Source organism: Sturnus vulgaris, chromosome 2 (assembly GCF_052056855.1).
Source record: "Sturnus vulgaris isolate bStuVul1 chromosome 2, bStuVul1.hap1, whole genome shotgun sequence".
Lineage (NCBI taxonomy): Eukaryota > Metazoa > Chordata > Aves > Passeriformes > Sturnidae > Sturnus > Sturnus vulgaris.
This window is the reverse complement of record NC_142244.1, coordinates 102,155,494-102,214,151: the sequence shown is the minus strand read 5'-3', so window position 1 is coordinate 102,214,151 and position 58,658 is coordinate 102,155,494. Positions and strand designations below refer to the sequence as shown.

The following is a 58,658-nucleotide window of genomic DNA, read 5'->3' as shown; positions in this document are numbered from 1 at the left end:
CATACCTTATCCTTGGAGGTACCAGTGATGTTATGACAGTGCGTGCAGGGGTTTTGAGTAAACTCAAAAAAATGTTGGAAAGTCTTAAAAGGCCCTTTCATCTCTTCTAGAAAAAAACCCCTCCAGTTATATCACCTGAAATCTGGCTATATTCATTACATGAACACTTTTTCATAGCTTAATTCCATGACAGAACTGCAAATGTTTTTATAGGCGTAGTAAGTGATATTTCAATGTCCATCCTTTGCAAGGTTTAAAGAAAAGCAAAGGAAGGAGTGCTCCTTATTTTGGCTTTGCATACTTGACATTTCTCAAGGTAAGTCCTTGGACTGTGGAGCTGGAGAGAAGCAGGGCCACTAAAGACAATTGTGCATCACACAAATGTTGTCCTTTTGGGATTGGATTGTTAATGGATAAATGTTGGATTTTCCTCACCGGGTTTGCAGGCTTGTCTGCTCCCTCACCCTCTATTCTAGAGGTTTTAATTACCTCCCTAGGAGAAAGGATTTTTTACAGTGTTATAACCTTGTCCATTGTGGTATTAGTTTAAATAATGTGAGGATTAGTAGCTTGGAAACAGCAGGGCTGAAAGCATACACCTGTTTGACTTGAGAAATGTGGGATCCATTAACAGTTTCTATGCCTGACTTTGTAAAGGTTTGTTTTGTTTTTCCTGGGGAGGTTCTTCTGAGGGACAAAACATTTCTTCAGAGCCAGGTTTTGGTAAACTTCTGCCATGAGACAGGCAATGGTGTTTCAGTAGCTCTAGTAAAATGGGAAGCAGAATTGAAAGCAGTCTGTCTCCATTTTGTTCAACTTCACAGGTCCAAGAGGCTGCTGACACATTTTCAGGCTGTGAAATGTAGTGGTTTCTTTATGAGTTAGGCATACTGGTACCAATTTTCACGGCCCATACATCTTAAGTCAGAGGGAATTGGCCTCCTGGAGCCTGGATACAGGGCTGGCTTCCAGCAATATTCAAGCTCCTGTCCCTGCTCCAGCAGCAGTCTCTGGTTCAGTGCTAATCCCTTAATGTCACCATGACAGTTTCTCTGAGACAAAGGTCTAATGTTTCCCATACTTCTTTATGATTAATTCAGCACAAGTAAGATAAATTGAGCTCTCAGCAGCTCATGAGACTGGACCTTCTATATTACAGCCAAAAATGGATGCAGTTTTCAGCCTGTGTTTGCACATATTGAATGTTATCTGATGGCAAGAGCTATTGCCCATAAAGCTGTCAGTGACATCAATGACCTTGTATGGTATAATACATCATGAATCTCAGAGATTTGAACACTAAATTCTCAAGAGCCTTTGAAAATCAAATGCTATCAAGAAAGAAATGTCTATATTAATCTGATGTCAGCAGATCTCAGTTCTATCTTTACTGCAAACTCACCTGCTCTGCTAATAGGGTGGCAGTGAGAATACCATCTGCTCTCTAAATGGAGACACAGTCTTAGCTGTGTGAGTTGTCAGACTTGCACTGCAATCAAGGGACTAAGGCAATTTATGGGATCTATTTCAGAATGTGTAATGCTGAATTGATTTCCGTCTGCAATCATCAATGAAAGCAGTATTTCACTTGCATAGGATTTTAAATTGAAAAAGTATATCTCCATTAAGAAAATGCAAAGTCTATTCAGCCTCTCAGAAAGTTTTATCTCAAGAAGCAGGAGAAGGTGCCCTATATTTATTCTTGATATTAGCTTCCAATCAAACAATCACCTTACCTTTCCTTCATCCTGGAGACTTCATTCTCTCTGAAATTCTGTAAATCCGAGAGTCTGACAGCCTTAATAAATCAGAAGAGAAGCTCAGAAGTCCTGAGATTAAGAAACTTAATTAGGAGTTTTACCTAGACTTTCTTGCTCTTACCTCAAAATATAAAGTTACCCATTTAATTCTAATGGACTGTGCTTTATGTCATAACAATGCATGGAAATGCTGAGGAAATAGCTGGAGGAGGTACTTGGTTTTGTTGTTTTGTTTTTTTTTTCAAAAATGCCATCTTATATGAGGATAAGGAAAGACTGGGACAATTTTCTATGAGGTTATTGAGTCTTGGTGATTTTTCAAAATGAGTTTGGAAAACATTTGTCAGCTGCTTTTCTGAATGTAGGAGAAGGGAACTAATCTCACAAGGTCTCTTTTCTTTAAAACAAGTGGTGTCTTTTCTGTCATTCTATGATCATTGACTGAAATCAATTATTTGGGTAAAGTGTGGTTTTCCTGGGGATGCAGACATTTTAATGTGCTGCAATTCCACTGCTATACAATGCTCTCTCAGTCTCTTGCACAGAAACTGGCTCCACGGGTTTCCCCGTAGCTTGAGATTAATTTTTCCCAGCGTTTTCTCTGTAAGCATTCTGGCCAATGGGCCACATCCTCGGGGACATACAACAGTGAGTATAAATAGGTCAACACATTTTGGGAGGGCTTAATAAACAATATTTCTTAAGGTAGCTAAGAAAAGAAGTTTCATTCTGATTTGGTGCTGAAAAGATCTCTGTTGTGACCTCCTGACCAGCCTGTTGGGTTCAAGGTGACCTCTGTTCCTACAGTGCAACTCTGCTATTGGCATTTAACAATCCTCCATCCTCTCTAGGACTCAACTTTTCACAGCAGATCTGCCAGTCCCTGAATTTCTGTCTGTCCAGTTGAATCTGTCATTCAGAGTGTGAAATTAAACAGTGTGGGGAAATGCTATACTGTTGAAACTTATTGGTTTACTGTAGGAGCTGAAATTCCCCTCATCTGCCTTGAAGTGCAAACACTCACCTTGCCAGGCAGATGCAGGCTGTGAGGGAGGCTGTCTGTCTGTCTGTCTGTCCTCCTGTGTGCTCTCTCTTTTTGTGATGGCACTTGCCTGTGTTACTTTGGGCAGTGGGACAGGGGCATTATCTCCTCCTGGCTCTGTCTTTCCCCAGGGAACTTGAGCCTGGCCAACATCCTCCTCAGGGCATTGAGATTTCTTCTCTCCACACATGCCACAGATAAATGTTGTGTTGCCCCTGTGCAAACCCCAGCACACGGGGTCAGTGTCCCCTCGGTGCCACTCCCTGCCCTCCACTTGCTGCCTGCTCAGCAGGACAGGAGGCACAGGGACTGCCAGCACCTTTCTGTCCCAAGCCTGACCTTCTCCTCCAGCACAACCCTGCTGTTGGCATTTAACACCCTCCAGCCTTTATTGGATTGGAAGTATTGGTGGTGTGTCCCAGCATGGCATTAGGGCAAGTCTGATAAGAATGAAAACGAAATACATTCACTGACTCTTAGCTGAAAAATCTGTCTGACCTGTATCCTGGGGTGATGTTTCCTGATGCTTTTGTGTAATTATTTTTTTCAGAAATTAGCATTTCCCACATGCCAATTGCTCCTCATTGTTTTTTTCTTTCAATGTTCCGAGTGAGATGTATAAGATATTATTGTCAAATACAGATTATTCCACATAGAACTTCTACCTAATTTGATGTTTATTTCTTGAAAATTCCTTTATTCTTAAATTTTATACTATTTGTAGAAATTCACAATGTACATTGCAAGCAAATGAAAAACCATGTCAGATTTAAAATTGAAAAATCTTCAATAAAGAGTATCAGGAGTTGCAGAATAAAGCATAATCTGCATATTAAGTTGAGAACAACATCTGGAAGAGGAGAGACAGATGAATCAGCAGAGCATGTCATACCTGCAGGGCTATGATCTCATTGTCATCATGGAGATGTGGAGGGATGGCTCCTGTGCCTGGAATGTTAGAATGGAAGGATACAGGATCTTTGGGAAGGGCAGGCAGAGGAGACATGGAGGAGGTGCCTCTCCCTTTGTCAATGACCAGCTGGAATGCATGGATCTCATCCCATCATGGGTATGGATGAGGTCTTTGGGGTCAGGATTAAAGGGATCAAAGGGACATTATAGTGGGGCCTGCTACAGGTCATCTGAACAGGAAGACTGAATGGATGAGGCCCTTACAGACACATACACAAGCCCTGGTCCTTATGGGGAATTTCTGCTACCCCAGTATTTGCTGGAAGGACAAGACAGTGGGGCACAGGCAAACCAGGAATTTTCTGGAATGCATTAATAATAACTTCCTTCTCCAAGTGTCAGATGTGCCAGTGAGGAGAGGTGCTGTGCTGAACTTTGTTCTTCCCAATGAGGAGATGCTGGTGAGGAAGGTGAAGCTCAAGAGAAGCCTTGGCTGCAGTAACCATGGAATGGTGGAGCTCCTTAGGACACCTGGAAATGTTGAAGGCCAGGCTGGGTGGAGCTTTGAGCAACCTGGTCTAATGGAAGATGTTCCTGCCTATGGAAGGGAGTTCTTTAAGGTCTCTTACAACTCAAATCATTCTATGATTCTGTGAATTTTGCAGCATCCTGCCATATTTTTAGCTGTTTGTTACTAGGGACTTGCCAGCAGTATACTTTTGTGGTGAATGGTTCATTTTTTTGCCAGGTCTACCTGCTGGCTATGGAGGTTAACATGCCCTAACAGAGTAGAAATTAGAATGGGAAGAGAAGGAGATGTAGAGATTTCCAGAGAAAACTTGTTCTTTTATTTTTTTGTCCTAGGAATGTGAGTGAAATGTGGGAGTTTTTGTGTTGGGGAGAGAAGAATCACTGACTCCACAGACTTACTCATTTTATGTTGCCCATATAATTCTCCAATAGCTTCACAAACACGCTAAATTATCTTTTTTTGTTATTTTGGTTTTTTTTGGGGGGGCGGGGAGGGACGAGGTATTGTTCTCTGCACTTTTCTTGCACTAGACACTGACTAAATACCTATTTTACTCTGGTCACAATGAACAAATTGTTAGGGGCAGTGGCAGTAGCCCTGAATTTCTTGGAAGGCTGTTTTACCAATCCCCATGGGGCTGATAGAGTTTACTAGTATTCAAAACAAGGCATATTTTTTTCATGTTTTCTACATCAAAACCAAAAGAGTGGACTAAGCTGTGTAGAAACTAGTGATCCCTTTTCATTCTGTTTCTATCACAAGTAAGTAAACTATAAAACTTTTAAGGACGTTGGCCCAGATGGTCATCCTTTGCATATTATTTGTATCTCATTATCCTCCAGGGAGATGTTTGCTCTTAACTGTTTCAGAGGGTGAGCTCCTGCTGCCTGGAGCTTGATGTGTATAAAAATACTTTGATTTTGCCCCAGTGGCTTTGTGCCTTTCATTACTGAGTACCTGTTGAAGACCACTTATTCTCAAATATCTCAGAGTAGCTACTAATTAATGAATGTGGTAATTTTTCATTGCTACTTGTGTTTTCAGGGTCGCTACAGATTTACATCTAGACGTATATATCAAACAGCATCCTGAATAATTACAGCAACTGTAATTGAACACATTTTTTGGGTTGGGAATTTCCAAGACTTTAATGAAAAATTTCCTCTAAATCAATGCCAACAAGGAAAAGTAATTCCAGCTTGTTTCCACAGGCAGGTTCCTACAGGCTGTTGGTGCAGAGAGGGCAAGATATTTCCCCCTGAGCTGACACTGCTTTTTTTCTCTAAGTTTCACCCCCAAAACCCACTCACTGTGGGCAGCCACTGTTGCAGGGCACCACAGCTGCTCTGCTGGGTGTCTGGCAGGATGGCACCTCATTTGATATTTATGAAGGTCTTTTAGCTGAAATGATTTACTGTGTGGAAAATGTCCCTGTCTGCTATTTATCCATTGTAAATGGCTGAGAAATTCCTGGGCTTTTCATGCTTGCAGCAGCTTGGGAAAAAATATGGTTTTGCCACTGACCATGAAATTACTCATTAGGGTTTTTTTTCTTTCTTTCTATTTTTTTTTTTTTTTTTTACTATGTCTCAACAAGTGACTAAAAAGGCTCATCCTTGGTTCATTTCAACAGATAATTCTCTTTGCTGGTACAAATCTCTAGCAAACTTTGTCATCAGAAAAAATGGTAAGTTGAGTAAGGAGCTTATTTCAGATCCTCAGATGTCTGCGCCTATGCTGTCACAAGAACAAGTGATGAGAAAATAACAACCACATTTTCAAGATGAAGAATGAGTTAGAGAGGTCTTGTTTTGTGGTCTGCATGTGCAGACAGCTCCCAGGTCTGCTCTGAAGAGGGTAGGTGTGTGGAGAACGGGTCCTCAAGCAGTCTGAGGGGATGTGTGGGCTCTGAGAGTGCAGGAGCACATGGGTCTGGCCCTCACTGCCTCCCTGCAGCAGAGCTGGCTGCAGACCTTTCCCTGCCCACCACCCACCAAAGGGCTCTCAGGGTCCTAGGGAGGCTCTGTCCCTAATGGTTTGGGACATGGAGGACGATGCTGGCAGCTGATGTGAGTGCCCACAGCACATTAGGTGCAGCCTTTGGGGAGGTTACCTGCATTCTGCTGTGAACCAGGGATGTCCCACAGCTTGAGGAGGGAGAGGGGAGGGTCAGGCAGCCCTGCCACACATTTCCATCTTTATGCCTCAGGTAAGCCCTGCACTCTGTACATCAATTTCCAGAGGAGCTTTTCCTTCTGCAGCAACATCAGATATTCACATGAGTGGGTACAGTACTAAGACAAAACTTGTATACTTGTCACTGTGCTCAGCTCATAATCCTTTAGTAAGGGAAACTTATTTTTATATCAGCATTGTGAATCAGCATCCGTTGGCTGTTTCAGAGGATTTCCAGCCTCATGCCAAACAAAAGCCAAGCTGTGCTCAGGGAAGCAAAGGAAACCCCTACCAAGGCACACTATTGCTGTAGTTGGCTGCTTACTGCAGTCCCAACTTTGCATTTTCAACAAAGAAAATGCAGACAGCTCCATGTCCAGGCAGCTAATCTGTTCAACACCAGGTGAGTGGATTTCTTAGAAATGAAGATAATATTGGGAATAGTTCAGATCCTATGGGCTTGACTATTCTATACACCCTCTTCTCCACTGCACCAAATGCCATCTTCTAGGAGCAGGGCAGGGAGACAAGTGTGTTGTTCAGGGGAGCTGAGTAATATCAGTATTTTAATAATATGCTAACAATCCTTACCAAAAGAAAATGGGAGCACCTGCTATGCCTGGGATGCTGGAGGGAACAGACCCAGATGCAGGGTCCAGGGACATTTTCTTTGGCTGCCATTATTGCTCAAGCAGTTGACCTGGCAGAATTGCTTTGTGAAGCCCATTTTTAGAAGCCAATGGAAGTTCCAGTTCTGGACAAGGGTTTAGAAGAGCATGGAGTAACTTTTGTTTAAGTCCACAAATTGCATTTTGTAGAAGTGATAATGTGTTGGCAGATTTCCCCAAGGGGAGCTCCTGGGAGGTCATGTGAGAGCAGCTGGAATGTGCTGGCTATTCCCATCACATGCAGAAGTGTGAAAAGATGTGCCACATGAGGGAAGTTTCTAGAGGTGAGCTCCAAGGTCTGGAAAGCAGCCTGTGAGTGTGGGTGGAAGAGCTTATTGAAATGTAATGTGCTGGATAAGCAGTGTACATCTAACCCCAGTGAAACTGGGGAAGAGAAGCACCAGGGCAGAGGAGGCTCTCTCTTCATTAGACACCTCCATCCCCTCCCATGACCCTTTTGCCACCATTCCTTCTGCCTTTCCAATACTCCTTAGCTGTCACTGCTGTTGCTTTCTGGTACTGATAAGCAGTGGGAAGAGACAGAAACCAGGGAAAGGGATGGAGAGATGCTTTGCTTGGGAAGACCCACCATGCAGGGAACATGCTCTGTGTGGGAGTTGTCCTGTGAGTGCTGCTTAGCAGGGCCAACCCAGGTGGCCTCTGTGGCTCTGAGCTTGTTTGTGCTATATTTGGATTTTCTCCACACTGGTCTAACCACTGGGATTAGTGGAAAACTCTACCTATTTTTTTTTTTAATGTGAAGTTTCTGACAAAATATCTTTGAGAAAGTAATTTAACTTTCTTTAGAAATAGCTATTTTACACTGGAAAGTTTGGGAACCAAAAAGATTTGCCAGCAAACCAAAGAATTCCCACTGTTTTTCAAAACTAATAATGAGCAGTTAGAAAAGGGGAAGAAAGAAATTGAGATCTGCCCTATGCCTGGATTTGGGTTTCACTTAGAAGTTAGTAATGCAAGATTACTTTACAGTTTGCTAGATGCTGACAGACTGTGCTGAAAAACCATCACAGCTCTCAAGGACTGGGTTGACACTTTAGCTGTTGTTACACCTACTGCCTGCTTGCTGCCGTGTACTTGTCATGTGAGATGTTTCACCACACTATTCACCTGGAAATGTGGGCAAACCATGATTTCAGCCTATGAGAGAGGACAAAAACCATCCCATCAAGGACAGAAATCACAATGATTTGGGGAAAAAAACAAAACAAACCAACAAAAGAAACCCAAAAAACCCCCACCAAAACCCAAATCAAATTTAAACCCACCAGCTTTCAGGATTTGGATTCTTTTTGCCTGAGCAGGACTATAAACATGTTTTAAATCCAGTTCAGAAAGCAATGTCAAGATATATTTTGTAACATATGAAGATGCTTACACAGATGTTCACTGAGAGACAACTGGCACCCTGAGGTGAAAAATGAATTGTTGTTACTTTTCTCTCTGTGGGAAGAATGTCCCTAACTCCCTTTTTGCCACCATAAAAATACAATAACCTTGTTTGCAAGCCCTCATGCAAAGTTTGTCCTATTTCTTGGGAAATCTTGGTGCTTCTGCACACCTGCAATGAATTAAAGCACAGATCCAGGTGCTACTGATGTAGCCAAGATGCAACCAAGATATGTTTGATGCTTACTTTAGGGTTTTTTTTTGTTTGTTTTGATTTAGAGTCTCTCTTGCTAAGTAAATTGGCCATCCTGCAGAAGGGAACAGTTACTTGCAGAAGTTTGTCTGGTTCCCAGCCAGGCTGACGGGATGTTTGCAAAGGGAAGTTTCTGTGAGGGTGAGAGGAAGGAAAATGAAAACATTTCATGTCAGAAAAACTGTAAAAGAAGGAAAGCCTCTGGAGGAGAGACTTGATTTGAGGAAAGGAAATTAGGGATACAAGAACTGGACAGTATTATTAATTTCTGCAAGGGAGAACTTCTCCACGTTGTGTCAGATTTCACAGCAGCTTTCCAAAGAAAACCCAGGTACCTCTGGAAATGACGCCAGTGCTTTAGTACTCCTGCGGGCAAGCTCTGGCAAATTTAACTGCTGTGATTGAAAACACAGCTGTCTCATGTTTGCCTTGCTTGCTGACTGGAAATTACTGACTTAGAGGAGGATGTGGCATGTGCTAGGGTCTCAGGGCTCGAGTTTACAGGCTGGAGGAGAAAACTGCTTCCACAGGTTTTTGAGCTGGCACAATGGACCATGTACTGAGACCCTTGTGGCATCAGTTTGTCGCCAGTGCTGCCCTCCCTTGTGCTGGGTAATCGCTGCTGAGAGTCAGGAGCCAGGCAGGGAGCAGCAGCTTGGATCAGGGCAGATAAATCTGTCTGAAATGTCTGTCAAAGCCCTGCTCTCTGAGATACAGACACCCCAAAACTGAGGCTCTGCGGTTCAGGCATTGGGCAATGCTGGCTCTTTGGAGTGAAGGTGTTTCACCCTGAGCTGCAGCACCCAGAGGCTGTGCAGGACAAGGCTCATGGCAGCGCTCAGGGGTGTCACACTGGGACCCTCGGCTCTCAACTCAGCCGTGCTTTAGAGTGGCTTTCAGCTGTTTACACACACACACACCTCATTCTCTGCTCATCACCTAAGGAACCCTTTCATGGTCAGTGAAGACTGACTCTAAAATTCCAGTATGTGTTCCTCCAGAGCAGATATCTAAAGTAGGTGAGACAAACCATGGTTTGAAAATGCCTTTATTTCTTCATTAGCACTAAAGAAAAGCAAGGATTTCTCACCCAGATTCTGAAGTTAAATTTAATAAATCTTATGGTTTATGTCCAATTTTCCAAACATGTTCTATGATTCTGCGCTTTGCAACCTCAGAAAATAATGCTGAATTTTCATACCAAGACAGATTTACCAGCAGTACATTTTCACTTTTGCAGCAATATTTGTGCTAATAATAATAAAATTGTTATAAAATTTATCTGCACAATTTAAGAAAATGATTAGCAAGTGGAAGAAAAAAAGAACCAAGATAGCAGAACAGTCCACTAAATTACAAAAAATTTAGATTTTTGAAGGAGGAAAAAAGATTCCTTTTATAAGACATGCTGTAAACAGAAAAAAAAGCAATATTAAGCGTTGATTTCACTATAGTGTGCACTTCTATCCACCAAGGATTGCTGCACTTGAATAAGGATGAAGTAATTTCTGAAGTAATTTCTGTAGCTAGGCCTGTTTATGCAGAACTTGGGAGTGTATATCTGCTATTTAAATGGAAAATAGTATTGTATTGGTTAAAAGCTCTGATGTGTCTGTCTTGTGTAAGCTATTTCTAATCTGTATTTGAAGCCCTGTGCTGTTTATCTTGAGATCCAGGTTGATGTTAAAACATGTTCCCTTTTTTACTGGAGAATTTTCTGCTTGCTTAACCAAAAAAAAATATCAGCAACAAAGGAGATTAAATGAATCAAACCCTTCCAGCATATTCCAGTTCTCAGCAAGGCTGAGAACAACCTATAGGAATCCCCTGGTATTGGGAAGTGTTATTTGGGGTGTTTAATTTAGCTCAATGATGCCATTCACATCAAAATGATGCTTAAGAAGTAAGTGGCTCTAGATGGTAAAATAATATTATGGTGAACACCAGGCCAAAGCCACACATTGCCTCTGCAGGTATGTCTGAATTGCTGGCTGAAGCAAGAGCTCAAGAGAATTTGTGTCCATCAAACTCAGGATCCATGTGTTTTCTAGCTACTCTCTGCTGTAATCTGGCTGCATATCAGCATAAGGGCATCTTGAATGTAACTCAGAGAAGCACAGTTGGAGTAGGTTGGAAGGGACCTTAAAGTTCATCTAGTCCCAAGCCCCAGCCATGGGCAGGGATACCATTCTCTAGATCAGCTTGTTCAGAGTACCATCCAATCTTGCCTTGAACACTTCCAGGGATGGGGCATTCACAACCTCCCAGAGCAACATTTCCAGTGCCTCACCAGTCTCTGAGTAAAGAATTTCTTCCTGACTTCTAATCTAGACCTGCCCTCTTGCAATTTAAAATCATTGCCCTTTGTCCCGGCACTATCTGCCCATACAAAAAGTCCCTCTCCCTCCTTCTTATAAGCACCTTAAGGTACTGGAAGCCCTCCCAAAGCTTCCTCTTCTCCAGGCTGATCAACTCCAGCTCTCTCAGCCTGTCTTCATGGGAGAGGTGCTCCAGCTCTCTGACCATCTTTGGTCCTTTGGACCTGCTCTAACAAGTCCATGTTTTTCTGGTGCTGAGGACCCCAGAGCTGGATGCAGCATTCCTGGTGGGGCTTCAGGGAGGCAAAGTAGAGTGGAAGAATCCCCTTCCTCAGCTTGCTGGCTATGCTGCTTTTGATGCAGCCCAGGGTGCCATGGGTCTTCTGGGCTGGAAGCACACACTGTTGGCTTCATGTCCAGCTTTTCACACACAGGAATCCCCAAGTCCTTCTCTGCAGAGCTGCTCTCAGTGACTTCTCCCAGTCTGTGCTCATGTCTGGGATCCCCCTGACCCAGGTGCAGCACCTTGCACTTGTTGAATCTCACGAGGTTCCTGCAGGCCCAGACCTCAAGCTTGTGCAGGACCCCAGCAATTGCATCCTGTCCTTAAGGAGTGTCAAACATACCACTCAAATTCATGTAATCTGCAAACTTTCTGAGGTATTCAATCTTGCTGGTCATTAGTGCATTTATCTTCTTGATCATCAGAGAAGATGACAACACAGCTCTGAGACTGCACATTTGGATGCATATAGTGATTCCTTTTGGTGGTGGAATTGTTGACACAATTGTGTAGCAATTATGTGAAGATGGACACCACTGGCACTATCACCAGTCTTTTATTTAAAACTTTTCATATCTTCTATCAATGAACTTGTCTTAGGAAACTGTGACTCCTTTCCTCACATGCAGCTCCACACAGCCTTGACTCCTCTCCTTTCTTCAAGTTTCCTTCTTCCTTCTGTGTGACTGGCTAAACCCCAACCCCTTCCCGGCCACCTAACCCTGTCTGTCCCTCACACAGCATCTTCTTTCCTTCTCTGTCTCTTACCTCCTCACAGCACAGCCAGCAGACTCCATCCCACCCTGTAGCACACTGACTCTCAAGCTCAACCTCCATCTGTAACTTATAGCAAGCTGCCCCACTCTTTTATAACCCCCATCCTCACTGGGCAGGCAAGGCTGTTGCCACTCCTTAGTAATCAGTACAGCTGTAATTCATTGGGAAAGATTGCCTCCTGCACTATTCCTACAAACTATTCTCCTGCATGGTAATTAATACTAGATCTGCTAGAGATATGATCATACACAAGAAGTGCCAGCCTAACCTCTAAACTCAAGAAGCACTAAAAGGGAAAAATTGCTTTTTCATTTCTTTACATGTTAATCCTCAGAAGCAATACCTACATACACCACTTTCTCTGTTTACACATTTTTCCCACAACAGTTTTAGTGTGAAAATGGCTAAGACACAAATGTAATTTCCAAGCAGATCAAAGTGTCAGCTTGCATCCAGCATGTGAGGCCATGGAAAAGACTGGCCCTGTCATCACCTGTGCCCAGGTTGCTGTCACAGATTCCCTGCTGGCAAGGTTTGTGGATGATGTTCAGCTGCTGTTTGCATTTTTTATTGTAAATTATTATTTTTAAAGATGTGGACAAAGAAACACTAAATATGAGTCCAGATCTCTTGCATACATTAAAGAGAAAAATAAAATTAAAATCAAGTTTCTTAGGCTCAGCTGAGGTCGGGTCAGAATTAGACTAGTATTAACAACTTTGAATCCCCAAATATAAAAACAAATTTTGCTGTAGTAGCCATAGAGAAAAAAACCCAAAAAAAACCAAAAAAACAAACAAACAAACAAACAAAAAAAAAAAACCAAAAAAAAACCCAAAAAAACCCCCAAAAAACCCCAACATTACATGGTTTAGAATTTTCATGGAAGTTCTGCCTACTTGCACTTGTACACAAATGGGCAAAATATTCAGCGACAGAGAAAGGATTTTGTACTTGTAAATTATACTAAATCGGGAAGGAAAATAGTTCAAATAGAGATGATCTGTGAGAACAGAACTTTTGCAAAACAGACCCAGAGAAATGAGACAGAGGTCCACCTTTCAAAAAGTAATGACGACTTCTTTTTTATTTATTTATTTATTTTAATGTGGTTCGGTTTGTGATGGTTTGTTTAGGCTGAGAAATGTCTTAAAAATAAAAGAACGCTGCTCTAGTAGAAATCTGCAGGTGTGACTGTGACTCAGTGAACTCGGCTGAGCAGGGTAGAGGGACACGAGCCCCGCTGCGGTTTCTTCTCCAGGCTCCGCAGGGATGCGGCGCGGTGCGTGCGGGACGGGCAGCGCCCGGAGCCGGGCGGCAATGCTCGGAGCTGGGCAGGAGCGTTCAGAGCCGGGCGACAGCAATGCTCGGTGCCGGGCAAGAGTACTGAGAGCCGAGCAGCAGCAATGCCCAGAGCCGCGCAGGAGCGATCAGAGCCGGGCAGCAGCAGCGCCTCGGCCCCGCCGTGCCCCAGCCCGGCCCGGCCCGGCCCGGCCCGGCCCAGCCCCCTGGGTGGGGAGCGGGGCACAGCTGTGCCTGCTCGTGGATCTGCGGGCTCTCTCTGCCCATCCCCTGCAGGCAGAGTTTGCTCAACTAGTTGAACTGGCTCTTTCTGCCTAGTTTTTTTGGCAAACTAAGAATTTCCTTCCTGATAAAAAAGAACGGCGGGCGCCCCGATTGGGCGTCGCGTTGGAGAGGATGTGACATCAGGCACATCTCTCGCCTGGCTGGATCGCTGGCTGCCGAGCAGGGCAGCCCGGGAGCTGTTTTGTTAAACCCCAACCCAGGTGCTGGGGTTTGTGCACAGAGAGCTGTCCCGGGTGGTGCAAGGCTCGCCCGGCTGATGCGTGCGGAGCCTGTGCCAGGGATCGCTGCTGCCGCTGGCGGCTCTCCGGGGACCATGGAATTTGAACTCTGGAAACCAACCACAAAGTGAAAAAACAGCGGCTGGGCAGGCAGGGCTGAGATGGGCGATGAGAGGAGAAATCAAAATGCCAGCAAACTGCAGGGAGCTGGAGGCCAGGCATGTGCAGCGTCCCCATCAAGCCCGCTGATGAGCGGTAAGTGACGCTCCGCTCTCAAAGGCTCAGCGCTGCCGGCACAGGCTGCAGTGCTGCTGCTCCCCGTGCCCTGCTTCTGCACAGCTCCTCAGCCCGTCCCACAAAACACCCCCGCGCCTTTCTACTGCTTGCGGGACTTTTAAAAGCTATTTCTGTTGGATACTGAAATTTTGGTTGTTTTTCTTTTGTGTCGTGGAAAAAAGCGGTTGATTTTGTACTGCATTTTGTGCAGGCAGAAACAAATGCAGCACTTGGACCGCAGCACACTGAAAAATAAATTGAAATGTGGCATGTTTGACTTAAATTAGTGCCAGCAGCAAGTTTAGCACTGGCTTAATTCCTCTTTTTCTTTTTCTTTTTCTTTTTCTTTTTCTTTTTCTTTTTCTTTTTCTTCTCATTCCCTTCCTCCTAACTTCCCTTCTTTCTTTTCTCCTTTCCTTAGATTATTTTAATTTTTTGCTTTTCATTTTTGTCTTCTCTTTCTTCTTCTTTTTATTTTTTTCCTTTATCTTTTATCCTTTCCCCTTGTCCCTAAGATGAACAGACCTAAGTGTTATTTAAGCTGAACCTACTGGGTTCTTCTGCAATGGCATTGTTGTGACCAGTGCTGTTGTGGGCACATAATAGTGAACACTTACTCAGACAAATGGTCTCAGTCTGGTCATTGCTCTGTGTCTGGCCCAGAGCCATTGAAAATATGACATGGTAAAAAAAGACAAGTAATTTAACTTCATATCCTTAGCCGGATATGTTCCATTTAGCTCTGTTTCTGTGCAGTTACTCCTTCATCTAATGGCAAGTGCGGAGAGAATGAAGTAAATTGAGAAAATGTGACTTGACGCTGTCCTTGCTCCTTTTATGGGCTCTTCAGAATGTTTCCATTAATACCAACTTTAAAATTAAGACCATAAAGCCAAAATGCAAGGCTGACCAGTCTATCTGCAGTGTAGTCTGCTTGCCCTCATGTGTGTCACGTATGTACAGCCTGAGGCTGGGGTGAGAGGGAAGGTACAGTGATATTATTAACAGTGTGAATAGAATCGGTCCACACGAGATAAGCTCCAGCAAAATGGAGGTGGAAGGAGAGAATCCCACAGGGCACAGTGCTGGACACAAATCATTTGGTCCTTTGAAAATCAAAGTTTCGTCCATTCATTTTGTGTCTGCCTGCTCCTTAGCAGAGTCAATAAGCTCTGCTGGCAATTTCCAGTGAGAATGCATTTGGCTCAGGCCATGTATATCACAATCTTTAAGGGACAGCCTTTGAGTATGAAAAATACCATTTGTAATACTCTTCTATATAATGTCTTAGGATTTTGTATCTGCAAATTTGAATGCAAGAGCATACCCTCACTGGAAGGTCTTCAGAGCCCCTTTCAAGCTGCACTGTGCGTGAGAGGCATGGAAGGAAACTAGCCTGGGGACAGGCACAGAGGGTGCAATGCCCTCACATGGTCTGAGGTTGGAAAAAGTTGCTTCAGCCACCACCACAAAAACCAGTGCTCTAGAAAGGTCCTGTGAGAGCTCTGTTGTGCACAGAGAGCAGTCAGAATTTGCATGTGTGCATGGTTATTGCTATAAGGCTCCCTCTGTATACATCACCCTGCCAGTGTCACATGCCTGAGTGATGGCAATGCAATCAAACGTGACCAGAGGTTTAATTTGTAACCTCTGGCTGGCTGGAGTTTTCTGCAGTGGAAGGGGAGCTAGGTGACCCAAAGCCACTGAAAGCCAGTAGGATTTGGATGTCTAGATGCCGAACTACTGGGATCTGACACAGCCTCTCTGTGGACTAAGGTGTGGGTAAATTTCAAATTTGGACAAATTATCTTGTTTCTTTGTGAAAGAGCAGTTGTATATATTTTTGATAATCAGGAATCCTTGTTGCAGTGGTGGTATATACAATGAACACAGCTGTGTCCCCCACATACACCAGCCTTGCTACTTCACGTGCAGCTCTGGTGGTGGACAGTGTTTTGAGCACATTCACCAAAGTCTGTTCAGGATTTTGAAAGCCCATGGTCAGCTGGAACTGACATTTGCTTAGGCCCTAATCAAATACAATACAGATCTTTTATATTCTGACAGTGTGCCTCCTGTGAAGTGTTAAAGAGGGCAGTGAGACATGGAAATCCACTGCTGCCTTTCTCCTCTTCCAGGCAAGAAACACGAGTTCCAGCCTGGAGCAGGCAAAAAAATAGAAATATTATTATTTGCCAGAAGGTGATGTCCTAGGTCAAGAAACTGGGGAAATGTGCCATCACTTGTAGGGGGCTTGCCTCCCTGGCATTGCTTCAGGTTAGAGGTGTTTGCTGCAGATGCAGATAGGGCAGGAGAGACATCAGCCTGGGGCTGTGCAGTTCAGGGCAGCAGATCTGGAACTATGCCATTGCAATTAGTCATCAGTCAGGCCTTTAATACTGCTCTTCCCAAGGTACCCAAAGCTGGTGTGATGGACTCCATAGGGCTCCAAAGGACTCACTTCCACCTAGGATAAAACTTTCAGTTTCTCTCAGTTACAGAACTCCCAGATAGATTACATGTTAGCACATATCTCTTTTATTTTTCACTGACATTTATTTTTTATGCTGATATGGTCAATCTTTTCACTAATTGTTAAGACTGGCAAATTGCAAGCTAATGACCAGTCCATAGGTGGCTGGTCTAGCTCTTTTTAGAGTTTTAGTAGAAACCTGTTTTTTCTCAAGCAGGAACTGAATGGATAGAATCCACATATAGATATGTCCCTCTTAGTAACCGGAATTCTGACAGGATGACATAACAAGTTGGTACAACACACAGGTTGGTACAGGCACAAATGCCTGCCAATATTTGTGTGGCCAAAAAAAGTTCAAGTTGCAGCTCGAAAAACTTGTACTTCAATCTAGATTTTTAGAATTTCTGTAAACATACTTCCCTTACAACTCATGCAATTTAGGCAATGGCATTAATTTCTAAATGAGGAAAAGCTTTTTACATACCCTGGAAACACAGCTGACTGTAACACAAGCAGGATCAGCAAGAACAACAGCACAATCAGATAAGCATCAATTTGATACACATCACTTAGAGCAAAGCTGTTTTAGTCAGTTAACAGTTTTGTGCTTAATAGTTGTAGCCTACTTTTGCTATACTCACGAACCAGAACCACAGCTTCCAGATTTGGCTGTCCTGTCCATTTGCTAAAGCTGAAGGATGTTTGGGAACCTAATGAAACTATAGCTGTTTTGGGATGCAGCCCATGGAACATAGAAGGAGCCAGGCTGAGCTTAAATAATGCTAATAACAAAGAATATGAATTTATTTAAAAGCTAGTTCATAGTCTCATAGCCAGGTTTAGATTGGAAGGGACATTTAAAGGTTGTCTAGTCCAACATCCCTGCAATGAGCAGAAACACCTTCCACTAGACCAGGTTGTTCAGAACCCCATCCAACTTGATCTTGATTCTTTCCAGGAATGGGACATCTATCACCCCTCTAGGCAACTTGTTCCATTATTTCACCTCATTTTTATGTCTGGTCTAAATATACCTTTTTTTAATTTAAAACCCTTACGATCATCAGCTTGTATGTAAACATTATTTTAAATAATTATAGTGGCTTATTAGGATTTTTTGCTGAAGGCAGACTTCCCTCTGTTAAGGATTCCATTCTATGCATGTGCTCTGTTATAGTTCCTGAGAACCTCAGCAACTCAGCCAGCAACTTGGTCACTGGAGTATACTCTGTAGTCAGTGGAAGAGAGTGGGAAATCTCCAGAGAGCAGCAAAATGTCTTTCCATGGGAAGTTGTGTGAAGTGCCCTCTGTAAAGGCTTCTCTTTCTTCCCAGGGGAACCTGGGACATTGACATAGAGCAGACACTGGGTTTTGAATGCTGGGATGTAAATACCTCTCAGAGGGATTACTTGTGTCAGTTAGCTCTGAGCCATAAAACCTATAATACTGAAGATCTCCCTCTATTAATATTTGTACAGTATAGACGTGCTGTACCTCACTTTGTGGTTTCAACAGAGAACACAGCTATAACTTAAAATGCACCACTCCATCAAACTGAAAACTGAGACTGAATCAACAGGTAGCACAATTTGCCTCCTTGTACTTTGGTCCCTTCTCTTGCCAAGGGCTGTTGACTCTAGTCCAGCTCTGAGCAGGGGTAAATGACTGATCAGCCAAACGCTCTTCAAAACGTATTCCTTTTGAGATAATTAAAATGCAGTAAGTTTGTGGGGGAAAAAAAGGCCCTGGAAATAATTGAGAGAAAGGGGCAAGCTCAGCCAGAGCCAGGTGATGTTCTGCAAATCCCTCTCCTGTCTTCTGAAGGGGAACACAGCTGTGCAGTGCAAACATGGGATTAGTTAAAAATGCACCCAGAGAGAAACATCTTCTGTCTTGTCTGTCTCCCTCACAGCATCTGCCCGAAGAAATCTTGGCAGCTCAAATAAAGTAGAAGGGAGGTCACAGAGTTGAAGTAAAGTATGCTAGTGAAATAGAATTTTTAGCCTTTTTCCTGTCTTTGTTTTTATACAGACTTTGTTTCTGACTGGTCTCCTTTACATGAGGCCTCTATCCATGGGCGTCTGCTTTCTCTGAAGAAGCTCATTGAACAGGTACCTCTCTGCTGGGTTCATGTGGTCTCTGCAGGGTTTGTTCAGTGGATGAATGTAGTCTGTATTTTACTGTGAAACTTCCAGGCTGAGAAAATCATGTTAACCAGGCTACAGTGAAATCTGCATGCAACAGTTTTTTGTTTTTTTTCCTACAATGAGTTCCTTGCCTAGCACAAGCTTTGTGCACTAATTTGATGATGTACTGAACTCTCCTGGGTGATGTTAACTGTGGCAGGGGTAATGGGACCCTGATCACTGGGATCTCTGGATGGCCAAGGGCAGCTCCTCTGCAGCTCCTGTGTGTGCCTGTGAGCAGTTTTTGGTGCCCAGCTGAGGGCCAGCTCTGGACCCAGTCATGGGTCTGGTTGAGGCTTATATTCAGTCACCCAGACATTTGTTTCTGAAGTGCCTGAGTGTATCCTAGGGCCCTGGTCTCACTCCAGAAGGTCAGGGATAGGTAGAAGTGATTTCTGAACCTCACCACTTTGTTTCTTCAAAATCCCAGGGTTTAACCTGTGAAAAAGATGGAAAGGGAAGGAGCATTGGAGAGTCTTCCAGCTTAGTCTACCAGAGCACCAAGATCTAGGAACAAAAGATCTTGTAGAATCCAACCAAGGTTTCTAACGCATTTCTTTCCTTCAGTGTTTACCTCGAGGCAAAGAGCAGAAAATACTTCAGGGCTCAACCCAGTCAAGCAACACAGACTGAGTGGGCAGAAGGTCAGGAGGCTTGAGCAGTGATAGAAAAAGGCAGCAGCCGTGACTCTGCCAAGAACTCTTGTAGCGACTTCCATAATTCTCTTTTATTTCAGATCTTGCTCTCCATAGTGTAGTAGAAACCAAATCACACTGAGTTCCTAACAGGATGTATTGTCCCACTGGACAGTCCACTAAGCTTTCTGTGCTGGTTTTCAGTGTGTGCAAGGCATAACCTCAGGTACACTGTGCCACTATCCACTCCAGCCTCTTCATCCCCTTCATATGCTTACTTTTTGAAATGAATAGCCCCAGGTAGTTGAGGAAGGTCTAGTTGCATAAAGTTTTTAAAGAAGGGTGTTTTTTTTTGTAGTTTGTTGTTTATTTGTTTGTTTGTTTTTGTTTTGTTTTGTTTTTGAATTGTATTGGGGGTTTTAGTAGTTGGTTGTAATGGTATTTTCCATTGTCTTATCAGGGGAATGATGTCAATCTTGTAACAGCAGACCAGGTGTCTCCTCTCCATGAAGCCTGCCTAGGGGGTCATGCTGCCTGTGCCAGTGTCCTGTTAAAACATGGTGCTCAGGTGGGTACTTGATGGACAGACCACTGTCTCTAGTGTTAGTATTGCCACACTTTAATGCTACATGATGTCATGGCAGAGTATCTCTGTGATGTACGCTCTGTACTTAGCTCTGCTTAAGGTACTTATGAAATGCACTTCCTAATAAAGCAATCCAAAAAAGGACAGATACAAGCAGCAGTTAATATTGTTCTTTAGATGAGGAAGAAATGTTTTCATCTTTCACAAGAATAAGGGAAGTTCATCTTGCAAAGTGTTTATAACGCTGCAGCAGTTAAGGGTGTGTTTTATTTTATGTACACATTAATCTTATTGTATCAATATGCAGAGTCTTAAGTAGAGGCATATAGGAATGTTAGGATCAACTGACAATAAAATGGGGAGAAAATGGAAACAAGATGCCAGTAAAATGGTGAAATGGTGTCTCATGGCCACTACTTTTCAGGCTAGCATCAAAATTATAATGAATAATAAAATTAATTCATGCATACATACATTACCTTTCCAAATATTACCTTTCTGTTTAAAATAAAAAAAAAAATAGAAAAATAAGAAAGGGCTGCACATTTTCAGACAAAATTGGAATGTTTCAGAAGAGGGCTATGGGTAGGTGTATTTCAGCTAAGATAACTGAGAAATGGTCATACATTTAGCTTGGTAACTCCTGAGAGACCCTGGAATGGCCCTGATGTTTTTTGTTTTTTGGGGGTTTTTTTGCAGTAGGAGAGACTTGGGGGCAATTGTAAAAAATACTTTTTTAATGGTCATTTTGATGAAAAGTTGTAGTCTTTAAAAGCACTGGGGAGTTTTGGCATGGAATTAAATTTAAAAAAATCAAAACTCCTGTTTTCTGCTGAGAAACTGGTTAGTTGTCTATTCAATTCTGAAATACCAAGAAGACAAAAAAACTTGCTGGATTGTGTTATTTTCCCCCAGGTGAATGGAGTGACTGTTGACTGGCACACACCACTGTTCAACACTTGTGTCAGTGGCAGTGTGGCTTGCTTGAATTTACTGCTGGAGCATGGAGCCAGCCTACAGCCACCCTGTGACCTGGCATCCCCCATCCACGAAGCTGCTAAGAGAGGTAACCCCGCAGGCATCAGCCCTCCTTTCCGTGTGGCTAGCAGCGTGGTGAAGTGGAGGAGAGAGAGAAAGAAGAAAATTTTCTTGGTTTGGGTCATGTAAAATGCCTTGCTAATTGGTGTCATCACGAGGGGTGCAGTTCTTCCCACCCCTGTTGCTCTTCAAGGGCAGGTCAGCTCAGCTGTCAGGTCCTCTGAGTTCATGTCATGACACCTGGAAGGGAATGCATTGTCTTAGTCAGCTGCCTACAATGTGGACATTTGAGGGAGACATCTGGCTCTCTTCTAAAGGAGTGGGGAGAAACATGGAGTGATTCATCTCTTCTTCAGTAGACATCATTTATCTGAAACAAGCCAGATAAAATGTGGGGGCTTTAGCCTGTGAGGCTTCAGTGTGTTTTGCTGAATGTGGCTTTTCAGCTCCTGTTTTGCTGGCTGGATCCATTGGAGTGGATGAAAGTATTACACTACCATCTCTTGATAAAACATTGAATCTTTGCCAAACTACACTGCTGCAACAGAGAATTTGCTGAAAAAAAAAAGCCTGATCTCTGTGAGTTGTCTCTTCCTTTATCCCTTTTAAGGTCATGTGCAATGTGTCGAACTCCTTGCATCCCGTGGGATAAATATAGATCACAACATCAAGCACCTGGGTACTCCTCTTTATGTAGCATGTGAGAACCAGCAACTGAACTGTGCCAAGAAGCTGCTTGAGTCAGGTAAAAACAAAATTAAAGAATGGTGTACTTTTGTTTCCTGCAGCATCTATCTTTGGATTATCTTTGCGTCAAAGATTTGGAGGAGCTCCTGCTTTGGGATCAGGAGATGTTTCACTCCTAATTGCAGCCCTGGTTAGATGTGTTAGCAGGGTGATCAGGGTCTTTTTGATCCAGGAATTCAGCTTGATAGCTCCCAATAAAGTGATAGATGATCCTGGATTTCATATGGCTGATTGTGTCTGGAAAAAACTATTTTTTCCAGTGCATGTGATGCTGCAGTTATTTGAAGTGGACAGGAAGAAATTTCATTTTTTATTTTTTTTTACCTCCTCTTTACCCAAAACAATTGACTCAGCCACTTTTACATAGTATTTCTGCAAACATTATAATTTCCAATGAGTTTGTTAAATGTTTGAGACATTTCCAACACAGAAGAAGGTTCAGTGCTATATCCTTTGCATCACACAAATCTAGCTGTAAGTCTAAATGCTTGGATAATTACACAAATCCGTTTCCTGTTATCTACAGTTGTACAGGTCTTCTAGCCAGAGGGGCCACATAACCTAAAGTAGCCACATAGCTGGTACAAAAATGATGGACCAACAAAGCTACTTTAGAAAAAACAAATAAAAATCATCTATATCACCTTTTAGGCAGGTCACTACCTAAAAGTACCATTGTTTAGTACAATGACCTCTTTTGTGAAGAAGTCAAATACAAATTAATCGAAATATTACATGTTTGGCAACTATTTTCTTCTTTCTGCTAATTTTTTTTCTGCTGCCTCCTGCACATGGGAATGTGTACTATAAAACATTATAGTTTGAATTAGTTCTGTAGCTCACCTTTCTTAGGGTGTTTTAGGAGCCATTAGTCCAGGGTAATGAATGGGGGAACTCTTCATCAGGGGTGCTTATGCCCTCTTCTATCAAGGACCTCTAGAATTTTTCCATTCTCTCATTTTTTCCCTGACTGATACTTTGGCATTTGGGAATCCCACCAGCCCCCAGTACAGAGCATGTTGAAATCCTGTGTTTATTTCAAGGGATGGGAAGCAGAGGTGGGCTATAGGTGGAACTACAGCTTTGTCTTGCTTTGAGATATCCATGGGCTGGGCTGTGGGTGAAGGAATTCCTCACACACCATTGCTCTGGGATCATTTTCAAGTCTCAGCCCCACTCCTCAGCCAGCAAGAGTTGTGCTTGTGCAAATTGTGGCACCAAGCCCCTGAGTAAAGGAGCCCAGCTCTGGGTGCAGGTTACAGCATTTGTGTGTCATTCAGAGAAATAGCAGCTAGTACAGTGAATGGAGTTAGGCTACTGTATAGTTATTGTTCTTCTCATCGTTCTTTTCATTGTCCTTTGCCTCTCTTACTGTTCAGGAGCAAATGTGAACAGTGGCAAGGGCCTGGATTCCCCTCTGCACATGGCTGCCAGGAATTGCAGTGTGGAGCTGGTGAAGCTGCTGATGGACTTTGGAGCAGATGTTTGGGTGAAGAATGCTGAAAACAAGAGGCCAGTGGAGCTGGTCCCACCTGGCTGCCCTGTGGGCCAACTGTTCCTGCAGAGAGAAGGTGCCCCTTAGAACTTGTTTTAGGGAAAACCCACCCAGACTTGCACAAGGCTATGCTATTCCAGGCTGCTAGCACTAGAAAACTGGGAATAACTGAGCTTGCCTCCATTTGCTGACATAGGAACATTGTTCAAGTGCCAGAATATAGTGGTGAACTAATAGTGATAATGGTAATAAAAATAACCCATCCTGAACCTCCAGATTTTGAACCTACTGCATCAGGAAGCAATCATATGGAGCGTGCCATATAATACAAAATAGAATTTAGGGTGAATAAACAAACAAAAGACTCCTTAGAAATTAGTGGTATTTTTTCATCACCGAAAACCTTGAATTTAATGAGAATGTCTCAGTTCCCTTGTGTCAGACAGCAGTAGATCCAGGAGTGTTCTATAGAGTGTGCTGATAAATGCAGGCAGCAAATCACCTCTGATGGGAATTGAGGCTAGGTAGTGAGGATGAGGTTTGGGATCTCTGGTTATGCAGTAGATGGCCAGGTTTGTGCATCTCAGCACAAATGCATAAATGGAGATTTGCAATCCCAAAAATTTTAATGCATGCAATACTAAAAAAAGTATATTGAAGAACTTGTTTTCTAATTCTTTGCCCTTTACTTTTATTCTTGGGCCAAGCTTTACATAGATGCAAAACTATCTTTAAAATGAAAGACTATGTAAATTTTTTTTTTGGACATTAGGCAAAATTGTACAGGAATGATATATGGAATTATATATTTATATTCATTTATACACTAGATTTCTCTAAAGACCAATTTTATATGCTGAATAATAACTGTGTCAAAATATCAAATCATAAATTTTAAGAAGAGTCCATTTCATATTTGTAAATTTAAGAGTTCCAGGTAAATTTATTTTATTTTATTGATTATGAAATATTTAATGAAGTGTGGAGAGAAATGTTACTTATTATTTTTTAATTGGAATACAATCTTTAGTGCCTGCTCATTTTTGTACTTGTCTTTTACCTTAGGTTTTCTCATTCAGCCAGCAAGCTATAAATATTACTAAATAATCTGGATTTTCATTATTTTAAACAAACTGGTGATGGTGGAGTCCATGCCAGTTACATGCTGGTGGGATTGTTGCCATAGAAATTATTACTGAGGTGAAATTTGAATGACAAAATAATGAATCAGGCCCTGCTGAAAATAATAACATGAAAGTAGCATGGAAACACCTGGCTGTGCATGTTATGCATGAGCAACAGATATTTGTTTTCCCAGCCTAATCTATGGCACACAGAGCAATGATCTTTTTGAGTTCCAGTCCCTGCTGCATTCGATTCCTGACTCCTGTGGCACTGCATGTGTCCTGTTTATTTGAGATAGAAAAACATTTCAGGCACGCCCTGTGGAGCTGGCCTGGAAACACTGCTCAGGCTGAGCTGACAGCATGGGCAGCGAGGAGCGTTCCTAAGTGAAATCCAGCAATCAAAATCAGAAACAATAAATGCCTGAAGGGAATTTTCCTGTGGAATAGTGGTTTTTCTGATGTTCTCCAACGTGCCCTTCTCATGCCTGTGGGCAGCTGATGTCTGCCTGCTTTGGCTGGCTGAGAAATTGTGATCTAGGCGAGGGGTACAAGAGCTGCTCTCCTGCCCTGCTCCCACACAAGGCTCCTGTCCCCCAGACCCCATGGCCAGGCAGGCTGCAGGGAGCGTGTTTGGCCACCAGAGATGAGTTGCTGAGCCTGCTGACCCAGTCACCTCCCGGAGCACGTGTAGGACATGTGGTGGTTCCCTTCCTAACAGCTCACCTTGCTGCTGGACCATCCCATACCCTGCTTACATCTCAGGGACAGTCCTGCATGTGGGTGGGAGAATTAGTGAATGCTCCAAAAATGTACTGTGTTTTTGAAGCGTGTGCTTGCGTTTCCAAAATATTTTCCAGTGTAGTGTCAGTGCTTGCTTGTGTTTTGATAAGTCTTCATGTTTTGGGTTTGGTTGTTTTTTCTTTTAATGAAAAATTTTTCTTTTCTTTTAAGCTTTTGTTTTTCTAGTGAGATGTTTGCAGGCAGAGCATTTATCTGTGGGATTAGAGTCAAGCACAAGTGCAGTGTGATACTGCAATATTTTAACTAGCTTGCCTTGTTTTGTACCCAAGCACGGGGTAATAACTCATATGCTGGCTCCTAGCAGAAGGGTGCAGCCCTTTGCACGGCCCTTAAGATAGCACAGCAGCTTTCAGCCTCGCAGAGCTGCTGGAAATGTGGTGTCCTGCACGAGGGAAGTCTCAAAAGCTGATCGAAGCTGCTACCTCACTGCATTTTTGTTGCAGGCTCCCTTCCTTCCCTTGCTCTGCAGGAGGGAGGCACCTGAACTGTCCCTTCCCAGCTCACTCACCTCTTGCTTTCTGCAGTGTCCCTTCTCATGTCCTCCCCACTCCCTGCATCCACCCCCTCCTTGGTGCCCATCTCCTGACCTGCCCTCCCGCAGCCCCTGCCACCCTGCACACACTTGTCACCGCTGTGCAGACAGTGCTCTGGAGGGCTGAGCACTGACAGGTGCTGCAGGTAAAACTCCACACAGGATCTTCCTCTTCCTGAAAAGGATAAGGGACCCAAACAGGTGTCTAATGCTATTATACTTACATTTTTTATAAAGCGACAAAGATTCTTCAACACATCTCTCATCTATCAATATGGGACCAGCTAACCTGGAAGGTTTAAATAAAGAATTATATAGTGTTTCTTTTGCTTTGTGTTCATCACTGTTATGAAATATGCCTCAAGAAAGCAGTGGACTGAAAACTTTGATCTCACTGGGGGAGTGAGAGGAGGGAAGGGCTTTTAAAGTAGCATCAATTATCTCTTCTCAGACAGTACAAACATTTATACAGCTTAAAAAGGAAAGGCTAATGCTGCTGCTGATGCAAGTTGAGTAATGACAGTGACTAGGCATGCACTGGTTTGCAGGTGGGCAGGTGTCCTTTGAGGGATGCAGGTTTGACTTTTCACTGCTGACTGTGAAAAGCTGGTTAGAGATGGGTTGCAGGAGGTGAATTGCACAGCTGCTGTTTCAGGTTTATAGTCTTGGCATTATAAAGCCATGTGTGTGACCTCTTTCCTGGATCTTTCTCCAGGGCCACTGTCCTTGATGCAGCTGTGCCGCCTGTGCATCAGGAGGTGCTTTGGATACCAGCAGCATCAAAAAATAACTGGACTTCTCCTCCCAGATGAGCTGAAACATTTCCTTCTCCACATTTGAGCCTTTTCATATTCAAAACTGTGCCTTTAATAACACAGCAAGGTTTGTTGACTTTTTTCATTTCTAGTGTTGCCAGTGTTTGCAATGATAATTTATGGCAATTTTTGGTCTCCAGTAAAGCTGGGTCTAAGAAGCACAGGACTGACCAACTTGCTTGGTCCTCACTGCCCTCACCCCCACCGAATCCTTTTGGAAAAAACCAATCCTGTGTGGTTCCATGGTGAAGCTTGCAAATGTGATGTGAGGGCCCCCTTGAAAGCACAGAAAATTAGCATAACATTTCAAAATAGATCTCTTGATTCTCTGGCACAGGTTCAGAAGTCTTGTGGCTGACAACCCCTTACAAAGAAAACACATATCCCAGCCCAGCAGTGAGAGCATTTCAGGTGAACATCAGGCACACCAGGAGAGCCACAGAGAGCTTTCTCTGTAAGCAGTGCTCATGTGCCTGTCATTTGTGAGGCCCACACCACCACGAATGAGGGTAGGAAACCCAGCTGAACCCACTTGCCAAGCAAGGAAGGCCCTCTGGCAGAAGTTATTTATTTTCTAAGGGTACCACACTGCAGACAGATAAGCACCAACCAACAATCATTTGCATTTAGGCCAGCATCTGAAACAAGCCTTTCTGCCATGACAGCAAATAGGTCACTGCTGATGGCAGCTCCCTACAGTGCAATAATAGCGGGGCAAAAGTTTTTAATCATCTATTAAAGGCAATTGCTTCTGATATTTTGAGACATAGAAGAGCTACACTTCAGAACTACCCATTTTCTCTTGTAGTATGTTGCTTTTCAAGGACACAGGCTAACAGCCTATCAGTAGCAGGCACTGAGTGCTTCTCTTTTCTGCCCTGAAAATTAGGTATATTTCCTAAGCATTTTTCAGCATACATCAGAAAAACAACAGCTTCTACACCCCTTCTCCACCCAAGAAAATATTAAGAATAGAGATAATGTTTTTTCCTGGGAAAGTTGCTACCTCATTCATAGCATTTTCCATGGGAGTGGCAATAATAATGCTTCTAATGTGCGGTCGTAAAACAAACAATGAAATCAAAGTCCATCCCAAATTTAAAAAAACAGTGGACAATTACTGCCCCCTGCTCACCTGCTGAGCAGTTGACTCAGTGTCTAACATATGTAGTTTTTATTCCACTGGACATAAGAGCAAATATTTCCAGCTAAATGTTAACACTAGGCATTTTTCTTTCCCTTTCAGAAATGAATCCTGCTGCTCTCACAAACCAAAGTGCATTTGTGACCACTGTCTGCTCCCTTGGGTGCTGCCCTGGGGATATCAGCTGCCTGATATATGTGGGAGCAAGGATGCTGAGACTCCAGCTCTTCTTCCCCTTGCCCTGTTTCCTTTTGAGTTCTAAACCAAAGTGATCTGCATCACCTGGGACAGCAGCAAACCCAGCTCCCTGAGTTGAAGGTGCCATGTCACCCCACACACTTCTGTGCTTCTGGAGATTCTTTCTCACTTTGCTGTAGAGGCTCCATAGGAGTGGGCTGGGAGTGCAGAAACTGCTGACATCAGTGACGCCAGCAAAGGGAGAGAGTCCTCATCCCACAGGTGGGGAGACTGGCAGCCTTCAAATCTATGAAAGCTGATTCTGGTGTTCACCAGTGTGCCAGTGTGAGCAGTGCCAGCCTGCTGTGTGCAAGTGGAAGGTTAGAGAGGAGAGATCAAAGCTACCTGGCTGCTGATTTGATATAAATCACAATTCAAATCCTTGTCTGCACAACATGACTGCTGGCTATAGGTACCCAGTGTAATGGTTTGTTTCCTTTGTGCTGACCAAACAGAGCACAGTTCTGTTAGGTTTGTGGGACCTACATTGTACCCTAAAGGAACAAAATGACAAACATAGTTAGGTCTCTAACTCCTCTGATGATACTCTTGGGAATGTGTCACTTACCTGATCCAACTCATCACACATATTTGAGCCATGTAAAAATTAACTGGCTGACTTATGATGGCCTTCTGTATGGTTTTCCTCATGCCCAGGAAGAAACGTAGACATCTGTCTTCACAGAGGTCGAATACAAGCAGGTATCTGGGATGGGAAAGGTATATTCTTCTAAAATCAGTGTCTTGGTTAAGCTGAATCTGCATTGAGCAGACAAGGAATGGACATTGAACCTAGTGCTTAACTTTTAGACATTAAAGTGTGAAGAATCTCCTCTTTGGTGACACAGTGGAAAGCTGGAGATCTGTCTCATTAATTTCTAGATGATGAAGAAACATTTTTGTACGTACTAGTTTTACTTTTGCCTTAGGCATCTTATTTTGTAACTTCGGCCAATGGGTTTATAGGAGCAATGATAATACCAGGAGGAAATTGCTCTGAGAACCAGGTGAGGGTGTTGCTTCAAGTCTGCTTTTCTCATGAAAATTTCATGGTATGACTGTTTACTTGAATTTCTCTGCCCAAGTGTAATTAGGATGAATTCTGTATGCTCAGCTTGTATCATCTCAGTGTGTTTACTTATTTATTTTCATAAAAATTGTGGTCAACACTGGTGAATTACAGCTTTATGCATCAACACTTATCCAGTTACAAACCATAAAAGTACAAGATGCAAACTGAATAATTTCATTACAGGTGAGGTTTGGGGTTTTTTCTATATTTAAAACCATTCAAAATATAATGCAGGACTTAAATGATTGTCAGGAATATATTTTATCAGATTTGTTCCTATTTTTATATTAACAGTTTAATGGTAGTTAAGCCACAATTTTGTAGAATATTTTTTCAGAAATAAATAGTTCATACTCTTTTGCTTGTTAGTTTGTTTTCATTCTGTTTTTAAATGATAGCCCTAATTTTTTGGATTGACTGATACTATGGAGTTTTGCATTCTAATTTCTTGCTGTCCCACCTGCAGGCAGGGAGTGAACAGAATATTTCCCTCAAATAAAACTATAGTAAAGATGAGACCAAAATGCACATACTTTGCAAATCTTGCCTTTTGTTGATGCTTTAATGTAGAGCTGGACTCCTGAAATTCCTTCTTTGCTCATTTGAGTGTTAGTGAAAAGGAGAGAGATTCCACAAAGCAGGAAAAAATGTAAATTTAGATGGTCACTGCCTTCAGCTTGGATTTGGTTGGGGTTTTTATAGCCGATTCACATAAATGTATTTCTCCTGCCAACTAAGCAAAAGGCACATGCAGTGTTCTGGTGCTGCTGTGTGTTTGTACACAGCAGGAACCCTTTACTGGCAGTGAGAGTGTGGAGGTCCCTGTGTGGCCAGAAGCCCAGCAGGGTCTGTCAGTGTCCTTGGGTTGGGACTGTTGGGCTGGGGAGGTGTGGAAGTGCTGTCATTCCCTCTCCATTAAATGCATCTCTGGGAATCCCTGCCCACAAAGACCTCAAAGAGAGAGGGCAGTGCCAGCAAATTGCTTTACAAGATATTTTTTCTGATGGATAGAGAGCTGCTTATGGAAACTGTGGAACTAAAACCACTTCAGCAAAAGAAAACAATGGATTTAAGCAAGACAAAGATCTTTTGTTTTTTTGAAATATGTCTGATGCAATAAATCTTTGCAGTTGCTAGGTGGGATCAGCCACATTTCAGGACACAGCTCTTCTTTCTGCAGTTGTTGCAAAGCTGTCTTGTCCATTTCTTGTTTTAGATTTTCTCTTAACTGGAAACCACAGACATGCAAATCTAGTAAATGTAACATACTGCTTTGGAGCATATTCAGAGAATGTCCTCTTGCCTGCCCACTTACATGAATTCTTTTCAAGATGACTAAGAAGGAAATAAATTTTACTTTATTAGCTTAACAAAATGGGACAGCCTAGCTGAAAAATAGGTTAGTGGTGAAAAAAGAGAGTCCTTTCATGCCTAATATGGGATATGCTCAATTCCCATCAGACTCATGTTCTTGAGAATCATAGGTCTGAGACTTGATGCTCCTGAATCCACTTTTTCTTGTTTAACACATGCACTGTATTTGTCAAAATGGAGGCTGCCTTGCTGTGCAGTTCCAGCCTGAATCCTGCTGGCTTTGAATAAAAATTCTCAGGAGTTATTTCTATGCATATTGAGCAATTGTCATTCTCACATTGCTCACATTCTCACACATTGCTCAGCTCACTGCTCCAAGGGGTACTCACTTTTAGGCACCAGGCAACATTTGATGCAAAACTACTCTCTAGGATACCTAGGGGAGTCCACTTTTCTTTAAAATGATAGCAGTGAACTATTGCTGGGAAGAGAAATGTTTCAAATTCTTATATCATTCAACAGAATAACCCTTACTCCATCCCTACCTCAGTGCTGGAGAATACCTGGCTCATGTCACTGTGCAACAAGGTCTTGTCTCTTCTGTGCCAGGTGAAGCCTTTCCTTTCTGAACTACTTCTCTTTGCACTTTTAAAGGCCTTGAAACTCATTACTCATCACTGATTCAAGTGACACAGCACTACCTTCATGGCTTTAGTGACTGAAGTAAAATTGAGTTTGTTATCTGTCAGCTGTCTCACTTCACAAATCAAACTCTGGAATCTCTGCCGAGTCTATGGCTTTTGAAATCTCTGGAGCTTTTCTTTCTGTGGTTTGTAAAATGGTAAAATGCAGCAGTAGCAGCTCTTTGTCTCATGAAAGCACTGACTCTGAATCACAGAGGTTCATACAGACCTTGGAAAGATGTTATGAATAGACAAGTATAGGGTTGTCTCATTGTCACTGAGACTGCAATTTTTATTACCTTATTTTGAGGAAAGGGAGTTGCATTTTTTTTTTCTGATTAAATAATTGTACCAAAACAGGACCAGTTGGTTTTGGGAATTTCTGCATGGGGGGCAAAGCTCCTGGCAGCTGCTTTGCTCTCCCCACCAGGCCTCTCTGAAGGAACATCACCCTTGTGCTTGACTCAGCTTTTTCACCCTCTGTCAGAGCATGAGAACTGAGGCTGACAAACTTTGTTCCTTCCAACTCTTTGTATATAATTTTCCTACAAGTTAGTAGGCAGGACCTCTGCCTCTCCAATGAGGACTATGGACATCCCTTTCTGAAATAACTCCATTGATACCCATTGGTTCAGAATAGGTGGCCAGTGCATTTCTGCTCCTCAGATAATCATAATGGTGAGCACAAGGTGTGAGCATGTCCTGACTTCACTGGGTTTATTTCTATTCACTTGTCCCATAGAAGAGATGGAGCACTGCTCCAGTTCTGGAAGTACCAGCTCAGTCTCTTTGTTCACTGACCACTAGAAGGGGGTGGTTTTGTCTGCACCTCCCAGTCATACTTTCAGGCAGCCAAACAACTCTAAACAAAACCTTTCCCTCATAGTGCAAAAGTTAAGAAGTAGCTTTTTCTCTTTTTCAAGCTATAATTACTTTTATTATTTCTCAGACTAGAAAATAAACAAGCACAACCTCAAACAGTTCAATCCAAGTCAAGAAAATGGCTCATTTTTCTTGCAGGAACAGAAGAAAACACATGAAAAATATTATCTACCAGTTGGGCTATTGGGACATATTTGTTAGAGGTGATGGAAGCAAGTTCAGATTCCCTCCCAGAATGAAATAAATTCTTTCTCTATATTTGCTATCCCTGGTGCTTTGGAAATATATCCTCCTTGATTTTGGTGAATCTAAGCTTTCCTCTCACACAGTTTACCCAGCAAGACTGTATGACTCCAGTTCACTAATATTTTCTCAGTGATTGTGCCTCAGTACATAAGAGCACAAGACCAGATATTTGGATTAGGGTATCCCTGGGTGGGGACTGGAGCCATGGGTGGCTGAAATGGGGTCATGGGGACAGGGACAGGGGGAGCCCCAGGGGCTGCCATGGGCCAGTGAGTGCTGATGGTGCCCTCAGGGCCTGGGCATCTGTGTAGCCATGCAATTTCTCAGCATCCATGGCATCCATGAGCATGGCAAGAGATCTATTAATGCACCACATGTCTTTTGTATGCCTGATCCCCTCCCTCTTTGTTCTACAAGAGTTTCCAATTAATTTTACCTAGGAAAATGAAGAATTGTTTCTTAATCTCTCCTCATTACTCCCTTGGTAGTCCTCTCTCTTATCCCTCCCTCTTAGCTTCTCTTTCTCCCAGACCAGACTCCTAGCCTCTTCAGCCACTCCATAGACAGAGACCTGGATGACCAAAATACTGTGATTCTGTCTGTAAAATACACATCCCCTTAAAAAAACACAAACCACGCCCCCCCTCCCCCCAAAAAAAACAAACAAAAAAACCCCAAAAACCAAAACCAACAACAACAAAAGAGAACCCAGAGCTATCTAATACTTCTGGCTTCTTTCCCTGAATATCCTTTACTGGTTTTGAGATGCTTGTCTGTTCTTGGCTCATGTAGTCAGACATCTTAGTCCAAAAGAAATTCCTAGTGAAAACACCCTGAGCTCAGTTCCTGAAGGCGTTTTGCACATTTTGCATATGCTCTCTACTTTCAGTTATCTCATTCCATAAAAGTCATGGTAGTTGTTTTGAATGCCTATCCTGTATTAAAGGGGGACTGCTACATGCAAAGCTCCAGCAAAGGACATAGCACAAAGAGCTCTTCTTTTCCTGAGATATGACGAAAGGGCTGTGCCTGATCCCTGTGCACAGTCTGGACGTTTTGTCTGTTACTCCGTGTGCCTGGACAGCTGAGGAGTGAACAGGCAAGGCATTTCTTTTAAGCATGACGAAGAACAACAGAACATTGAAAGACATATGGGATAGTGTAAATGGGTTAACTGCACCACCTAATTAGTGGCTTGTCTTAATTTTCTTCTGCCTTCACTCAGAGTCAGGATTAAAAACATGAAGGAGACGAATTTTCTTATGTTCGTGCTTGGTTGTTTATTAAATCTTATCTAAAGTACAGAGAGTTCTGCAAGACTTCTAGTAACCAGCTAAAAGTGAGCAAAATGGAGGTAATCTAGCTAGTTACAAGGTCTTTTAAAGCGAAACAGTCCAATAAAGAACTAACACCTATATTATTTATACTTTCGACCCAATGACCAAATACCTGACCCGCAGTGCAGCACTAACTATCCAACCAAAAACCACTACCTGTAATCATGAAGAAAAAGGAAGGACAGAAAGAGACAATGCCCAAGAACCTCTATCTTGTCCCATACCTATTACTCCATTCTAAAAACCCCAAATTCAAAACCCTTCACCATGTGAAATGATACGCTTCTAACCACACACCCGTGACTTTAACACCATCACTCAAATTTGGGAGCCTTCTCCAAGGCTCCAGGTCAAAAGCAGTGTTCTCCAGGGGGTCAGTGTCAGAAAGCACAGAAAGCTCAAAATTCCCAGGTTTCTGGGATCCAACATTGAACATTGAGAGGCATATGGGTTAGGAGTAACTGGACACACTTCTGGCACAGAAGACTGAGATGGGGATCTGCTGATGTGGGGGAGGAAGGCATGGGACAGAGGGACTGTCCTGAGGACTGCCAGCCCCACTGCCTGTGCTCGCTGCTCCACACAGTGCCAGCTTTAGCCAGCAGATGGTACCGCTGGCACACGTCTGCAGAAAAGTTCAGACAGAGCAATAATCGGTGAAAAAATCGAGCTAGAAAAGACGTGGTGCTGGGAGTGAATGCAACATCAGGCTCACACGAACCAGGGAATCTCTCATCGTTCCTATTTCTATCTGTGAGTGGTGCAACTTTTCTATTTTACTGTCCTAGTAACTGCCCAACCTTTCTGCACTGATTGTCTGAAAGTGGCAGGATTCATACAATGCTCAGATTTCAAATACTTTGTCTTAACAGATAGACTAACTGTACTTAATGCTCTTAATGCTTGTCTTCCTTTGTTTTCGTTTTTTCTATTTTTGTTGTTGTTGTTGTTTTGCGAAATCTAATGTTTTTATCATTTATACATCCTGTGAAAAACATGAACATAAGCTCTCAGTCACTGGTTGTCAGTGACCTGTAATTAGAGGCATCCTGCAGCACTCTCAGTCTTTGAAGGGTCTGCTTAGTTTTTTACATAGCAGCTTGCTTAATATATTTTTCTTCTAACCTCCATTAGCACTTGACAGAAAAAAGATCAGTTCCAGAAAATGGAACAAGCGTACCTATTGAAATTACATATAATTAACCAATTAGAAACAGAAATCTGTCTCAGTTTTCAGAACGAGTGCTTTCTGGTGTATAATGCCTTTCAAAACCCCTTCTCTCTTCTAGGGACATAATTACTGTTGCTGCCTTCCTAATTTCACAGGCTGGCTGTTCTCACTTTCTAGACAGCAGCTCTAAGCAAGAGTCCTTCCCATAATTTACTTTGGGTGAGAATGATCCTTGGAGTCTTCTCCTAAAAATCATGTAGCACAGAGCTTTACAAAGCCCTTTGGTGTCACAGCCAGGACTTGCCACGTCTGTGCCCCATGCTGTGCACTGACTCTGATTTCAGGGAAATGTCTTATTTCCATGTCTTCTCTAAAATGTTTTGTCTATCCCACTTCCCACAGTCTACAGCCCAGGAGAGGTATGCATTGCATATGACAACTTAATTCAGCTCCATGTCATGGAAATAAACGCCTTCACACACTGCCTGCACATAGGCTGGGGCTCTTAAGTGTAAAACATGCTGTGAGTTATCATGGCAGACTTTCACATATCCTTGCAGATAAGGTAATTTAGTAAGACTTCCAAGTGACTGCTTGGAGATGTGCATTTCCCTTTGCACAAATGGAGGCACCTCCTTTGACAGTGCTCTCATTTCCTTCAAGCTTCTACAGGAGCTGCCTAGAAAATTGCAGCAATCAGTGAGTAAAACATTAGGGGGTAGGAATGGCATCACAAACTTGAAGTGATTCTGCTACTTCTGTTCAGCAAATTGCAGCTACAGGTGTAAATATAAAGGGTGCACAGCTCCTTCATCTGTCTCTTCTGGTTCCACAAAAACCATGAAGAAAGGAGACCTGTGCTCTGCTTTGCTCTCTGCCACCTCTGTGCCTCTGGAATCCTCTGGGAGAGGGGAATGATGCAAGCACTGGAGAGCTACTCGTTCATTTAATATGGGTCCCATCTCAAATGGATGCATGTTTTGATGCAAAACTCCAGCTATGATCATCCTGAGGCTGCTTTTTTCTCAGAGCTGGATTTTGTGTGCTGGTTGGTAAAACAGTGCATGAGGTGTGGAAATCTTGCTTCATATCACACATCAGACTTTGAAGATATTCTGGCTGACAGTAAAAACATAGTGGCTTAACTATCATTTTGGCCTTTCCAGACTTCTGTTGAAGTACAGATATTCAAATATAACAGAGGGAAAAAAAGAAGATTTTTTGGCGGAGTTTTGTACAAATTGCTACTCTTCTCATTTATGATAATTTTAAGCAATTGTCTCTCCAAGATCCCATTGTTCCTTTCACTAACGCACTTATTGACTCATATCTAAGGAAGCACCTTGCCTCCTGGCTTCTTTTGCTGGCTCATTACTTGTATTTATTGCTGCATTTCTCTGAAGCAATTTCATTAAATTCTGCTTTATGATTATCAAGAAATCTGCTGTTAGGATACAGTGCCCTTTCATGTTCATAGGAAGTACAGGTTCATTCTGTCCCCTGAATTTTATTAATCTCCTTCAATCATTTAAAAATGAAAAAAGAAAAACCCCAAACAGTTAAGTTACTGCAGGATTTTGCCTCTTTCCATTAACAGCAAAATAAAGTTAATTTCCTGCAGCTTTCTGCTTTGAGCTATAAAGCTTTGGTGTGGATTACTTTTTTGAGAGCTATTATGATTGTCCACAGGCAGAACAAGTTCAGTAAAATATCAGCTTCTGAATCTCCAAAGAAACATTCATTGGGGAAAAACCTGGATCTCTTTGTTTGCAGCATTTTGTAGTTAGTTCAGAGGCATTTATGTAACCTTCATCTCATGAAGGGTAACTGCTAGCATTAGTATTTTTAAAGTGCCACACAGTCATGAGGCATGAATGTGAATATTGTTGAGGGAATTTGAAAACACTTTTGAAAGCAAAAGGAAAATTAAAAAAAAAAAACAAAAACAACAAAAAAAAATCCCCTAAAAATACAGAAAAAGCTTCACAAAGCTGAGAATTATACATTGGCTCAAAGGTACTTTTACGTCCACACCCAGGACAAAAACAAAAAAACCAAACCCAAAATAGATACATGTAATTTTTGATAGCTATTCTTGATGTTCCAGATGACTCCGTCACAAAACTTCCCTTGACAATCAGATTCTCAAAGGTATTCAGATGCCATAGTACAGAAACGTTATTTGGGCCAGAGTCTGAGGTCTGTGGTCTCATGGGTGGCCACCCCTTAGTGTAGTGGCATGTACACGACCTAATGAAATCCTGATGAATTTTTAAACACATCTCTTTAATTAATTTCAAAGAAATCCCCACATTCCTCTTACTCCACAGTGCAAGGTGTAGCAGTGTACCTTCCAATGTCCCTGGTAGTTCCTGGATGCCCCACAGCCTGCTTCCATGGCGACAGGGGACCTCTTCCCTCCAGTGTGTGGGTGACCTGAGGGTTTGGAGTCACACACCTGGCCTTGCATGGCAGCATCCCATCATATGCAAGGGCAGTGCACAATGAAACTGGAATTAAGGATGCCCTCCAGGTGTTTCATACTTGCTAAAAAGAAGCCCGTGGTTGATTTGGCATCGCTAAAGCTGAACAACATCTGGATGCCACAGCACAACCTGATTTCTGCTCCACACATTGCCAACATCAGGGACCAGACTAGAGAACACTTTTTCTTCCTTCAGACTACTGTGACTGGGTGTATTTTTCATAAGGAGGAAAGGGGTTCCAAAGCGGAGATAGTATTTACCTGAATCTCACCCACCAAAGAGGCAGAATGATGATTTGTGCACACCTGGAACAGCAGGATGATCAGATGATCAGACTGTAGATGTTATTCCAGCAACACTGAGAATCACAGGATGTTGTTCACAGCCCTTATCTATCTAAAGGGTTAAAAGGTTTTGTAAGTTTATTTATCCAATAGGTGGGTAAGCAAGAAAAGGGTGTCAGAGTGCTGTTAAAGGAATCAGAAAAATTTGGCAGTTTTGTTTCATCAATTATTGGATAACATTCTTGTCCCAGAGAAAAGAAGTGAAAATATGTAGGCTGTCCTGCAGAAAGGTGTCTTTCATTGCATTTACCAACTGCTCTGTACATTTTGCAGGCAAGATACATAAACGTGGCATTTAAAAAGAAGAAGTCATACTGGATATATTTTCTCTACATTCAGTTTGTTTATCAATAACTTTCTCACAGTTATAACTAAATGAGAATCAGCTGCATATTAAGTAACTACAGTGTTATGTAACTTCAAACAGTTACGGAAGAAAATTATACCATAAACCTCAAACGGGCATCCAAAATTAGGAATCTGGCTGTGACTCTGCTCCTGGATTGTACAGCAGAGACTCCTTGCTGAGGAACTACAATAATGCATTGACTGATGGTTTTGTCACAGCAGCTAAAGAAAAGCACTGGATGAAATGAATAACCTTATCACCAGGGCATGACTTGAATAGCCCAGGATGAATGAGGCAGAGTGCCAACACCCTGAGCAATGAGAGGGGACCACATTGCTCCACATGTCTGCCGTGACCATGCAGGATCTGGGGGAAGAACAGCTGTCCTACAGTTAAAGACCACAGCTGGATTCATAGGTCTAAGGAGACTGAACTGAAGCTAAAGGGACAGCATTATTCCTAGCACTGCCCAGATTCATAGGGATTCATCATGAAGCTTTAGTTGTGATTGCAATTAGTTGGGTTAGTATGAAATGCACTGAAAATGAGAAAAAAAAATTATTTCAAATTATTTGTCTTGCTTCATGTATGTTTAAATAAAAATAGATTTAAAGGGAAGAATAGAGATCATTGAAGTATTGGTGCTGGCTTTCGCAGTAGTATTCAGGTGAAGTCCAGGAAACTTCCCACCACTAGCATCCAAAGTTCTCATCATAGTTATGTCTCCTATGAACTTGGTCCTTTCCTAAGGAAGACCAGCCTTGAGGGTTACTGGGTCCTAGTACCTCCCTGGCTGGGTGGGTTGATCTGAGTGCTTGCCACTGCTCCTCACAGAGAAGGGCAGGAGAACCTCAACACAGCTGTTTAATGGCCCACTGTCCCTCCCTCGCCTTGTCCTTGGCTCATCTCTCCTCTGCTGTTTTGGCATTGAGATATCTCAAGGATGTGCACACTCCATGCAGTCCATGACTTCTGAAAGAGATGAAAACATATGGCATCTTTCAGATGCTATTTAATATAACAGTTAACAATTAAGTAATTCACAATTAATGTTGTGATGATTGTTGAAAAGACTAACTCATTTTCTAAATCTTTAAAAGCATTACTTAGGTTTTTGCATTCTGTCACTTTGCTGAGCTGTCAGGAAGGAGTGACAGATGGTCTGTAAACCCAGTAAGTCTGTTGTACATTACAATTTCCCATGCAGGTAAGCTTTGAAAGAGTCTAGTGCAAAAGCCTGCAAACCTTTTCATAGCTTTCCTTTTATTGTTCTCCTTGAATGACATGAAAAAAGATTTGGGCTAAGGTGATTTCAATACTCAGAGATATGAATGTCCTCGTGTCAGGGGGTCAGATCACCTCTTCCTTAATAGACTGGAATACTCACCATCAGAAGTTCTAAGACTTCTATCAAGTTCTTCTATAGAAGTCATTGCACTGGAGAATTGCTGACACTGCACCTATCTTCAAAAAGCAGAAAAGTGCAACCTGGGCAACAAAAGAATTGACATGTCCTCCTCCCTCCAAACAACTGCCCTTGATATTACCTGAAATTGCATAGGGAGATGCTTTAGTGGTTGAGGAGGTAGAACTTAAAAGCCTAATGATTGTCTCAGTACCCCTGTGTCCACATTTTTCTTCTGCTATTGCTTCTTGTCCCTGGCAGCAAGGTGACATCATTACCACTGGGAAGTCTGGGTTCCCTAAGCAGTTTGAGATCTGAGTCATCCTGTGGGATGAGGAGCTTGCTGAGTAACATCTTATCTGAAGGGCATCCTTTGTAGGAAAAGGACTGATTGTGTAAGATGACCAGTCATGAAAGAGACTCTTGAAGGCAGCATCCCCAAAGGCAAATTGTGAGTCACACTGGTTCCTCTGCTGATATCAGTATCATAAACATTTCACTTTGGAAATTGATCTGTTGTTTAGGTAAGTGTGATGCATGGGGTTATTCAAAAAGGTGGGATGACTTTTTTCTTTCTCTTCCTGTGAGACATACATTAGACAATGCCAGCTGAGGCAAATTCGGAAAGGAATTTCCAAAATTTGCACTTGTTAATAGCAGTCCTCAAAGGTTTCCTTTGCAGTTTATCAGGAAACATGAAATATTTGTGGTATAGAATACCTTGCAGTGCTTGCACTCACTATCCTTTTTGAATTCTCTGCTTTTGGGAAAACAGACAATTATGTGCTGGTCCATCGATAGCAATAAGGAGGAATAATACTAAAGAAAACCCAAGAACTGTACATTGAGACTTCAAGGTCAAGATTGTAATTGCAAATTAGGTAAAAAAAAGTTATAGGTTAAACAAATACCTACAGTCAGAATTGTCTCTTAACAGTTATTTCTCTTGGTGCTCATTTTCTCTCATACTCTCAGGATGATCCTTGGCCAAAAGAGGTTTAGTACCAATGGCAAGAGCTTCCCTTCGGAATATTGCCCTCTTATTATAATAATTATAATTATAATTATAATCATAATTATAATTATAATTTTTGTATTAGTTCTTATTGTAGGTGTTCCTCCAGGATAGCCACCTCAGCATTTTCTCTCCATTTTATTATTCAGGTTTGGAACACTAATTCCAATGTATTTGGTGGCTCTGCTGGAAGGCTTGGATTTTGGGTTCTTCAGTTAAAGATTTTAGGTTCATCCCCAAAAGAGCACTGTTTACATGGATTATGAAACTAATGTGAAGTGGGATGTGATGCTGATGAACTCACACCAAATGTTATACAGGCTGCTGGTTAAAAATGTCTTCAAGTCATCAACAGTTTCTGTTATGTTTTTAGGTTTCTAGACAGAATACAACCAGGCATTAATGACAGATCATTAGTTACTCTGAACCCCTCTATAGGAGGTCAAGCACCCTCTGCTTTTGACAACTATTCATTGGGCTTCTATGTCTTGTCAACATATTTGCTTTAATATTGAGCCTCCACAATCCTGTTTCTCATCTGAGAATAAGAAAAAGGGCCCAAAATACAGAGTGTCTGAGGCTAAAGAATTATGGGAAAACAGGATTACCCTGGAATATGTTGCAGAGGTACCCATTCAAGCAATCCTTGCTCTTTTTGATCTCTTGGTCTTTCTTTTAATTCCCAGGATCTTCACATGCATGGCCAGGTTGACATTGTTGAAAGAAGCACCTGTATCCCTCTTCTGTGGAGATAATTGTCCTTGAAATTCTGAAAACAAGGAGAACCAAATTACTTTTCTCTACCTTCCACCCACTTTTGTGAGGAATCCTGCCTTCAGAAGTCTCACATTTTGCCTTTCATAAGATACTCCTAAATAGTTTAAAGGCGTCATTTATCATGGCTTTTATCCTTATGTTTGAAGACTATTCTGTGAGTGAGTAGACCTCAGTATTCAGAAAACTTCCTTGTATCAGGCCTGTTTTCTTTTCCTACATTTCACCTCATTAGCCCAGGATCGATTTTTCTGCCTTCTCAGCCTGCACATGAGTAGTCACCTATAAAAGTAGGGGAAAGCATAAACTGCATCAAAGGGGACTCCAGCAAATCTCTGAGATTGTACCCATTCCCAAAAAGAAAAGAAGGAAAAAGAAAAAGGGGTTTACTATGTGGCAAAACCAATTTCTAGAAAACGAAAGATGTCTGAAGCATGCCAGTGTTTTGAATGGGATGTCTAATAGTGGCTTCAGGTGTTGGATGACAAATAAAGCAATATTTGCCTGGAAGGGTATACTCTGAGAGGCCAAAAGAAGAGCTGAAAATCAACACTGAATATTGATAGTACAGAAGGCTGTAATTCTTAAAAACAACTGTATGCTCAAGAATTTGAGTGTCTCAGTGGCAATAAAGCTGGCAAGGTAGGATGAATTTTACAAGGAAAAACAGAGCAGTATAAGCATGATTTATTAACCAATATCCTAATAAGAGATTGGAACAGCCACAAAAAGAATTTTAGAATACCCATGAAGGTTTGGGGTTTTTTCCAGTATAAACACAACAAGCCACACAGCTGAGCTGTACATTAGTGGTTATGGACTGACAAAACACTAAAGCATTGAAATGGCAAATGTGTTGGTAAATGTGTGGTGTTAAGCAACTATGCAAGAGCTGTCAACATGGCTTCTTTTCTGCCCCATTAAATCTAGCATTTAGGGTGGGTTTTAAGCTATATTGAAGAGAAACCTGACTGATAAGGGATAGTTAACAAGCCATTAAGCAGTTTTACAGTCGGCCTCACCTGTATTACAGCAAGTGACATGTGCTGTGAGAGTAGGTAGTGTTAGGCAGCCACTCTTTTTCAGGAATGTGCCCAGTTGTTCCTACCTTGAAATACAAGTAATTGGCAAGGATGGTCCTCACTGCTGAACATAGGCAGCACTCTACATCTGCTGAGGTTCAGATTTTTTTAAACTTCTACATTATATGCAGAATTCAAAGAGAAGTGCCCACTAAGAGGGAGCATAAAAGTTATTGCTCTGCAGGGGACACATGCTGGGCATACTCTTCTCTAAATGATCTTTTTACTATGAGAAAGGTTTTTACATATAAGATATGGCAAAGAAGGCTTAAAGGATCTTAATTTCTCAAAATATCATCCAAGGGCTGTCATTCAACTTTATCTGGACAGGACAGCAACATGCATTTGAAAAAAACATGGGATCCCAGAGACTCCAGCTAGGTTTTGAAGATGGTCACCATTATTTTGGTCACTGTTTGGGAGAACATAAATTGTGGCAGGCAAATACAAGGGATCTGGCTTTGTAAAATATACATTAATATTTTGAATTATGGAGCATATGCAATATCCTGCTAAGCATTTTCATGAAAGGACAATAAATTTCTACTTAGAGAATGCACCAATACAGCTGTCAAGGGAAAGAATAATTAGTGGAGAAACTAAAGAGCTGGCCTCCCTGCCACACCAAAGAGGTCAATGTCTTCTGAAGTGGCAGCAAAATACTGCATTCACAGGCAGTCCCACTGTGTTGAAAGATTTTATTTGAAGAGCTGCAAGTTAATTAGAGGAAAGTTGAAGGGCTGTCAGATAATGCTAAGCTTCATTAAATACTGGCTTCCTGGAAAAAAACCCAAAGAACTAAGAGAGAGACAGGATACATTTGTTTTAATTGCTTTATGCTTTTACCACATCTTGGCCACCTTAGATATCGACTTTCTCCACGGATGTAACTGATCAGGCAAAAGGGAGAGGACAGCAAGGGTGCATCACTTGCTTGGCAGGCATTACACTAAGCCAAAAAAAAAAAAAAAAAAAGAGGTAATTAATGAATATATTTTTGTTTGTATCAGTCTGGCAGACAAAGTAACAATAAAGTATCTTCGGTACACACTGGAGCTTTTATAGAGCTAGGAAATGAGACATGTAAATGTGACAAGAAGAGTTAAACAGAATGAATTTTTCCTCCAATTTGAATAAAATCACGTAATTTTGCCTTCTGTAGGCTTATTGGGATATTTTTGCTCTCTTTACAAGATGTTCTCTGTTGTATGAATAAAACTTTAAGATTGCAGAGACTCTGATAGGATTTTAATGAAATTTGTAGTATGTGGGCAAATATAGATGCCTGCTGAAGACTAAAGAGAACAGCAGAACAGAAATGGGACATGAACAGTCATGAGATCAGAAAAAAGTCATTCAGTGCAGTGGTTTTGAGGACACTCAGATCCACAGATTCATTCACATGGTTATTTCTACTGTATACAGATATGATAATTAAAAGAGCAAACCATTCCCAAGCAAGCTGCAGTACACTGCAGAGAGGCTGAGAGGAAAGTCTGTAGGGATCTGCAGGTGAAAAAAGGCTACAAACCACATATTTAGTCCAGGCTAACAAGCAAAGCAAGAGTTCATGAGTGTCTGGGGTCCTTTGCACATCTGTAGCTGTAATTCTGAACTGCCTGACCATACACATGCTTTGTTCTCAGCCCTGATGCTCCTGTGATTTGCAGAGTAAATCTTTGTGGGATTTCATGCGTTGCTTTTAGAAAAAAAATTCTTAATCTACAAAATCTATGGTCATTTAACAGAGCAAATCATATTGGGTGTTTACTTAGCAACTCCTGCATGAAAAATCTTGACTTGAATTCATCAAGCTGTCTCTTCCAGAGAGATTTAAAACATAGAGAGAAAAATTTCAAATTACAGGCGTCTCTGTCTGAGTTGTTGCAATGCCTCACTGATGATTAATTATACTCTAATTTCAAGTTGAATTTGCCTAGCTTCTGCTTTCAGAAGAATGTGTTTTTCCAAGGCCTTTTTCTTCCATACTTTCCAGACATCATCCATTACTTATTTTAGGAAACAATGCAAAAGACTTCTTCAAAATGATGGAATTTGGAGGGGATGAGAAGCAATCAATACTGTGTGCTTTGGGAGGAAAATGATCTCCAGGAAAGCTGCAGTAAATTGCACCTGTGAAACCTTCCCAGAAAAACTGTACAATAGCAAAGTTACAAATTGCAGCTTTGACTTCTTTTTCCTGGTTACAGCTCTGCACAGCCTAGCCCTTATCAATGATCATTAAGGACTGTGTTCAAATCCCACAATTCAGTCAGATTGAGGGAACCTTCTTTGACAGATATTTAGATACAGAACACCTCCTCCCTCCCCCTTCTGGTGTTTTCCGTGGAGTTTGCCTAAAGCATCTAACATTTGCTAACAAGCCTCTGGTCCTTGCCATCTGATTTTCCTGCCAGGTATGGCTCTGTTACTCTTTCTGGTGCAACATTCAGAAAACAAAGTCTAATCTATTGAATCAGGTGTCTCAGAGGGACTTCATCCCTGACAAGCAGCACCTGGAGCAGCCTCCTGCATCCCTGTCCCTGCAGGGACATGGAGAGGGGCCACACAGCCCAGAGAGCCCTCAGTGGGGCTTGCTGTGCCCACCAGTGTGACCCAGCACTGCAGGGCAGCCCGAGGCACTTCTGCTGTGCCCAGGCGGCGTGGGAGTCCTGCAGCTGGGTCCCCTCTGGAAAAGTGCTAAAAATGCAGACAAAGCCCCTGAGTTTTACATATAAAACAGTCTCTGCTGGCAAAAACCACTGCCTGCATGACCTTATGGTTACAGAGATACTCGGACTTCTCCCCTTTTCCCAGGGAAAGAGCAAGAGGAAAGGGAGGACCTGGTCCAAAAGGACATCTGTCTCATTCTTCCTTCAGGCTAAACAGCAGGAAAGTAGGGAAGCTTCCAGGAAGAGATTATCCAAAGGAAGATGGAATCATATTGTATATGTACAATGTGAGATTGACAAAATTACAACAGTGCTTTTTATCTGAACAATACATTTTTTAATTCACTGCTAATTCAATGGTTAGTGTCCATTGATAGGAGTGTTTTACCAGGATTACATTACTCTGTGGAACTGGCAGTCAGGAAAAAATGAGAATTTATTTTCTAAGGAAAAGCAAAGATGTCTTTGTATCCCTAGTCAAAGCACGACAGGATCCTTGCATGCAGAGCAGCAGGGCTATGGCAGCACACACACATTTCCATGGGGGAATTTCCATGGATGCAGGGACATGCACCCTTGCCTCTCGCTCTCCCTGTTTATGCAGTAACTGGGGAGGCTCTGCCCACGAACATCTTCCCCACTGATAATGGTAATGATAATGGTAATGAGATGAGTGCTGAGTCCCGTGGCTGATCGTGATGTGGAAACACTGTGCACAGGGAAAGCTTGAGGGTGGTCTCACAGCAGAAAGCTTTTCATGCCAGCATCAAAACACAGCAGTGTGTTTTGGAGGCCAGGTCTGAGCAGCTCTGCCATGCAGCTCCCAGCATGGAGCTCTGTCACTTGAGTTACACCGAGGTCTGACCTGCAGTCCAACTAGAAAAGTTGCCCCTACATATAGATCTGGGCATTTTTCACTCTGCCTCACTGAGCATCTCACTTTACTTGCTACGTTGGTGTCATTGTCAACGACAACCTGACTTGCTATAATCCCCTGTGAAAATGCACTCTTCCTTTATCTGCTTTTCTTATTAAGAGGATGAATATATGTGTGAATTAATCCAGCTGCATATTTCTTTGGGGGCTTTTTGACCTGTTTTGTGATGTCCTTCTCTTCCCTTCTTCTGTCTTTAATCCTTCTTTTTTTCCTGGGTTTTATGTTATTTATTCAGTCTATGGTTTCCCTCAGGCTTATTATCTGGTGAAGATCTTGAAGATAAGTGTTCTTGTAGACCTCTGTAAATGCACAGGGAAGAGGCTTGTTTAAGGGTATTATATTGCAAAAAAAGGACAGTGTAGATTATTTGTTCTCATGGTGAGTCTAGCAAGCCAAGAGTATTCTAGTTATATATTGAAAAAGAGAGGAAAATGGACAATATCTTGTAATGGACCTTGTAACTGCCTCTTGCATGTCCCTTTGCTTGCTTAACCTGAGTTGTTTTCTTCAGCCACTGAAATCTCCACTCAGGGTTGCTCTGCAGACACATACACATCCTTTTATTTTGCTGATCTCCTGTTTCAGCACGTTCTGATGTCCAGCTTGGACGGAAATTTAGCTCAGAAAGATGTTGCCAAGGGTATTCTCTAGGGTAAGAGCTGCTTTGTGTTCAATATGAGAAATGACTTGAGGGATTTTTTTGTTTTGAAGGATAACTTTGTTTCGATTCAGAAAATTCCTTTTTCTGTCTTTTCCTCGCCTATTTAAACAATCATAGCAGACTAATGCTTTGTGAGCCTGTGCTCATCAGAGATGATATTTTATTAAATAACCTTCAATCAAGTTGCATCCAAGATCATGGATGAATGCAGCTCCTCTCTACCCCTTAATTTCCATATTGTGAAAATACCAGCTGTGAAACAATGAGAAAGTCTGAGTGTCTCAGGGCTGTGTGCTCTTCTACTGGATTTTTTGCATGCCTGACCATCAGAATGGGGTGTACTACTCCATAAAGCAGAAGAGAGAAAAAATGAGAGGTCTCAGAGCCAGATAATCAGGAATTAGTATGTTCAACAATGAAACATTTAATAACCTCCCATGGAATATGGGTACCTACCTCTTGGTCACAAATCCCCACCTGTCAGTTCTGCATTGAACCCCTCCCTCCACTATTCCCCTCTCCCCAAGTAAATGTTTAGACAAGATTTGCCATAAGAACTCAGCTGAATCATTAAGATTTAATCTTTTTCTCCAAGGCAAAAAACTAAAACTAAGGCTATTCAGGTTGTTAGTTAAAGAGTATTCAAAGTTATTCAGGATATTGGGGTTGGTTTTCTTTTTTGGTCTGTTGGACCCTCCAAACAGAATGTTCTAATCATAAAGCTAAAGTTAAATGCAATCTGAAAAGTGCTTTGGACATGAGGGAACATATGCCTGTTGAATCTCCTGCCTGTTGGGGAAGCCTTAGCAGATGTGGGATGGAGTGGCTGGACAGCTGGTTTTGGAGAGGGAGGCTGAAGGAAGACTCAGGAGAACACAGCTAGAGTGTCACTGTGCTGGCACAATCTTGGGCTGATGTGGTGTAAAGATACCTGACAGATTGGGCTCCTCCACCAGCACAGAGAGACACATCCAACTTGTGGGTGCCAGGAGGATGCAAGCATGGGCCAAGAGAAGGGCACACAGGATTTCAAGGCTTGGAAATAGAATTTCTACTTGGAATATTTAAATCTAGCTAGAGTTCATATGAATGCTGCACTAGATATTCACATGCACTTCCAGGTTTTCAGCAGTGGATGAGACAGGTTTTAAAAGATCACACCTTCAGATTTAGGCAAGATTTGAGTACTAAAAGCCTTTTGTGGCTCTATTCCCAAGTCATTTGGAGTAATTAGCTGCCTATTTTCCAGGGAAAAAGAAGAGTATAAGAGGAGGAGTATAGAAGGTCAGCAGTTTCCCTTTAATCACTCTCAGTAAGGAATTGTAGATGTAAGAAAAGCTGAGCATCATCCTGTCTTCATTCCTTTGAATGCTAACTTAATCTGCAGACTGATTTGGTCTCTACTGCACTTCCCAGGTTTTGCTGGGAACACTTCCCACGGGAAGTCTTCTTCATTAAGTATAGATCTCTTCTTGCCATGTGCTTCCAGCATAGTGATTGTGCACAAGAGACATTTGGGACATCATCTGACATAGTCCTGTGGAGCTTCATACATGAACCACCTGGAGAAGAACACCACTACTAGGAAAAAAAAAAAAAAAAAAAAAGCTTGCAGCCACAGGAAAAGTATGATTCCCTCTAAAAGGGCCTGTACACAGAACAGAATGTCTTTGGTGCAGCTGGGCTGGCTTCAGCTGTGTTGCTCAATTCACACTTATGCAAAAGGAAAACTAGTAGAGGTGAAGCCAAACATTTATTCAAAGTAATCTGTTGCTCTTTTCTATTGGAAATATACATTTCGTCTGAAAAAAATAAAACAACTCCAGCTCAGAATCCTTATGAGAACTTTTAATTGTTTATTTTTAATGCTTATATTTCTTGGCCTTTATCATCCAGCATATCCTGAGGCCTTAAATTTAATCTAAAGATGCTGTAATGTTGCAGAAATGAATCAAACAAGGTACTTCTAGGTTGAGTTTTAACCAGTGGGTAAAGCCAAATTGTCCTTTCAAAATTATTTTCATTACATTACTCTGGACTGAAAATTAATATAAATAAATACTTGCATACTTGTGCAAGTTTGACCATTATTTCAGAAGAGACTCAAGTAAATCTAATGAAACAGTTTTTCAACGCCCTCAGATCTTAAGTAAATTCTTCTACATTAGAAATTTTTGTAATTAAGGAATGGGGAGGGCAAAAAATTAAATAAATTCTCTAAATAAAACATAAGTAGGAAGTATGAAATACTTCAGGTTATTTTAGAGGACTGCTCTGTGTTAAAGCACTGAGAAGCATAAAAACAGATAAATCATCCAGTTTGAGTTGATTAGAAAGTGTTTTGATGCAGTAAAAATTCATTACGTACTAAAGAACATAGGGTTTTTATAGGCTTAGATTAAGATGGAAAAAAAATGCCAGTTATCGAACCTGTTATTTAAATGACTTTAATATAATACTAGTCTCATCCTAATTTTTAGTGTGATATTCATTCAGATGTGATTATAACCTGCAGACGTTTTAACACCATCTGTTTTAGATGACTGCATCAAACTGCCAATAATTACAAGATGCTACTTTTGTTACAAGGACTATTTAGAAAGTCTTAATAGAGCTAAAACATGTCAAGAATTACTAAGAGCTCTCTTGGCAACAGCTGAATTCACAGCTGGAAGAAAGGCTTTAAATGAGTCTATTTTTACCTCTATGACCAACATCAGTGCTGGAGCAGAGCACATTTGCTCTGTCTGTCACTGCTGATGTCCCAGGCATGGATGAGTGCCATGGAATGGCAACTGAAGTTGTTCTTCATGAGAGATCCCAAGATCTACAGGTGAGATTCACTGAAGCCTTGAATTCAGTTCTCAGCCAAATGAACCAAACTGTCTGCCATTTTCCCTCTGGAAAACTGAGTGTGGCAGAACTCTGCTGCTGTCATTCCTTGATATTGCCAGAGAAGGCTCTGTTCTATCTACAACTGGAATAATAACTTTAAAAAAATAGCCCAATCAGCAAAATTTTATTTCCATTAGATAAACCAATGCTTTGTGGTAGTGTCAAATTAGTTTAAGTTTAAAGTTTAAGTGTTTTACTATAATTTATCTGTAGCAACTTTGAAAGGAAAAAGATGTTTAAAACCATTTAAGATGCTTATTTTGGTAGTTTCAATTCTCCTTTTCATTGTTTTGCTATGAAACCAAACTTTGGCAGAAAGTGATAAATTTCTAAGAAACTTTAGTTCTCACAAGTCACAGTGGAAGATTCAGGCAAGATTTTTGTGAGTCATTAGCTTTCCCCATAGACTGTGTTTCAATGCATGCATCAATACAGATGTTCAACCAGAATTATAAACTGTCTCCTCCTCAAAATCCACTTCCAGTGAAGAGCAGAGGGAAATTTGTCTCCCCTGATCTGACACTTCATGCCCCTTGTACTTGAGCTGATCACTGCAGTTTGACGTATTACCCAAAATTCTCCATCTTCTTTCATATTTACTACTATACTATAAAATCCTCAAATTTAAAACTCATCACCCAAGAAATATATCTAACCCACGACACATTTATAATTTCTAAATCATTATTCATATTTACAAGCCTTTTCCAAGGTTTTAGGTCCAGAGCAGCGTTTTCCAGGGGGTCTGTGCCTGGAAGCACAGAAAGCTCAAAAACTCCAGATTTTTGAGATCCAACAAAAGGGCATAAGGAAAAATCCCTCTAAATAATTTTTAAACCCTATTCTTTATCTCAATAAGACTTTTATTGCTAAGCCTACTTACTCCAGCAAAGTAGGTAAGCACTTGTTTACAATCACATGTTGATTGCTCCATTACAATTGTGAAATAAAACAGAAGGATTTATACAACTTTGCTTTTTCTGTTACTTGAGATTCTCTCATTTATCACATTCAGTGGTCTGAAGGAAGGTACATGCCCTTGCTGGAAATCAGTTTCATCAGACCCCTTTGACTTTTATGCTTTTTTTAGAATAAATGTGTTCAGACAGTTATACTACCAGGGGTTGCAGTCCCTCCTGGGCTGAAAATTTTCAAAGGTCACTGAGTCAATGGTGGACCTTTGTGACTGTAGAGTGTTTGCATGACTTGAATTTGGTAGCAGGGGGACTACAGAAGTGTCTTTCCCCATTTCTGATGGAGCCAATGCCAGCAGGCTCCAAGGTGGACCTGCCGCTGGCCAAGGCTGAGCTCATCAGGAGGGTGGTAGCTCCTCTGGGATAATTTATTTCAGAAGGGGAAAAGAGTGACAGAAATAACAACACGTGACACCAAAACACCTCTGCAGACCCCAAAGGCAGTGGAAAAGGAGGGTTAGGATGTACTCCAGGTGCTGGAGCACAGGTGAGCCTTGGTGTAGACCATGGTGAGGCAGCTGTGCCCTCAGCCCAGGCAGGACCTGGTGGAGCAGAGATCCACCTGCAGCCCAAGGAGCAGCCCAAGCCAGAGCAGGTGGATGCCCAAAGGAGGCTGTGAACCCACGGGAAACCCACACCAGTGCAGGCTCCTGGCAGGACCTCTGGAGCTGTGCAGAAAGGAGCTACACTAGGCAGGTGTGCAGGCGGGACTTGTGTCCCCGTGGGGAACTGCTGCTGCAGCAGGCTGTGCCTGAAGGAACAGCCCTGTTTGTGAACATTGTTCAATACTAATTCCTGACTATCTGGCTCTGAGACCTCTCCTTTTTTCTCTCTTCAGGCTACGCCTGAAGGAACAGCACCTGCACAAGGAGCCCACGCTGGAGCAGTTTGTGAAGTGCATCCAGTGAGCAGGAGTCACGCTGAGGAAGATCATGGAGGATTGTTTCCTGAGAGAGGAACGGCGCGGTGGAACAGGGAACAGCATGAGGAATCCTCCCCTGAAGGAGCAGCAGCAGGGACAGCCTGTGATGAGCTGACCACAGCCCCATCCCTGTCCCCCTGCACTGCTGCAGAAAAGGAGGGAGGGAACTTGGGAGTGAGGTTGAGCCTGGGGAGAAGGGAGGGGTGGGAGGAAGGTTTTTTTATGATTTGGGTTTATTTCTCATTACCCTGCTCTGATTGGATTAGTAATAAACACAATTAATTTCCCCAAGTCAGACCTGTTTTGCCCATGACAGGAATGGAGTGATCTCTCCCTGTTCTTCTCTCGAGCCATGAGAGTGTCACTGTGCTTCCTCTGCCCTGTCCTGACGAGGAGGGGAGTGACAAGAGTGGCTTTTGTGGGCACCTGTCATCCAGCCAGGGTCAAACCATCACAGTGACCCAGGTCTTGATGGATTTTCTGTCATGTAATTTCACTCTTTGGACAGATGAAAATGATTCTTATATTGTGATTATATTATACCCCATCAAAATTCAGTACAGACAATAGGAGGAATCAAGTTCTGCCTTCTTGGTACAGATGTCCAGTATATGGTATGCTGAAAATCGGGCCAATAAATTGATGTGATGGGCAGATAAGACTGTCAGGACAGGACCTACTCTCTCCAGAGTTCTTCACTCGTAATTAAAACCATGGCTGCTATTAATACCTGCCAAAGTGATTATTGTGTAGCTGTGTGCATAAGGAATTGTGCATGTGTGCATCAGTCATATTTGCTTCTCATCTTGCCTGAAGCTTGCTTTGTCTCTGTCATGGATGTTGATTTAATACCTCATGGGAAGAAAATGAGAAGATTTGAGCTATTTTCCAGTGAAAGAGTGTGATAATTTATTGATCTCAGATTCATGTGACACATTATATTCTTAATAAGAGAACTTATTGAAAAAATAAACATGTTTGTATTTTATAATTGCTGCACACTCCTGTTGGAGAATAAATGAGTTTCCTACCCCTCAAGCTGCCTCTTTGACTCCTACTGCATAATGTCTCGCTCTCAACATACTCAATTTCTCTTATCACTATCAACTTACATGAGGCCCCTCTGGCTTTTCCTGGGCTGCTTTCCTAATGGAGTTTTAAAAATTAGTTTATATGTTTCTGTTCTAATTTTTCTTCACTTCTCCAGTTGCACTTGTTTTAAGTCAGCTCTGGGCATTTCCAGAGTTTATGTGTTAAAATAAAAAGCATAATCTTAGATAGGATTTTTTAAAACTACTTGGTTGTATTCCCATGTAAGATACAAAATAAAATAAAAATTAGAGTAATAACACATAGTAAGTGTTCCAAATAGAGGTTAAGGGTCATTGAAAGATATAAAAAGAGGTCAATTAATATATTCAATACCAGATAAACTCTGTCAGCCCCACTTGAAGCATGCACAAAGCAGAACTGGAAATTCGTTTTTCAGATAAATGGTATCTTTCTTGGGCTTCAAAGACTTTTATGTGGAGGTAAAATTTGGAGATTAAATGATAATTGCTAGAATGGAAATTGTTTTGTCCATACACTTCAAGGTTCTTTGAGCATATTTGTTCAGTGCTGACTCTCAAACACTTGTGAGGAATAGGTTCATCCCACAGAGGTTTCTTCATCCTGCAAGGATTTTCTATCCAGAGAAAAAATAATTTTGCATGTACGATTTGACAAATTCTGGTTCTGCAACAACATGCAGAAAAATGTTCAAAAATAATGATGTGTATAATGAATGAAAATGGAAATATTACAATTAGAAATTAGATTATAAAATAGATATATAAATCAGGGATACCTGATTAAGAAATTAAAAAGAAGGAAAACTATATGTAGGCAGAAATCTTATGCCTCTTATTTAACTTCAACAATTAATATCGGTGATAATATCTGCAGATGAAAACTTCTGAATGAAAAAAGGTTCAAAGATAGAGGAATGAAAATGAGTTCTAGTCCCCTCTTTCATTATCTCAATCAGGATTTTCATAAGGTAATTGGATGTGATCAAACAATTTAATCTTAGTCTAAAAAGGTAAATATTGGCTACTTGGTATTCAGGACATTTCTTTTAATCTCTTGCCCATAAACAATGATGGCTCATAATTTTCTCACTCCTCTGTAATATATTCATCCTGTAATCACCACTTTATGTAAGTATAGATAGGTTGATGGATGCGTCCTCTAGAAGGTAAAGAAAAATTTTTAAACCACTCATGGTACTATTTATTGAATAATGGTTCTCGTAGCAATTTCCTGCATTATCTCATGTTAAATATTACCTCTTGTTTGACTGAAGGAGAAAGGCTACTTTTGTCTTCCCTGAGCACCAGGAGAATGAATCAACAGTTGTAAATTAGGGGATTCACAATGAAGACTTCAGTCTAAGTCCCTGCATCTTAGAAATACACCCTTCAGAGGGCTGTAGGCTCTGGCCAAGGCAGCAGAGAGATACAAAGATAGTGAAATTAATCTATAGGTATAGATGAAACCCATGGAGAGATATCTCACATACATATATGTGTGTGTGTGTGTATGTATTTGAGATTGTTTATAGGGGTAGAGAGAGTCTGGTAAGGCAGAAAGAGGGCAGGGAAGGGAATAATCATTGTTAGTTTCTTGGTGTCCTCATGATGCTCCCATCACTGAAGGTTTGGTTTTTGTTTTTTTTTTTTTTTTTTGTTTGTTTGTTTGGTGGACTTTTTTGGCCAGCAGAAGTTGCAAATAGTAACTTTGCCTGTACCTGAGGATTCAGAAGTTTTTCTAGGGCCAGACTCAGAAATCAGCAACAAATTTGAACACTTGGACAGGAGAGACCTGTTTGCCAAAGGACATGTTCATCACCCATTGAACCTCCCAGCTCCCATGTCCTGCATCACTAACAGTGTCTCCTCTGGTGTAGGGAGCATCAGCAGTGCTGCCAGGCTCCTGACCTAATGCTTGGTTTGTCCACTCAGTGGCAATGCCAAGGCTGGCAACACGTCATTATGGCCAGAGCACACTGTCAGGGCAAACCAAACATGCTTTTATTGGGTTGTGAAAATGTTGGTTGACAGTGGGAGAGAGGATTATGGAGTGCAGCACAACACAGTACACACAGGCAGAGCTTCTCATGAGTGAAGGAGCTCATTTATGTTATGACCCTTATCTGAATGATTCAGAAGATGGAATTTAATGATGAGTGAATCAGACATGTTTATACAAGAAGGGATTGCCATGCCCTGAAAATAACTCTATTTAATACAGTTACAGATGGTGGTGAGGTTTTAGAAGGAAGAAGGGAAGGAATCAATCATAGTCTGGAACTAGCCAAGGGCTGTCCTTGCTGCAGTAAAAAGAGAGGAGAAAATCCTGAGTGAATATTTGAGAAAAGGGATAAAAACCTTGAATCTACATGCAATAGGTGTCTGCTTCTTCAATTAATAAGATCCAAGATACAGGCAAAAGTTTTAATTATCTTGTAACCTTTGTTAAGGAACTGCAGATAAAAACTTTTGCTTATGATTCAAAAGGGCCTGTGGACTTCTGTACATTTCAAACAAAGTTCAGAAGTTCAGATCAGAAACAGAAGAAACAGAAACAGATGGTTTCTTCACCAGAAAGAAGTAGAGGTAAGGGCTCTTGCACACACAGTTTCCATGTATCAGGTCTTCCCTCTGGTCATTAAACTACTGAGTGAGACTCTCCCTTGCTCCTGTAAGCTCGATACAAAATGAGTTCCTCAATGAAAGGTTACTTTCATTTCCTAGTGGTTTTTTTTTTTCTTTTTATTTGCCAAACCAAAACATTTTTTGATAAGAAACCGTTCCAGCAAAATGCTTCCCCAAGTTTGCATACCACACATTTTTAGATTTAAACATAACATTTTCTGTAGGCACGCACTTTAACAAAAGCAATCCAGCTTTTTTCTGTTAGCCTGTATCAAACAACTTACTGGAAAAGATTGGGTCATGTATATTGCCATCAACTTTACCTTTCAGTATATTAAGCCTTTAATCTCCCTCCCTCATTCAATATCCAAACCAATTATGTCACCTCACTCTGCATTTAATGCATTTATTGCATTTTACATCACTCATTCATAAATCATTGGTTACTGTAGCATTTTTTGGATTTCTGCCCAGGTCCTTCTCAGACCAGGGACTTAGTTTAGGCTGAAGATATACATGCACTTGGATAAACTCTCTCTAGACAGCCACCAGGGTATCCTAAAGACAGGCTGTGAGAGAAGGAGGAAAATGTGATGCAAAAGGAAAGAGCCTGTTTGCATTTTGCAGCAAATTTTTAAATTTCATGAAGAACTCAATCTAGTCTGAAGGGTTTTATCACCACAATTCCAAACGATTTGTCCCATTGAGTACATTAAAGGAGCAGGAAGGATTATAACAGGCTTCAGGTCAGGTTTTACTGGAGCACTGCATTTCTGTTCTGTGCTCCTTGCAGGATAAGTGCTGGTTTGTGGTGGCTGGAAGGATAATTTTCTCCCCACAGGTCAGTACTCAGCAGCACCAGCCCTCTACCCCAGTTTGTAGATGGACAAATGGCCTCCAGCTCCTTCCAGAAGAACATCTTCATTCTCTGCCCACTGGGAGACAATGCATTCGCCTTAATTAGTTTCACAGTGATTCCCTTTGCCTCCTCTCTCACTCTTCTCTGAACAACACAGAAATGCTTAATGGTAAAGAAAAAGTCAATATTTATTTACCAGATCTGAAGGACAACTATTTTGGGGGAAAAATAAAGATTGCATATGAAGCTGCTTTTGTGCAAGCTTGAAGTCTTGCCTCATTCCCTATCTCCTACCTGTGGTTTGTTCAGTACTTGCTAAATGAAAAAGTTGTGAGTGAGAATTTATAAAATGTCTCTCTTCACTTACACTTTCCGTACCTCTGAGCCTCTCTGTTTGGTTTAAATCTCTGAAATTCAGAGCCTAGGATCACTGATAGTGGAGGGGGATTGGAAGGAACACCTCCTGCAGTCTGAAGGGATCAAAAGTTGTTTTCTTGGACGTGCATCTAAATCCCTGCCTTTTTCCTCATCCATCAACACTTACCAAGTCCTTTGTCTCAAAGGAAACAGAAAACAATATAAAGAGAGTATAAGCTGAACAGCAGAAAGTATGTTTTTGTCAAAGATGTGAACTGTAAAATCTGAAAATCCTGAACATTTCTCCCCTTCACTTCACCAGATTTTTTTTCATCTTCTCTACGATAGACAGTGCATTTAAAATATATTCCAACATATTTTCCCATCTTTGCCCACTCCAAAGAAAAGGATAATTGGTCTTGTTTGTTTTTTGATTGTTGGGTTTTTTTATTGTGGTTGGTTGGTTGGTTTTGGTGTGGCCTTTTCATTTTATGGTTTTTTGGTCTTTTTTTTTGTTAAGTACAGATCACCTAAATTTTTCTTTCAAGAGTTCATGAAAATTTAGTTCAATTTCAGTAAAACCCTATGCAAATATTCTTCCTTCAGGATGGAAGTCATCCCAATGGACTTAGTTAAGTCACTTTCAAAATGTATTATATTAAACTAAATTAATTCTACTTTAGGCCTGTCAGTACCATAGGCAATACAGTGATAGGTTAGGATATGCAAACATATTTGGGTGCTGGAATATTTGCAATATATCAGCATGGAGCTCTGTCCCAGATGATTAGCTTCACTGAGAAGCAGCGTCCATTAGCATGAGGGAATTGCTGTAGAAGTGCAGCAATATTGCTGCTGGCTCGTGAGCCTGGCTGAGGAATTCTGTGTGCCAGCACTTTGGGCACAGGGACATGCACCCACTTGGTTCTGAGAAAGAGTCTCAACTGGTGTTTAACGAAGTTTAGCTTTGCAGTTCTCAGACTCTGAAGATTTGCTTCTTTCCAGTAATTGCTTCATCTCCATAGTGGGGAATGAGGGCATCACCCCAGTATGAGAATTGTCTGATTACACTCAGGCAGCTTAAATTCCAATTTAATTTTACGCTCACTACTAATTTGTATCAGCTTTCCCAAGTGTTCCTCAAGTCCACTGTGAAAGAAATGAGGTTTGTGTTCAAAGGGAGCAACTCTGTTTTAGACAAAGTAGCTAATATCTCCATCATATTGATCTTCATACAAAGTGTGAATGAATCACAGGAAGGAATGAATAGAGCAACTCTGTGTGGACAGAGTACAAGACTGCTCTATAGTCTACCTGCCTGATGAAAAATTAATGAGAACTAACTCTGTGTTGCCCCTTTACTTGAATAGGTTTGGAACACGGCAACAACAAAGCCTTTCAGTCAGGCATGGCAAGCACGTGGACACGGTTAGCCTGCCAAAGCAATCCACCTCTCCAGAGCTAGTTAAAAGGCAGGTTACCCCTTTGTTCTGAGCTGGAAAAATCACTAATTTGTTTCAAGAAATATTCTGTTGGAAAGACACAGAAGTTAAGTCTGAGAAGATGCTTTCTTTTGAAACAGACTTGATCTTAAAACAGCAAAACCAAATCACACAGGTGAGCAGATACATGGCCAGGAACCTGGCAGGCTGATAGCACTGGGAACCTCAGTGCTCCCAAACCATGTGCTGGCCCTGGGCACATCCTGCCTCCTACCAGATATCTCCCCTGGTGCCAGATTAATAGTACAGAGCCTGGCTGAGCCAGGATTAACCACACAGTGGCCTAGACACTTCAGACACCCTGCAGGGGAGCTGGCAGGAAGGCAGGACACAGCTCTCTCCCAGTACCATGGATGTTTTCATAGCTGGTGTCTCTTCACACTATGAACTTCTGAAGGTCCCAGCGTGACTCATCCAGAGTGGGAGGATGCTGACTCCATGTGCCATAGGGCCCCTCCTGAGCTTCCTGGGAGCACCTATTGGAGTAAAAACTGCTCTCTGATGCCTGTACTTGCTTTGCTTTCTGCTTGTCCCTGTGCAGTGAAATGAAACAGAATGGAATTTAACCTGTGTTGAGGGAAAGTCTTCTTGTCAGTGCCTATTTACCTGAGTGAGGGCTGAGGGACCTCCTCCCTACCCTAGCTATTTGCCTTGTTTAGAGGGAGGATTAATCTTGCTTTGGCTCACTGCATCAGCTGAGGGAAAAACATAAATTTGTAAACCCACATGCCCTCAAGATCAAGATTCTCCTCCTCTCTCACTGAATTGTCATATACTGAGAGAGTAAATCAGTCAGATTTTTTATCTTTCTCCTACTTTTCTTCCTTCAAAAATTATCAACTCAGCCTCATAATTCAACAGTAATAAATGCATAAACCTTCAAATATCCTCCAAGGAGTCTGTGACCTACACAGGGTGAGATGTTATTTTCTATTTCCCTTTTTCTAGTCTCCTGTGAAATGCACAGATTTCACAAACAGGCCACAAACTGCAC

At 41.8% G+C, this 58,658-nt stretch overlaps 1 protein-coding gene and 1 long non-coding RNA gene across 2 annotated transcripts; both read left to right on the top strand.

The window, feature by feature from the left end:
• Positions 1-13,839: 13,839 nt before the first annotated feature.
• Positions 13,840-29,455, top strand: ASB9 (ankyrin repeat and SOCS box containing 9). Its single transcript, XM_088160221.1, has 8 exons — positions 13,840-14,187; positions 18,716-18,795; positions 19,966-20,073; positions 21,007-21,157; positions 21,740-21,874; positions 23,256-23,447; positions 26,547-26,713; positions 27,893-29,455. Exons 1-7 carry the CDS (start codon positions 14,094-14,096, stop codon positions 26,669-26,671), a joined length of 885 nt encoding a protein of 294 aa, XP_088016347.1. The 5' UTR covers positions 13,840-14,093; the 3' UTR covers positions 26,672-26,713; positions 27,893-29,455.
• A 4,729-nt stretch (positions 29,456-34,184) lies between these two features.
• On the top strand, positions 34,185-52,286 carry LOC148224932 (uncharacterized). The gene is made up of 2 exons (XR_015801997.1): positions 34,185-34,314; positions 51,165-52,286. It is a non-coding gene; the product is annotated as an uncharacterized LOC148224932 (long non-coding RNA).
• Positions 52,287-58,658: the final 6,372 nt, after the last annotated feature.

Coding starts and splice junctions, on each gene's coding strand:
- ASB9 (XM_088160221.1), top strand. CDS start 14,094: ATGGGCGATGAGAGGAGAAATCAAAATGCCAGCAAACTGCAGGGAGCT. Junction 21,158..21,739: donor CCACGAAGCTGCTAAGAGAG/GTAACCCCGCAG, acceptor ATCCCTTTTAAG/GTCATGTGCAATGTGTCGAA. Junction 21,875..23,255: donor CAAGAAGCTGCTTGAGTCAG/GTAAAAACAAAA, acceptor CTTACTGTTCAG/GAGCAAATGTGAACAGTGGC.